This window comes from Chenopodium album, chromosome 4, assembly GCF_948465745.1.
Source record: "Chenopodium album chromosome 4, dcCheAlbu1.1, whole genome shotgun sequence".
Taxonomy (NCBI): domain Eukaryota; kingdom Viridiplantae; phylum Streptophyta; class Magnoliopsida; order Caryophyllales; family Amaranthaceae; genus Chenopodium; species Chenopodium album.
In genome coordinates this window covers 65,834,032-65,906,120 of record NC_137837.1, presented here as the reverse complement: position 1 = coordinate 65,906,120, position 72,089 = coordinate 65,834,032, and the positions used below count along the sequence as shown (strand labels likewise).

At 35.2% G+C, this 72,089-nt stretch overlaps 2 protein-coding genes and 1 pseudogene across 2 annotated transcripts; all 3 read right to left on the bottom strand.

The window, feature by feature from the left end:
• Positions 1–21,373: 21,373 nt before the first annotated feature.
• On the bottom strand, positions 21,374–21,471 carry LOC145629696 (small nucleolar RNA R71; annotated as a pseudogene).
• A 20,714-nt stretch (positions 21,472–42,185) lies between these two features.
• On the bottom strand, positions 42,186–64,309 carry LOC145627106 (histone-lysine N-methyltransferase ATXR4-like). The gene is made up of 7 exons (XM_081679501.1): positions 63,923–64,309; positions 62,488–62,543; positions 61,351–61,465; positions 57,704–57,773; positions 57,426–57,605; positions 56,891–56,962; positions 42,186–42,591 (listed from the first exon to the last, which is right to left on the bottom strand). The coding sequence occupies exons 1-7, from the start codon at positions 64,271–64,273 to the stop codon at positions 42,473–42,475; spliced, it is 963 nt and encodes a 320-aa protein (XP_081535627.1). The 5' UTR covers positions 64,274–64,309; the 3' UTR covers positions 42,186–42,472.
• Positions 64,310–70,423: 6,114 nt separating this feature from the next.
• Positions 70,424–71,617, bottom strand: LOC145628037 (uncharacterized). The gene has a single exon (XM_081680367.1). It carries the CDS (start codon positions 71,615–71,617, stop codon positions 70,424–70,426), a length of 1,194 nt encoding a protein of 397 aa, XP_081536493.1.
• Between the last annotated feature and the right edge of the window lie 472 nt (positions 71,618–72,089).

Here is a 72,089-nt window from a genome sequence, read left to right as displayed (position 1 = left end):
CCATTTCTTCATACGCGATGTTTTTAGGAGAAATAATGGGAGAAAGTAATAAAACATGAAGGTAGTGCGGTTAGTGGAAGGTAAATAGAAGGAAAGAAAATATAAAAGTAATAAAATATAATTATATTGGGCCCCACTAGTTGAGAGAAATGAACTAAATATTGTAATAGTCTTTCAAATAAGAAAATGAAGCAAGTATTCAAAAACAGCCGAAAATGAAAAGTGGAACAAGGATTTAAAAACGGAGAAAGTAATATACATCTATACATTGTAGAGACCATACCAGTGTACTTTTTTTTTAATATACTTCTTCCGTTACGTATTATGTGCAACATTTGTTAAAAAGGGAAACTATACATTATGTGCAACAAACTTTTTCTTTCCTTTTTTAGTAAGTTTTTTTAAAATGAAATTACTATAATGCCCCTAATTAAAAACAAATAACATTTTTATAGTTACTATTTCAAACTAATTACATTACTTAACATTACTCATTAAAAAACTAGCTCCTTCTCTCCCATCCTACAGCTACTGCCGCCACCACCACCATCATCATTATTGACCATCACCGTCATCATTGACCACCACCATCATCACCAGCCACCATAAGAACCACTGCACTAGACCACCAACATCACGAACACCTTCGACACCAGACTACTGACACCAAGGCCAACATAAACACCATCGACATCGGACTATTACAACCACCAATCTTCTTCATCTTCATTTAGGGTTCAACTTCTTTACTGCTGCCACCACCACCACCACCAGCCGCATTCTTCTTCATCTCAATTAAGGATCTCAGATCAAAATGAAATAGAGATAAATGGGTGTGCGATATTAGAAAACGACGGAAATCGATCAGATCTAAAGCTAGGGTTGGAGTTTCTGTGGTGGATTTTGATTTGCTGCGGCCCGTAGGGAAGGTGAGTGAGGTCGGTTGATTTCCTGCCGTGGGGTGGCTTTTGATTTGCCGCGAGGAGGGTGATTGTAGGGTGGGATTCAGGGATTTCGCTGGTGGTGGGGTTTTGGGATTTTTTGATTTTGCTGGTGGGGCTTTGGGATTTCGCTAGTGGTGGGTTTCAAGTGGTGGTGAGGATTCAAATTGTGGTTTTAGTGGTGGGGTGGTGGTTCGAGTGGAGTACGAACAAATACTGGTGGTGAAGGGGTGTTAGTTGGCGGTGATATGTGAATAATTAATCATAGCACTCTCTCTCCTTCACAAAATCACTTACCCTTCAATTTTATTAATCAAGCCTTAATATCTTTTGTCTTGGAGTTCGTGTCAACCTGTTTGTTGCAAATAATACGTAACGAATGAAGTATATATAATGGTAAGAAGAAGGGGGCTCATTTGAGGAGGATAAAGGAAACCCCTCAACTTAATCCCATGAGGTTTGATCCCTAAACCTGAGATGTGAGATGAGAGCGATGTCACTACTCACTACTCCATCACCTCAACCTCTCCAACACAGTTTAACTACTCTGTACCGCTATACGTAATACACAATGGTATGCATCACTATCACTTCCTCGTAGTATTACTAGTATATCATGAGATGTATAGATGATTGATAGTACTATTATTTTGGTAGAAAGCAATATTTCAAGGTCATATGAGTGTACAACCAATGAATAACTACTAGAAAGAAGCTGCCAAAGCTAAGCAGAATTATACGCATGTGAAACAGCTCAAAATCATGATTTTGTTGCACAATTACGATTCTTAGATTAATAAAGAGGATAATAATTGTACAAAATAAAGATTACTATATGTTTACCATGCTTAATAATTGATATAATTCATCTTGATTACATATATTGCCTCTAGATATTGTTGTGATTTTGTCTTGAAATAGAGTGACAACTGACAAGAGTCAAGGTAGTATGATAAATGACATAATTGACCTTGATCATATATATTTCCTCTAAATCTATGGCATAACCTAAGCTTTTTTTTGGACAGGAAACCTAAGCTGATTTAAGGCTTTGATCTTTTCACATAAATTAAGATCCGAATTGTTTGGGTTTAGGCCCGAATTTGAAAATACAAAGAATTTAAGCAAGAAAGTGAGAAGATAATCAACTTAGGACTTGTTCTCTTCACTTGAAACAAGTAGATCTGGTATGAATTTTTTAATATCTAATCTGAATTTTTCTGATCTGGTCTGGTCTAATCTGATTTAACAATTTGACTAAACTTTGACCGCATTTTAATACTAATCTATAAAGAAAAATATTATCGAAATGGATCTTGTTAGATTCGTCTCATTATGAACTTTTTAATTATGTAATTTTTATAAAAAAAATTTAATACGCAATTAACGATATTTAGCAATAAGTAAATGATAATCAAAAGTTCTGATCTGAATCTTTCTGATCTGATATGAATTTATTAAGAATAAGTAATAAGTATCTGAAATAATTTATAGAGGGATTGGTTTGATTTACATATTCTAATCATGATATATAAATATATAATTGATACGATCCATGTAATAGTAGTAAAAAGAATCGTATTCAAATACAGAAAATAAAAAATATTTATGTGAAATTTTATTAAATTTATCTCAATATATATAGTCATAAAATCAAATTTTAATTTTTTTTAAGATGTTGTTAAAGACATTTGATAGTCAACGTGCAAATGAATATATATATATATATATATATATATATATATATATATATATATATATATATATATATATATATATATATATATATATATATATATATATATATAGGGGGAGGCTCTCGTGAGAATTTTTCTTATGTGAGAATTTTTTTTATGTGAGAACACTCTTTATGTTCTAAATTTTAAATATGATGTTCTAAACTTTTCCTTAGGTGTTCTAAATTAAATCAAATGTTCTAATTTAGTATTCACATGTTCTAAACCATAAATTAGTTAAGTTTAATATCATAAATTTTAAATAACTTGTTACAAAATTAACTTACATGTTCTAAATTTTAAAATGTGTGTTCTAAGATTTTTAATTGTATGTTCCAGATTTTAAAGCGTATGTTCTATATTTTTACTCATATGTTCTAAATTTTTTACTCACCCTTTCTATATTCTATATTTGTTTGTTCTAAATTTTTATTCACATGTTCATAATCTTAAATCAAATGTTCTAAATTTTACTCATATGTTTAAAATTTCATAAAACAGATTTTATAAATTTTTAATCACTTGTTCTAATTCTTAAATCAAATGTTCTAAACATATTACTCACTTAGATGTTCTAAATTATTACTCAGATATTCTAAATTTTAATTTCAGACGCATGTTCTAAATTTTTACTTGTATGTTCTAAACTTTTACTCACATGTTCTAAATTTAAAATCAGTTCTCATATAAGTATGAATTCTCACATATGGACCTATTCTCACCGGATCCCTCCCCTATATATATATACGAGTAAAAATTTAGAACATGTGACTCAAATTAAAATTCTGAACATATGAGTAATAAATTAGAACATTTGTGTGAGTAATATGTTTAGAACATCTTACTTAAGATTATGAACATGTGAATAAAAATTTAGAACAAACTGATATAGAATATAGAAAGTGTGAGTGAAGAATTTAGAACATACGTTTTAAAATCTGGAACATATAATTAAAAATCTTAGAACACACGTTTTAAAATTTAGAACATATAAGTTAAAATTTTGGAACAAGTTATTTAAAATTTATGACATCAAACTTAACTAATTTATGGTTTAGAACATGTGAGTACTAAATTAGAACATTTGATTTAATTTAGAACACCTAAGGAAAAGTTTAGAACATCAGATTTAAAATTTAGAACATACGAGTAAAAATTTAGAACATAAAGAGTGTTCTCACATATGAAAAATTCTCACATAAGAAAAATTCTCACAAGAGCCTTCCCCTATATATATATATATATATATATATATATATATATATATATATATATATATATATATATTTTAATGATGTGTCAAACTTTAGTGGTGTTGTATGTAGGGATGGCAATGGATCGGATTCGGATCGGGTGGAGCTTCACCCGCATCCATCCATTACTCTAATCGCTCCATCCACATCCATCCGTCATCCGCTTCACCAATCATCCATATCCGTCCGTCCATCATCCGCGGATGAAACGGGTGGAGCGGATGACTAATGGATGAGTATTAAAGTGGAAAAAAAACTCACATAAACTCTAATTTTCGGTTATTTGTACCATAATTTTTTTATTTTATTACTACAAATTGAAACAATAACAATATATTGTTTGAAAAATTAATTTGCAACAAAAAAATAAGTAATTTTCTTGCACATTTTATATTTTATTATTAAAATTCTTAGATTAAAAATTATAATATATATTAAACGGGTGGGTGGATGGTTAGCGGGTGAAAAAAGTATCATCCACATCCGATCCGATCCATCACCCGCTTCATCCGTCACCCGCTTCTCATCCATTTAATTCGGGTTTTCGTCCATTTATTTATAGCGGGTGGAGCGGGTTCGTGGATATCCACTTAATATTGCCATCCCTAGTTGTATGTAGAGATAAAATACAATGGTTGTATATGTATCAGCTCTCCAATTGTTGGTATAATTACAAAAATGTCATGTAAACGAGCCCTTTCTCTAAATAATGTTGGGAAATTATCTAATTCCCAAATTATAGCTAATCTTTTTTTAATTCTCACCGTACCGTCCACGTCACCGGTTCAGTGGGAATTTTTTTTTAAAAACGGGTTCATTAGAAAACCGCTATATATTTCAAGTAGCGGTGTGCTAATAAAAACCGCTACTTCAAATAGTGGATTAGTTATTAGAATCCGCAACTTGAAGTGGTGGTTTATATTTACTAAGTATTTTTTTTTTAACAAATTCACTTTCCCCTTTTCCCTTGTAAAATAATTCAACAAAATTATAACCGCTACTTCAAATAGCAGTGTTATGAGGAAACCGCCACTTCAAGTCGCGGTCTATGAAATTAAAACCGTTACTTCAACTATCGGTTTATTCTCTTAACACCGCTACTTGAAGTAGCTGTTGTTAGACCGAGAAAAAAAAAAACGGGTTTGTTTTCCTTAGCTGACATGGACGGTACGGTGGGAATTAAAAAAATCGGCTGTATTTTGAGAATTGCATGTTTCCCAACATTATTTAAGGAAAGGGCTCCATGTTAACTAAATATTCCCTCCATCCACAAATCTTCATTTCCTTTTTGGGTAAACCAAAATACAATGTCTCTTTCTATTTAAAGGTTAGTACAATTAGGTACTCAATTCTTCCTTTTTTCACCTTTTAGGTACTCAATTTTTTTTGCTTTGCTTTTGGGTATTCAAAGTGATTTTCAGGTGAACTAACTCACCACTAACTCATCATTAACCATACCTAATTAAAAAATTAATATTTAAAAAAATAAAAAATTCTTAACTTTGACTCATAAATTAGCCATTATTACTCTATTTAAAGGGGCATGAACTTGGCCAAAAAATGCCATGAAAACACCTGCAAAACACTAGCAGCACACCATGTTTTCTTAACAAAATTCATCCAAAACGATTTTTCCTGATTCAATTTCAATAAAAAAAAAAAACAAAACAAAAACAGCAACGCAAAAGCTGTAGCACTACACCAGCAACAAATATCATCAAAACAGGTTCATTCACCATGTCTATTTAGGCACAAATTCTTCAACAAGGTTTTCCCAGATTTTTTAGAAATAATTTTTTTTTAAAAAAATAGAAACAGAAGTTGCTGCTAGGTTCTTCCCCTGCTGCTGCTAGCTTAATCCAACAACAAACAACAACAAAGCAACAAATTTAACACAAAAAACACAAGAAATCGACATCATCAATTTGTTCAAAAAAAACCCCCCCCAAAAAATCGAAAACCCTAGGTCGCAAATAACATCAAGAAATGGGCAAAAAATTCAAAATTTATATCAAAATATCAACATAATCCATGAGTAATTGATCTTAGCTCAAAAAAATGGCGGCTTTTGGTGTCATTTTCCCCCAAATCGAGTCCAAGCTTGCTCGTGTTCTTCGACAATGACGCAGTAGAATTTCCAGAAAAGGAAAGAATAAAGGGAGCAAAAAGGGGTAATAAAGATTAAGAAAGGGAAAAAAATTAAGGGTGACCCACAAATTTTTTTAATCGGGTGGGGCCCACTTTCTCTTAACCAAGGTACTGAATTCTTTAACCAAAGGTACCGAATTCTTAGGCTGATTTATTTTTTTTGGCCGGAATTCTTAACTCAGTACCTAAAAGCAAAGTAAAAAAAATTAAATACCTAAATGGTGAAAAAAGGAAGAATTGAGTACTTAAATTTGTGCTTAACTCCTTTTTATGAGTTGTCATTTTTTTTCCTTTACTTTTTTGTACTTTTAACATCAATTCCTAACACTTTCTCTTTCTATCTCTTTAATTATTCTCAATTACTTTTTCTTTTTCTTTATAGCTCTCTAACGCCACATGCACATATGTACTTTTAATCATCAGTTTTACAAAATTTACAACATTCTTAATTCTCGCACTAAAATCAAAAGAGGTTTTGTATTAAGGGACGGAGGGAGTACTATTTTTGTTGATTTATTTATGATTTTACAACTTGATAAATGAATTTTACTCCATATTTATGAACGTAATAAAATGGGCTCCCTCTAGATTTATACCACCCACAAGGCCACAATTAATGAGTAATTGAGTACCCTCCTTGGCTCCTTGGCATTTGGTCTTATTAAATGCCACCCAAAGCAACTTTGATACAACCTGCAAATAATGACGAAAAGGGTTATGGCCTTGTACATCAAATTTTACAATGAGTACATCGGGTGTCATAAACATAAACAGAGGGATGTATTTTGCTTCCTCCGTTTTTTTTATTATTGTATCATAGGAGTTGGGTACTAATATTTTGGTAGTGAAAAAAAGTAAGAGAGAGAAAGATAAAAATACAAAATTGTCCGTGTGACATATTAATAAATTTAAAAGTAAGTGTGAAAAAGCAAGAGTATGTTGAGTATTTGTAGTGTGAACACAAATAATTTTTTTCCTAAAGAGAAAATGGTGCAATATTTGTAAAACTTCATAAAAAGGCAAGTGGTGCAATAATAAAAGAACGGAAGAAGTATCTTTTATCTACTCCGATTTATTTTATTTACTACCTCCGTTTCTTATTATGTGCAACAAAGGGGTATTATTTGTGAGACATAAAATATTCCTTTGTTGCACATAATAAGAAACAGAGGTAGTATTTATTTTACACTTGCAAGCACATTAAATATCTCATAGGACTAACAAAAATGGAAAATATATCATAATACAAAAGTTACGAAGTACAAAGTATTTGTTTTGATATTTCAAAATAATGGAATGAACTTGAGTTCGAAGTCTTGGACCCAAAATAAAAGTCTCACTTTGTATATAATTAGGTAGATTAATTGATTAAAATCTTGAGGAATATGGAATACTGATAATAAAACTTGTGATCTAGGTAAAACAATGTCTTTGCAATTTTGCACTTTCTCTAAATAAATAAATAATAAATAATAAATAAATACATAAATTGTAAGTCCTACCTTAATAACTAATGGTAAGACCAATTCATGAATGAGTTGTTGTGCAATTTGTACCCAACGAAAAAGTTATGTTACCATGGTACGTTGGCTCCAAAACCAGCTGTAAATAGCATTGCATGTTGCAAAAATCAACTAAAAAAGGCTAAAAATTGAAAAGTTAATCCCTAGAATTCGTAGGAAACTCAACTGCTAGGAGTTCTATTTTTCATACTAGTAGCTAGTTGCAAGACTAATAAAGATGCCCAAATGAAATGAGTAAAAGTAAGACTATGATAATATGAAATGACCAAAGAGTGCAGCAGCAACCAAGACCACCCAACTTAATGCTAGCAAGCATTGAGCGCCCGTCGTTGATGTGATTAGACATACATGCATTGATGCATATATTAGTACTAGACTACTAGTACAGTACTAGTCTTTGCTTCTGCAAATTTAGCAGCTTTTGTAATTTTCTCTTTTCTTTTTGTTCTTTAATTATTTGTTTCCATGTAGAGCAGGCACTAGTGTCTAATCAACTTATCTTCTTCTTCTTCTTTTTTTTTTTTTTTTTTTTTTTTTTTTTTTTTTTAAAAATTTTTTTTGTTTTGGTTAACAGTTGGAGTTAAGCTAAAATACGGTCCCTCAACTTTGTCATTAGTAGCACATTTGGTCCCTAATCTTTAAAATGAAGCAAAAAGGTCCCTCAACCACCCTTTCCTCACCATTTCCGGTGGAGGAACTTCCTAGTCAGCAAAGTTTAGGGGTGTCAATGCCAACTAAGCCAAAGTTCAAGGACTTCCAGCGATGAGTCAGCAAAAGTTTAGGGACTACACTTGTTTTTTTCAAATAAAAGTTTAGGGACTTGTTAGATTACAAGTCATTAATTAAATTAAATATAAATAAAAGCTTACTGTTGTAAAATAAGGGGAAAGATGAGAGATAGAAAGAGAATAAATCTGTGTATATTATTCTATATGATAAGGTGTATATATACATACAATATATTAGGGTTTGATTGAATAAGAATATAAACCCTAGATCTAGATTGTTCCGGAATGATACAAAGGAGGATAATGGATATCCACAAATATTTCATAACACTCCCCCTTGGATGTCCATTATCGAAGACTGTGCCTCATTAAAACCTTACTACGAAAAACCCTGTGGGATAAAAACATAGTGAAGGAAAAGGAGTACAACATTCTTCGTAATACGCTCGAGATGCTGCCTCATTAAAAACCTTACCAGGAAAACCCAATGTGGGACAAAACCATGGTCAAGGGAAAAAGAGTGCAGCGCGTATTTTCTCCCCCTGATGAATACATAACTTGAGATCTTCCAGTGCCGCAACAATGAATCCAATATGTTTGGATATCTTCTCATATGTAGTAAGTAAAATATCATACGTTGATCTTCGAATCTCCTAAGCTGAAGTTGCATCTTCAATTCTTCGAGTCTTCACGTGAACATGTGAATTGTCTTCATTTCACCATACATGTGTTTATCTCTAATATCATTATTTCAAATCTCTGTTTAATAGTTGATTAAAAAGGTTAAACTCATGCGGTTATGACTTTTTCTAGAAGTCGTTAATAATAGAAATTGATAATTATTATTTGATCAAACATTCATTAATAATAATTTGATTTAAAAACTTGATAATATTAATGTCATTCTTCAATCTCATATGAATTATAACATATGTAATTATATACATTGATCATGGTTCTTTTGGACCATAAGAAAACAGCCTCACGCATAAATATCCCGTTTCTTTAGAAGTTTCGTAATTAACTACACGATAATTTTTCTGCGAATACAAATTGTAAATCTCACTAACTCTTATATGCTCAAACTTCAGGTTGAGATGTCAATAATGTAGTCACATAGACTTTTCAAGAGTTTGATAATAATTGCAATATTCAAGACAAAAAAATTTGTAGGGTTGGGCATTTAATACATCGTATAAAAGTTCTTCAGGAACTCCTTTTACATGATTCATAACATGTTATTAAATCGACGTTTTCAATAATTTCATCACAACTATAAGCCCATTGGAATATAAATATTTCTTTGTAATTTTCCTTCAAAGTTACAAATACGCCATACTATATATATTTTGAACAGACATTCACATATACCACAATTATAAGAAATTAATCCATGCAATATGAGATATATAAAACATGATAACATATTAAACAAATTATACAATGAGTAATGCATCTAATTTCCTACATATCCAATAAACCATTAACCTATGACTCACATGCACATGAATATAAGACTCAAAATGATGCAAGACACTGTACAGTGTGGATTTAAAAATCCATATTTCATTGGACTTCGGGTCCATGATAAACTTATGATCATTATCATTATGTCGACATCAAAATGTACATATATTTCAGATCCCTTACTTATTAGTCCATTCCATTATGCATATGCATATTATTCATCGGTTCCATTATGTACTGGTATCATAAAATTCCTTTAACTTACATTCCGCATGCTATTTTACTATGATATCTGAATACATTTCTCATTGATACCATCATAATTTTTTCTTACATCATAGGCCATCTACTATAATAATTCAGATCGATATCTATACCACTTTTAGGGTATTTCATACACTATAGTATTTATATACTATTACACTATTAGTGTCAACTGCACTATCTTGCCAAATATCATATCTATTAAACATATCTTTATTTTGGAACCGATCATATACAACCTACACTTCAGGTGTAGTGATTCAAGTACAATTGGCAAGATTTTATCTCAATGTATACACATAATTAATATGACCAAAATGTATCTTCAACGCTATGCAACATGAGTCATAACTGAATACAAATCAAATCATAAATGTGCAACATATCTTGATAATGTATATACAAAAGTTGGCATATATATAACTTTTCAAACTACCATTATAGGGATCATATTTATTATTTATTTATTTTAATTAATTTTTCCAACTTTTTAAAATTCGTTCTTCTCCCCCTAAGTTGGTAAAATATCTCATTTATAGGGGCATCTTATTATATACCAACTTAGTAGACAAATTTGCATTAATAAAATTCACTTCATTAGGAGGATCACAATCAAAATTTATCTCTTTTGGAGAACAATTTCAATGAAGAATTATTTATTCATTAACTTTATATTTCATGTGTATTTATTATTAAATTTTCAATAATATTTTCTCTTTTGGAGATCAATGTCAATGGGGAGACATATGTTGTGCAGTTGTACGTTTTTCTTTCTTCTCCAATGTGTTGACATATAATAGCCCCAATCAAAAGAATTGTTATACAAGCATAAATCACTTGCTCGTAATTCTAGTTGGTGATGATCTTCTGGATCTTTAAAGACTTAAATAGTATATTTGGTGAGCTTCTAATCACTTGATAGTTGACAATAATATATAAGTAATTTTGGTGAACTTCTGGTGAGCCATTACTCCTTTATATAAAAAAAAAATCAAAACATATTAAATCTTGAAATTTTCATCAATACAAATTATTATAACTCACAATCCAAATATAACCCAATCTCAATGTTACGTCTTGCCATTCAATTCATTTTATATATTTAACATTGAGAAAGCGTCAACACTTTATCAAATGAAACTTCAGGTTTCCATTACGGGTAATTATTATTAAACCCGGATGGCCTAATTTAATTATCACATCCAATCACTTCTCTAAATTTGAACTCTGGTCAGTTTTCAACACTAGTGATCACTTTATTAAACTTACTATATGCATGGCCATGAATGTCATGTGATTTTAGAACACCAACATGTGTTTCTTTATACAATTGGCAAGACAATCAATTAATATTTTATCCAATAATTACTCATACTCTACTGGAGTTTAAACTATAAACTTGATACATGTTAATCTTATTGGATATTTTACACTCTTCTGGAGTCTTTTATATAATCATGAAACATATGAACTTTACTAAAAGTGATTTCTTCTAGAAATATAATGATATTTACCACTTCCTCAAATTTGTCATTGTCAATAGCTCCTTTCCTTTTTAAAGATACTTAATTATCTTTAGAACCTATTGATTTATCACGCTTCAGGCATGCTATGGGTTCATCAACAATTGATGTTGTACTCTTAGGACATCAATTTTAAAGTAGAGCATTTACAACTAGTATATGATAAATGTCATTTGTTTATATCCATCTTCAAGATGGTATCATTTCAAAATATTTAATGAACATGTGGTCACTTCTATTAAATAAATCGTTGATATTTAAGTTATTGTATGTATCAAACTGACTATCAATCTATTTTATTTTATTTATATGCAAGGGTTACATACAATCTCCCCCTAATCCTTGCATATGGGGGTATGGAATGAATCAATCCAACAACCTCTAAAATCCTTGCAACTTATAAGCCATAAATTCTTTTGCCAATTCTTTTGGCAATGTCATGTATCAAGTAACGTGTTCCTTTTAGCAAAAACATGCTTATATAAAATTATACTTATAGAACACTTATCATGTTCCTCATGCCCAATTACATTCATCTTAAAAAAAATAAAACCTCTTATATTTATGGGCATAATAAAACGTTGATTATGTATAGTTTCTCACAATGTCATGTTTAATTACTTGAACTCATAACACACTTTTTGCTATATATTTATTTAATTAATTAAGGAACTTCAAGTCCATATGTACGAGAATATATACCAATCCATCTACATTTTTCAGAAAGAGAAGGTAAACATGACATTGTGTTTATAGAATCACGTTAGTATGTAGTGGAAATCTAAGCAATATGCTTTAGCTTTGTAGATCATGCTCATTTCTTTGTATTATCCTTAAGGGTTTTGAGACATTTATATATTCAAGCTAGTGTGAACACTCTTTATAAATATAAGGAACTTCAGGTCCGCACATCGTATTCAATTTACATTTATTTCAATAATCAAACTTCAAGTAGGTACATAATACTATAATTGAATGAAAAGGTAAAAATATGAAAACCTACTACTTCACGCTTTAATAAAAACATACCAGAATCGATTGAATCAATTATACTGTCGGGTCAATTATATCAATATATAGTCTGATAAAGCTTAATTAGAAAATAGAAACAAGCACATAAGCAACCAAAATTAACACGTTCACGTTAGTGGAAAACCACATAGTTCATATCATACTTGAAATATAAAAACATAATTCAATACATAAATTATAAATAGTTTCACATGTACCTTAGGCTTACTTCGTACAATTTACAAACATTCAAGGAATTAGACATAGGATTTCACAAATAAATTATATGGGTAAATAATTGCTAAATCAAACCATTCATATTTGCTATGAAGCATAGAGAAATAACCAAACTCATTTACGGATAGGAAAAATAATACCAAAATCTAGCAAATATATGTAATACAAGTTCATGAAAACCATACGTTCATAAAATTAACACCAATAATAATTCTAAATACCCTTTTATATTCAAACTAAACAAAACTCATAGTCAAAACAAAACTACTAATTAGTTATTTTCTGCATCAAATCCAACTATTCCCAAATTACTCATTGAACTCTAGGAATAATAAAAATACGGAAATTTGGGAAACAATATAAACATATTATGTAAAGGCTTAAAATTAACAATAACAGGATAGTTAAGAATGAACTTTCCTGATATCAAAATCTTTCCCACTATAAAAACCAGCCTTATCGTCAAATTCATGTTGTCAACGTCATCTGCTAGCCTGTAACTCATGAAAACGTCAATGAAAAGAAAATAAAGTATAACAATAATTCAAGATAAACAAACCAATGCAACCGAAAAATAATACGAGAGTTCTTTGTAATTAAATAAAGCGACACTACTATTAACATTCCAAATTATTAATACCGTGAGACTACTTGTACTAGTCCCAAATTAATTAATGAGGATTGAGAATGATATGACATTCTTGAAACGTGTGATTTAATTATTAAAAGATCAAAACCCATGATCAAAATTAATCTCCTTCTAATTTCTTCCCAAGATGCGACATAAGAAGATAATAATTAGAGTTTTGGTGCTGATAACGTGTTGTAAAATAAGGGGAAAGATGAGAGATAGAAAGAGAATAAATCTGTGTATATTATTCTATATGATAAGGTGTATATATACATACAATATATTAGGGTTTGATTGGATAAGAATATAAACCCTAGATCTAGATTGTTCCGGAATGATACAAAGGAGGATAATGGATATCCACAAATATTTCATAACACTTACTTATTCATAAAGTGAGTTTTTATTAACCAAATATTTATAAAGTGAGTTGACAAGAATAAAATTGCTAATAAAATTTGATAATCATGATGTATTTTATATATATATATATTTTTTTATCATTCCTTTAGTTCCTACCATTTTTTGATAATCAATATATTTTTTTTTTTACAATATATCCCTACCAAACTCATTAACCACATATCTTCAAATCCTAACTCCTAACCCTTAACCCCATATATATTTCACACGCCAATATAAATTGAAATAAAAATAAATAAAACCTATAAATTTATTGTGTTTTCAAAGTGAGTGATGAGTAAGACAAACCCAAACTTTGTAATATAAAACTAAATAAAATTATGAAACTAGAATAAAAATAATACCACCCTACTTTTCTCATAATTGATATTTTATTTTTCATGAGTTTATATTCTAAAAGGTTTTCACTTTTTTGGGTTGTTGTGTGTCAATTTCAAGGTTTTTCCCCTACGTGTTTTGTGTTCTAAATGATTTTCAATTTTTTTAGGTTTTACGTGAGACAATTTTAAGGGTTTACCTATTTTTCCCTTTTTTCTTATGTTAATTTCTAGGAGAGCATAATTGCCTTAGATTATTGACTAAATGTGTGACCATTTATTCACTCTTAGCTTAAATTATCTCACTTAAATATTTTTATTTTTATAAAGCAAATAATTTTTACTAAAATTAAATTGGTTTAGTTGAAATTAAATTAGTTTAATTGAATGGGCTAAAACTTATAATCACTTTGTATGGGAGCACCATGTGTCCCATAGGTCCCTAAACTTTGGCCTATAATCATTACATTAGCCACCTCACCCTATAAGTCCCTAAAGTTTCATTTCTAATTTTATTAATGCCAACTCATTAGTTGAAGGTCCCTAAACTTTATATTTAAAATCATTAAATTTGTTGCCACATGTGCACTAAGGTCCCTAAACTATGCCTAGTAAGCTAATTTGTACCTGAAAAGTGAGTCATTGGTGGTTGAGGGACCATTTTGCTTCATTTGAAAGTTGAGGGACTAAATTGCTACAAATACCGAAGTTCAAGGACCGTATTTTAGCTTAACTCTTAACAGTTGATACTCCTTATGTGTTTTTATAGGTGTTTTTAGTTTTTACCACGGTCCATTTCTGAAATTTTGCTAGCCTAGGGCGAATACATAATTTGAAGTTCTATTAGATTTACTAGATTAGTACTTGTGCGATGCACGATTTAATTAGAATTTTTTTAAAAAAAAAATCAGTAAGAGTGTAAAATTATTAACCACAAAATGAGTGTTTTAGAAAAGAGAAAAATCATTAATATGTTTTTGATTAATTGATGTTCACACTTTTATTTATTTTTAAGAATTATTTTTTCCAATCTTGAATTTCGAAAGAAAAAAAAAGGAAAAAAAAAATGATGATGTCATAAGCAAATTGGAGGGAAATTTTTTAATTATAAAATGACATGTGTACACAGGTGATATAAGCGGTTTTTTCTTTAGTAATAGTTATAGACAAGGGCTTGTTTGGCATCATTTTTTGTTTTCAGTTTTTTTTTTTTTAAACTAAAAACCAAAAACAGGAAACAAGAGAAAGGTGTTTCCACTAATATGTTGTCAGTTTTTAAAATTATCATGATTTTAATAAGTTTAAATAATTTTTGATTCATTATGGGGCATATATCATATACTTTTAATAAACAAAAAACTAAAAAACAGAAAACCACAGCAATGCAAAAAATTAGCCGCTTCAATTTTAACTCCACATGTCAAATTAGAAAAATAAAAGACAAAAATAACAAACTTTTCTAAAAATGAATTAAAAAACAAAGGTACTTGTAGACACCTAAAAATGTCTCCCCAAAACCAAACCCGATGATAAATAACCTTTCACCGCCACTATTGGTCGGGTTTAGTATTTAATCCCAAGAGTGCTTGAAAAATAGTATTTTATTAAATTCATACTTTTGAAAGGTCCATGGATTAGTCTTGATGTTTGGTAAAAGCATAGTTTTAATTTCAGCCCAAACTTATTTTTAAGCCCAAGCCTTTTTTATTTATTTATTTATTTTTGGCCCAAACTCTTTATTTATTTTTATTTAATTATTTTCTTATTTTAGCCCGAATAATAAAAGTCAGAAAAAAGCCCGAAATTATTAATCGGCACTTAAAAAGCCGAAAGAAATTAGGGTTAAAAATGAATTTAGACGGAAAAATGGACTGGAAGTTCCCGCGTCACGGCAGACAGCCACCGTGTCACGGGAACTCTTCCCGTCTGACGGTGGGACTTCCCGTGACACGGGAGGTCTGCCGTGACACGGGACGTTCCGTGTCCTTTCCGCGTAAACCCTTAACGCATTTTTCATTCCGATTTCTGAAAATTTCCCGCGTCACTCCAAAACTGTACCGTGTCACGGGAAAGTGTACCGTCTGGCGGTACAGTCTAACCGTGTCACGGTACAGTCTGACCGTGTCACGGGATACTTTTTTAGGGTTTTTATCATTTTAGGGTTCCGTGTGCTCCCTCAGCACATTTTCCCTATAAATACCCCCTCATTTCTGATGTACGGGGCAACCAGAATTTTATTACTTTTATTTTCTCTCTTCTATGCTATTAACCTAAACACTAGCCTACCCTTTTCACTTCAAAATTCCTTCTTCAAGCACTCAAAGGAGTCCATATTTCACTCGAGGTTCTGTCCTTAAGCCAAGGCGTGAAAGGTAGAATCGTTTGAGGGTTTGGCCCCAAAATCAACCTTATTTAATTTAATTTAATTTAGTTATTGTTTTATTATTTCCTTGAAGTTACTAACTCGTTTATTATTTTGTAGTTGCAAGCAAAAGATTCAAAGTAAGGATCATGCTCTTTTTATTATTATTATTTTTCTAACGATTTTTATATTGTTGGAATTGTGATTAAATTGGTTTTAAATATTAATGTTGATTTTATTTTATTGATCACCATATTGCATGTTTAAAGGGAATTTGTAATTGAAAATCACGCCTAATAAGATAATTTGGACAACCGGTTTAGGATCCTTTTAATCTTATTATTAATTGAAGTGATCACTAAATTTTTAGAATTATGTGTGCATTAATATTAAACCACTTTAGTTAAATAATAGTTTGGAGCGAATTGAATTATTGTTTGTATGCCTTTGAGATCACAGAAATGTTTTTCAATATAAGAATCGAGTATAGGCCAATACGGGCGAATGTGACTCCATGACTCACTTCGTACCATCATCCCCGATCCTCCTTTCGTGGTTCCGAACCATATGGAGTTAGTAATCTCATGGATTATGAATGGGGTGTAACCTTCACGGGTCAATCGTTGTTGCCTTTCGTTGTCCCTTAATCGTGGTTGCCTTAAATGATCCGTGAACGGTTTACAAGTTCCTTAAAAACTTGTTGGCGGCTCCCTACTTTCCTTGTCCCTAATCGTGTCCCTAATCGTTATGTCAATTCCCACTTCCTATGAGTGCCAAGCATATTCACAACATGCTTTAACGTAGGCGCACTTCAAACGACGCCTACAGTACTATAGATTTTATGTGTAAAATTTTAAAGTGGATAGTAGATAAATATAAGCATAAACCTTACAATAATAGATAGCGATTCAATGAAACTATGAAATAGCGAAGACATAAGGCTAAGAAACTTTTCACCCAAATTTATATAAACAAATGTAACTAATCAAACAAATCAAGAAAATTAAATAATGGTAAAAAGTAAAATTATACTGGAGATCTATGAACTTTAGATATAAGTAGGTTAGATCCCTTACTATACACGGTTATCTATAATTATGTGTAGTTATATATTATTGATTGATAAGTATTATAACCATATATTAGTCGAGCAATAATAAAAGTATGTGATAGGTTGATTCAAAAAAAAAAAAATGTATGTGATAGGTTGATTTGTATTTGCATGAGCTTCTAATACACAACTAAAACAAAAGTAGGCAAAAAATCAAAGCAATCTTTTTTCTTGTTGAAAAAACAGATTATAAATTATTTTAAGAATATATTTTTGGGTTTGTAGTTGCCAAATTTTTTTTAAAAAGATTTGTGAAATCTTTTTATATTAATTATAATAGATACTACATTAATATGGAATATGTATACAAAAATAAATTATTTTTTTAAATGATTTGTTTCCTTAATAAGTAGTTTATTTAAATAAAAAAAACAGAAAAATAACTAATGACACACCAGGAGATGACACATGTTATTGCTGGTGTGTCTTTTAGTATATAATATTAATGATTTAATCTTTCTTGTAGAAAATGGAGACGATATATCATTGTTTATAATAATTTTCATCTTCAATTGATATAAATCGGGAATAGAGATTTATATGAAAAGAAAAAAAAAAGAATATGGTCATAACTTGGAAAGGGGAAAGAGAATGAGATATGGGGATTTGTTGCATAATTATTATAGGTATGAATAAATTCAGTTTTGGAAATTAAATATTATAGTATGTGCGAAATGAAGGGTGAATAAAACCAAAGAGAAAAGAAACGTTTGATATATCTTAATAATAAAAACTGATTAAGCTATGTATTTTAGAGGCCTTAGCTTTAACTAAAATTGGGCTTTCTAACAATGGGCCTAGGCAGGCGCCCCACCTGCCTTGCCGTAGTTTTTACATGTGTTATATTTTAACCGACACATAATTTTAGGAAATTTAGTTGACTTAAATAAAATATGAGGTTTTCCTAAAAAAATTAAAATAAAATAAAATAAGAAGTAAGTGACGGTAGTAAAGTATTAAAATAAATGGTCTATGCTCATAATGACAACAATGATAGGGAGGCTTTATGGAATGACTTCTTACTATTTCAGGTGTTTAAAAAAGATCTACCCATATTGAATATTAGGGATGTCTATTCGGTTTTCGGTTTGAACTTAGGCAAAATCCAATCCGATCTGAAATAAAATTCGATTTTTAAATCCAATCCGATCCGAATTTCTCATGAATCCAATCCGATCCAATCTGAATTAAAATTTAGTTATTTGGATCCGATCCGAAAATCCGAATTAAAACACATTGTAAATTTTTAGGGACTTAAATAATTATAAAAATAAAAATGCAATTATAAAAGCTTAGTCTTAATACACAGTTGTACATGATTATTACAAATATTAAAAACATAATTTTAAATAATTTATATTCATGTAATTATCAACATAAAAATATGATGAGTGTCATTTATGACACTCATTTAGCTTCTTTCAGGATGATTTTACATGATTTTTGTATTTCTTTTACTTCCTTTTCTCTAGTTTTGCTTATATTTTCTTTACTTTGCATTTTCCTTAGATGTTTCCCTATTTTCTTGCTTTTCTAGTTTATTTTGCATTTTCTTCTTTACTTGTTTGATCTTCTTTGATTATAGGAAGTTGGCGATGTTTGAGAGCCTCAAGTGCATTCTTCTCAGAGTTTTCAAGCCAAAAAGATGTCCTAGTTTCTCCATTTGAAGCCCAAAAGAAAAGGAGTCCAAGAGCATGTTCTTCAAGGTTGCACCTTCATACCGTGAACTGTGGGCATGAAAGAGTGGTTTCGAACCCACCAAAAGTGCTCTAACTTACTGCCTATTTCATCAGGGCTCATCTGGCACTCACGGAGTCATGGGCTCAATCTCGTCCGCACAAGGATAGCTCCCCTAATCCCATGGGGCGGGCGCGCGCGATAGAGGAGCGGACGCACCAAGCACCTGCGTGGGCGCGCGCGATAGAGGAGTGGCCGCACCAAGAACCTGCGCGGGCGCGCGTGAGACTAGAGCGGTCGCGCCACTCTCTTCTCCCTGTTTCATACCCATTTTGTAGCGGCCGCGCAATGGAGTGAGAGGTCGCACTCTTTGAGGTCCGTTTTGGATGTCTAACTAACTTCCCTTTAGTTAGTTTTACTATATATAGATATTCCTTCATTTTTAGAGAGGGGAGTAATCCTTGTTTTTAGAATTAGAATTGATTTTTAGAGAGAGAAACTCTTTGTTTTGTGATATTGTTCTTAGATTTAGAGAGAGAAACTTGGTGTTTGATGATTGTGATATTAAGATCTTCATTCCTCTTTGATATTGATCAAAGTTTTGTAAGAGTTCCTTTTACTTTTCAATGCAATTTGATGTTTGATTTCGTTATATTGTTGAATTTCTATTGTTTAGCTTGAATTTGATTGTTGAAGATTGAATTACAATGTTGATGATGAGTTTTATGATTACTCTTGTTATGCTCTTCAATTTCACCATGATTAGCGAGTAGTTGATTTGGTAGGGAATGTGGTGAAGCATGTATTGGTGATAATATAATGCTAATTTGGGGTTTTTGATTGATTTGTTGATGTGATTAAATTGATTAATGAAATTTATGCATGTGCTTGGTTTGAAGAGGAGTAACTAACCTTGATGATCATGTTAGATTGCTTAATAGCCTTAAATGACACAAAAAAGATTTGGATGCTATTTTTATCGTTTGATCTCGATTTGTGATTTTGCTTCGAAGTCATTTATAGATAAATCTATCTTGACCCTAGGAAATAACTTATTGAGTGATCTTGATTGCTTATTCTATTTTCCCTCGCATCGCTTCGTTGATTGAATTCCCTCGAATTAGCAAGATTGTTATCAATGCATGTGGATCCTAAGTTCCCTAGTGTTTTGATATTTGATTTCTACTTGATTAGTTTGATTGAATTGCCTTCCAATAGTGTAAACCAACCCACTCCCTTAGTTTTCGGAATAGCTTAGCATCAACCTTAGTACTCCCACATTCCCTTGGGATTTGACCTAGACTTACCCTATACCTTGGGTTGGGTTTAGCTTTATAAATATTATTTTGGCTGGGAAATCTAACTTCCAACGACCTAGGTTATCCGTTGTAAAAAATGGCGCCATTGCCGGGGAACGCATGGTATGATTGCTATTGTTGTTTAAATTTATTCCAATTAATTAAAAATACAAAAAGATTTTCTTCCTTTTAGGCTACATTTGTAGCCGTGCTATTGATATTTGCTTTGAGTTTTTGTATGCGTAGGGCACGAGATCGAATTTTAGTGCCATTTGATCCGGAAATTGAGAGAACCATAACAAGGATAAGGGTTGCTAATCGTTCCTTAAGTCCAAGTTCCCCGGAGAGGAAATCCATCAAGAAAGAGAAGAAGAAGAACGAGGAAGCGTGGGAGCTTATCCAAGGGTAGCTTTGAAGGAGCAGGGAACTCCCGGAGCTTAAAGGTTTGAAAGTGGGATTGCACCACCAACGACACCGGAAAATGATTTCGAGATAAGGCCGGCAATGATCTCTTTGATAGAGAGACGTCAAGGAATTCGAGAAATATTGCAACACAATCAAGGTGAACAAAGTTTCTCAAGAATTCATCCGCCTTAAGCTTTTCCCTTTCTCTCTTATCAATTGAGCTTGGAGGTGAAGCCTAATTATTTGAGAACGTAGGATGAAGTTACAAAGGAATTTCTATCTCGTTTCTATCCACAAAAGAAGACGGCCAAAGCAAGAGCCCTCATTCAAAGTTTCAAGAAAAAGTCGAGTGAGAGTCTTTATGAATCATGGGAAAGGTACAAGGAGTATTAAAGAGAGTGCCCACACCATGGGATTCCTACCTATCAAATCATTCAAATTTTCTATGGAGATTTAATTCCTCAAGGCAAGTCTTGTTTGGATGCCGGTGCCGGAGGCCCTATCATGAACAAAACGGAGGATGAAGGGGTGGATCTAATTGAGGATGTGGTGAGATACCACATGGATTGGCAAGAAGGTGAGAGAGAGTCGACAAGCAAACGTGGTTCAACGGTTTATTCAATCGACCATCTCAATGCCATTAACAATTTATCCTCACAAATCTCAAACTTGGAAAAGGAGATAACCTCAATTAAGGCAAATCTTGAGAGTGCTTCTTAACAAGCACGTATTCTTCCCTCCCACAATTAGGGGAGAGGTACATCTTCTAACTCTACTCCTCTTTCAACTTCAAGTAATATGCCAAATGGATGTGTGTTTTGTGATGTTTGTGGGTCATATGACCATGATTCTTCTAGTTGTCTCCGTGCATTTGAAAGTTGTGATGATGGTGAGAATATTGAGTACGTATGAGCAAGTGAATTTTGTTTCTAACAACAATAATGGACAAAGGTTTGATAGTCCAAGGAACTTTGGGAATAGTAATACTCACGAACAACTATAACAATGGTGGTTATAAAAAACCAAGGAAACCAAAATTTCCGAGGTAACTATAATAATCAAGGTTATAATAATCCAAATCAAGGCCAATACTAAAACCGAGGTAATTCGAGTAACCAAAATCGGGGGAATTTTCAAAATAACAACCACCCAGATTTGCTCCAAATTAAAGACTCAAGGAAATGGCGAGAATTTCTATACTTAACCTTCAACTTCTAAGACTACCTTGGAAGAGATCATTGAGAACCAAACCAAAATTTTGAACACTTACATGTCAGTAAGTGATAAGAAGTTCAATGAGATGATGACACACAATAAGATGCTTGAAACTCAAATCGCTTAATTGACTAACACCTTGAAATAAAGTGTGAATGCTAGCCCTTCTTCTTACCCTCACAAGGAGTTGAACCTAAGAAACTCGTGTATTCCATCACCACAAGGAGTGGGAAAGTGCCTGAAGAGAGAGTTTCTAGGGAGAGTGAGGAAGATGAGAAGATGAGTGATTCAAGTGAGGAAAAAGAGAGTAATTTGTCAAAAAAGGTGAGTAAGGAAGCCCAAGAGGAAAACAAGAGTGATGAAAATGTGCAAGAGGAGGTGATCAAGCCCAAACTTCCATATCCCCAAAAGTTTTTGAGAAACAAAATTGATGAACAATTTGGGAGATTTTTTGATATGCTTAAGGAAGTTCATCTTTCAATCCCTTTTACCGATGCCATGACTCAAATGCCTAGATATTCTAAGTTCCTTAAGGAAATTTTGAGTGGAAATAGAGAGTGCAATGAGATAGATTCGGTAGAGGTTGGGGAGTGTTGTACTGCTTTGATTCATAATGACTTACCCAAGAAAATGAAAGATCCGAGTAATTTCTCTATCCCTTGTGAAATCAATGAAAAGTTTTTCCATAATGCTCTTTGTGATCTTTATGCTAGTGTGAGTATCATGCCTTATTCGGTGTTTAGGAAGCTTAATCTATGTGAACTTCTTCCAACTAATATGACTTTGCAATTTGTCGATCGATCTATTAAGTTTCTAAAGGGAAGAGTTGAGGATGTTCCCCTCAAGATGGACGACTTAATTCTACCACTTTGAAGACTAAGAAGACAAAGAAGAAAAGAAGAACTTTTAGAAAAAAGAAAATGAAGTTGAAGCAAAATGTGCTTGTTCTGGAAGTTTCATCAAGTGAGAGTTCATCAAGCAACGATGTGAAGTTGCTAAGAATTAACGAAGAATTTGTTCCCTCTACCACTTTGAATAAGGTGGTGTTCTTTGACCCTCCATGATTTGGAGGAAGGGTCGAGCTAAGGACCTTAAGCAAGCGCTTCCCGGGAGGCAACCCGGTTTTCTAACTTTTTCTTTTGATTCTATTTTTCTTCGTTTTTTTTCAATTTTTTTTCTTTCTTTCACTTGTTTTGTATTTGGATTAATAGGTTGAATTCATCGGAATTGGACAACCTTGAGTGATCATGAGCATAATGGGAATATGTTTCGTGGTGTTTGGTGAGAATATGCTCGATATTATTGAATTTTGAGATGAATGGGTAAGGAAATTTAGGAGGTAAGTTAGGAAAAGTTGTGATTACATTTGAAGCAAGTATGAGCTTGGTGGGTTCATTATGATGCTCTCATTAATTTGGAATGTTGAACCCACTGGAAATGGAATTAGATACTGTTCGATTTAGTGGGTTCAATAATCCCGGAATGATAAAGATCGTTGAGCCCATGTATGAACGCACCAAGAGAATTAATCAAGTAAGAAAGTGGAGGATCTGGCGCTGGCGCGGGCGCGATGGCCTGATGCGCGGCCGCGCGTCTGGGCTGACGAGGCCTACTTCTTTTCTTCTCCTTTCTTTTTCTCATTTCCCCTTATCCTCACCCATGAACGCACCAACCTTCTTACTCCAAACAACAAACCCACAAAACCCTAACCCCTAAAATCAACAAAAAAAACCTTCTCAATTCATCAAAACAATTAATAAAACAATAATTTCCTTCTCCAAATTCATCATCAACATCAAGAATCATACTACCTTCCTCTATTTCTCAATCTCAATCTCTCTCCTCCATTGAAGACCAAATTGGGGCTTCTTAAATTGGTGGAAATTGGTGGCTATTTCTTGATCAATCTTGCTTCTGGTGTGGTATAATCATCTTATTTAACTCTATTTTACATTGTTCTATCATATTGTTGCAAGATTTTGATTGTTTACGATTGTGAAATGTAGTAGTATGTATTTTGATGAACTTGGTGATTTATCGTGAAATAAAGTTGATTATTTGTGTTGTTGTTGATTAATTTTGCCTCACATTGTGTTGTTGATTGTTTGTGTAGCCCAATTGCGCAAATTTGTTGTGAATTGTGGAATTGAAGGTGAATATTGGTAGTAAGTGGTTGTGATTGGAATTTGTTGGTTGAGCTAAGTTGTTGATTGAGTTGTGTTCGTGATTTGAAGTGTTTTAATTTGTGAAGTTGAATCTGTGATCTTGGTTGTGAAATTTTGGTGAAGCAAGCATGGCTAGAATTATGAAAGCTCTCACCTCCAAAACCAAAAAGAGAAAAACCAACATCACCATTGAGGAACCCTCACCTTCAAACACTTCCTCCCCTCAAATACAAAACCTAGAGCCTCTTCCTCTTCCTAAAATATGTTTCAACAATCCAAGCAACAAACCTCATTGGACAAATTTCAATAAAAGAACCTATAAGCCCTCTCGGCACTACCACCAATATAGCATGATCAAATTGGGCATCGATGAGGACTTATGAACTCTTTTCGACAATTTTGGTCTAGGTCCTTTTGTCACCAAGAGCTACCGGACTTATCTTGAGCCGACTTGGGAGTTTTTGGCTTGAGTACTAATTTGGTTGGTGACAATGACTATGAGATTACCATCCAGCTCTTTAATAAGGTTCATGTCATGTCTTTGGCCGAGTTAAATGTGGCCTTAGATTTCAATACGGGGGTGGATATACTCTTCTCCGACCACGAGCAAGATTACTTGGAGGGTTTCTCCCAAAATGCTTCTGGCAAACCCATCTCGGGAAAGGATGAGTTCGGCGCTCGATTCTCTCTTGCTAGAAAAATATTTCAACCTTGTTTGAGATTGCTCCATAGGATATTGGGGTACTTGGTGTTCCCAAAGCAAGACTTGGGAAAGATGTCGCTCCCTAAGTTATGAGTTTTGAGGATGGAAACTAGGGAAAAGTATCGAGGACGATTGATCTCTGGGCGGATATTTTTGGAAAGTTGTTTGGACATGTGGGGTAACCGATCGGCCGATCGGGTGACATACCTTGTGGTAGTATGGTCACAAGGTTAGCTACAAAGCTTGGGTGTGAGAGGTATCTTCTTTCATGCACTCCGGTGGGGTATTTTGACACCCTCTACCTCGACACTGATCAACTCAAGCAAGTCCACTTCTTGGTTAGGAGTGAGGATGATGAGGTGTTCAATTGGCTTCTTGAGAGCTCTCACCGGTGTTATCTTCCGAACCCCTCTCTTACTTCTCTTCACTAGCATGCCCCTAATGTTTGGTTTGTGCCCATGAATAACCGCATCCCGGGGAGGATGAAGACATGGAGGATGTGCTAAATGAAGAGTGGAAAATTCAACAAAATCAACAAAATCAACAACAACAACAACAATAAGGAGCGCAAGAAGCGCCTCAACATCAACCTCGGCAACATCAATATGCTAACTCGGACATGGAGGCGTTGAGTGCCCAATTGGCGGGCATGCAAGTCCGTGTGGACGGGATGTATGATCAAGACTTCGAGGAAATCTACTCCCAAATTAGAGGCATATCCGAGATGCAACAAGGTATGTTTCTCCAAAAACAACAACTTTATGATGCGAGTGTTAACCTTGGGGAGATCACTCCCCCGGTTAACTACCCGTATTTCCCTCCTTAACTCGGTACCGTACCATCTAGAGGAGGTGATGGGAAGCCTACTCACCCTTATTGGCCGGGACCCCAAGGGTCCAATACCGAGACTAGATCATTCCCGGATGAGCACAGTAACTATGATTACCGTGTGTCCGGTGGGAGTGATTACAGGGGTGATCCCAACTACCCCTATGTCCACCTCGCCCATCCTCTACCTTTATAATTGCATGAGCAATTTACTCCCTTGGCAACCAGATAACTTTAGGGGCCACTATGGATGGCCACCCGGCTACACCGGGGGATGGGATCCTTATGGTCCCCCATCCGGCTTTTCATATGATAGGGACGATGTCAATTATGATGCTGGGCCTAGTGGTAGTTGGTTTCCCCTTATTTGTCCTTTTACCTCTATCCCTTTATATTGTGTTATTTCTTTTGTATTGATGGGATGTTGAGATGCATTTTTGTCTAGATTGGGGGGACACTAGTCTAATGGATAGTCTCGGTGGCCAATTCTTTTTGTTGTTGTTGGATTTACTTTATTTTCATGCCTTGCTGGTGTATGATTGTTTTCCTTGGTCATTTTTTATGCCGTTGAGTGTTACTGTTGTTTCCATGATGATTTCATGTTATCTCTTGTTGGATATCTTTTGTTGTTGTTTTTTATGATGATGATCTTTCCCTGTTGAGATGGTGATTTTTGCTCCCATTTATCCAAATCCCAAAAATCTAAAACTCATGAATCCAAATCCCTCTAATCCAAATAATTTTGTTTTCTTGTATAGTTGTTTTTGCTATTTTAGGAAGAATAGTTTATTTTGTTAGTTTGTTTGATTTTGTAGGTTAGTTTGATTTGATTCATTAGTTCTATTTTATTTCTTTGATTTTTATTTTTGATTTTGTTTTTTTTTTCTTTTGTTTTGAAGTTACTAACCAATTTCTTTGTATATAGTTCATTTTCTCTTCTTCTTTCTCACCTGATTTGGCAAATTCTTGCTATGCTTGTGGAGTTTTATGGAGATGATATCTTCATTACTATGCTTTTCTTTGCTTAGCTTGGATTTTCGGTGAGATCTTTCTTATTTCCCTCTTTTCTTTAATTTTCTTTTATTGGTTGCATAGAATAGGATTAGTTTAGGAAGAGTTGAATGGTTCGAGGATGTTTGCTTTGTAACACTTACGGTGTTTGGGGTCATTGGCGATGTTGTAAAATGACCACTTGTTTGCCGATTGGGAATTATATGATATGCATGCATCTTTGCACTTTTCTGTTATTTTCCTTTCCTTTTCTATTTTTATTTCTCTTTTTATTCTATTCATAAATTCTAAAAAAAATCCAAAAATATGATTTTAAGGCTTTCTTTTGATTTTCTTTTCATGGTATGCTTTTGTTATGGACATAATATCATCCGAGCTTTTGCTTTTTAATGAATGATTTCCTATGTGGTATCGGTATGCACAGTTTGAGAGTATCTTTGGTTGATTCTAGGATAGAGTATGCTAAGGTAGTGTCTTTATAACTTTTAGGACCTTGAAGCCAAATTCTATTTGTTTTTGAAAATTTGCAATTGCTCCCTTTTGGTGAATTTGAAACTAATAGTGAGTTTTTGTTACAACCATGTGGGGTTTAAATTCTTTTCAAGCCTTTAACATTTCTTGATTGAGCGACACATGGATCCTTGACTATTGTATGCTTTATCTAGAATTTGACTTTCATCTCCCGAGATCGCGACCGGACCATTTAGGTAGGACAAAGGCATCTTTTCGGGGTGAAAAATTTTCTTTTCTAGGATTGATTTATATTTCTTTATTTTAGGTTTTCATTTGCCTACTTGTTAACAATTTGAGCCATAAACCTTCTTAATTTTCAAGCCATATCTTTAGATTTTGAGCTTTTTGTTTCATTCTTGTTTCCATTATTGGTTTTTGTGAAGCAATTAATCATTTGGTTGAAGTATATGGTGGATGAGTTGTATATTGGTTCTTATAATGCAAGCAAGTTTGTATTGTGTATATTTTGTGAATAAAAGACAAAGTGCCAAGTTGAAAAAACCTTCCATAGTTAAAAAAGGCGAGGACAATGAAATAACTTGAAAGAATGAAAAGATGAAAAAAAAAAGAAAAAGCAAAGAAAAATCAAATCGCTTTGGCAAAAGTGATAAAAATTGAAAAAATGAAAAAGTGAAAAAATATTTTGATGAGAGTGTTTTATTCGTGAACATTGTGGACAATGCTTCATTTTAGTTTGGGGGGAAGCGTTCTTACGCTTTTGTATATATATGTTTGTGATTTTGGTTTCGAATAAGCTTGGGGGTGTTGGTGTATTTGTTTGGTGATTGCTTTATTATGGGGTTGAGGATTGATCACCGGCCCTTTGCTTCACGATTTAGGTATACCACCAAATTTCAAATTTTAGCCTACCCTTACCCTTCTCGCCCTTACATTACAACCCTTCTCAAGACCTTTTGACCTTTGAGGTTGAATCACAAGTCGATGGAGGGAGATGTAGGTAAAGCCTATAGAGCGGTATGCCTTAGTCAAGATGCCGAGTAGCCTTGTATCTCTTTCTTTTTCTGGTTCCTTCGAGGAATCATTGAGATGCTTGCTAAAAGTGGATTTGAAGCTATTTGGGAGAATGTGCTAAAATATTTTGAAATGAAAGTGAATTGCTCTTCAATAGTTCTCTATGCTTAGCATATTCTATGTTTCAATCAACCTTAGATATCGTGGAACGTGCATACCATTATTGTGTAGAAAATTGTTCATTCAATTTCATTAGGACATTTGTAAAAGTCCGTTTTATTAGCTACTTGTTTGAATCTTTGATTTTACTTTCTTTCTTTTAATGATTTTGCCTCATTATATTTCCAAGAGTTATGGGTCAAACTCTTAGGATACCCTTACGAGACCTTACTCGTCCTCATTGGCGACTTTGGGGTTTAATGAGAAGTTATAAATGTGAGATGAAAGAAATAATAATAAAAAAAGTAATAGTGGATATAGGTGGGGACCATAAAAGAGAAGATATACGGAATATAATTAAAATGTATAGTAGCTTTTTGTCAAAAATAGAAGTGTAACACTTATTAAAATACCATCACAATTGATAGTGTAACACTTATTAAAACATGGATCTGAGGGATTATTTTGTTTTTAAATAATTGTCCTACTTTAACTGATATACGGAGTATTTTCTAATGCATAATTTTTATTAACTAATTATCAATAAATATAAAATATAAAAAGTTTATATTTGAAAACTATACATTTAGATTGTTTAAACAAGTACCTACATGAATATCTTATATACTCCATCCGTTTCATAATAATCGTAACATTTTAATTGACACACATGTCAATGCAGAACTATAATTATTAACTTTTAATTATATATTATTAAGAAATATAAAGAGTTCATATAATGAAAATATACATACACTGCAAACTAGGAAAAATTAGAAAATAACACCACAAATTTTGTAAAAAATGAATTATAACAACACCTTTTTTCAAAGTTTTATTATAACACTACATAAAAAAAAAATTTGATATCACCACTAGATAACGGTTTCTATGACGGAAAATGGGTGTGGGTCCCACGGTTTATAAACTTTAACCTCCAATTTTTTAACTTCTTGAATTCTATTTTCCCTCTCTCTTATTCATTACTCAACTACTCACACATTGAATTCTCTCTAATAAGATTTAACCACCAACAATTGAGACAGAGAATCAAACCCTACGGTAATTTGTGTGGTTGGGAAAGTGAATTTCAAGGAGAGGTGTTAGTGTTTAATTTGAGCAAAACAACTCAACGCAAATTCGTCAGCCATCTTCATCAGATCAAAAGAAAGAAGATTCCAAAAGAGGTACCAATTGAACATATTATAGTAGTTTTTATTTTATTTTATTTTATTTATTTTTTTATGAATTTTGATGTCAATTTTGCAATTTTGGTGTTGATACTAATATTAGGGTTAATTTGGGGAAAATGTCGTTGACTATAAAATAGTCAAACTTTTGTGTGAATTACTATGATTTAGGGCTAATTAGGGTTTACTTGGCTAAATTGGCGTAGTTAGTGCTTAAAGTTGTTTATTTTTGTGTGATTGTTTAATTAAACGTACGAGTTTGTTGCATTGTTAAATGTAGTGTGGTGGGAATTTGATGTTTTTCTCAATTGTTAATTGTTTTGGGATTAGTGCTTGCATTGTGACTATGCAATTGGGATATATTATGTTGCCTTTTCTTCCTTTTCATTGGTAGTTGTATTGACAAAGTTGTGTTAACTGTTATTGCATTTGTTTATTGTCTAGATAATGGCCTCCACATATGGTTTGATAGATATAGTTTTTCAAGTTGTTGGGGGGGGGTGCTTTTGTCCCAAAGAAAGTGAACAAAAAAAGGACTTTACTTTGCTATTGTGGAGGGTTGTGTTATTGGAGCAGGGGTGTGAAAGTATTTAATTTAACCTTGATGTGCATTATATTAGGGAAGCTGCTGTACATGGTTTTGTTTACTACAATGTGCATGTGTCTACCAATATTAGCTGTTGGTGTAAGGAAGAAGGAAAAACATTTAACACTGGAAAAAGGGAAATAGTGAATGAAGATGAAATTAGGGGGCTTTTAGAGACAGTAAATGGGCAAGGGTATGTAGAAGTGTTTGTTACTTCAAATGAAACAATGACGCCCATTATTCCTGAGGCGCAACAAACTTCACAAAGGACTGGTCCAATAAAGGGTATGAGTGCAGGTAAGATTGTACAACTTAGGAGAAGCCCTGAACTACATAACACTGAACTATAGGACAGTCAAAGAAAAGATTCCTCACCTAAACCTAGATCTAAATTGCCTTCCAAAAACAATCACTACTAAAATTTGATAAAATTGCGACTATTGTGATCCCCGCAAACGATTGCTGAAAATAGCAAAAACGGTCGCAAAAAATAATTACGACCGTCAACAGTCGTAAATCGGTGGTCGTTATTTCCTTGGTCGCAAAAAAAAAAAAAAAAAAAAAAAAAAAAAAAAAAAAAAAAAAAAAACGACTAGTAGACGGTCGCAAAAAAATTGAGACCATTTTCACTATTTTCAATGATCGGTTCTAAAACGGTCACAAATATAATTATTTGCGACCGGTATAGTAACGGTCGCAAATATGACCATTTGCGACGGCTATAGGCGGGCGCTAAGTGTATTTTAAAAAAAAAACAGAAACAGAGGAAACCCAGCAGCACCTTAAACCACCTGTACCCACCACCGAAAATCAGTCTACATTCACACCCTAAACCACCATCCCAACTAACAACAACCCACATTAAACCACCTCTACCCACCACCACCACCCACCATAACCCAAAGAACCAGAAAATTCAACCCAAAAAATGAAACCAAATAAAATTTAAAATGAAAAAAAAATCAACAAAAAAAAAAAAAAACCACACAACTAACAAATAAAAAACCCCACAAATATAAATATCCACAAAAATTACCCACCAAAAACAAACAACAAAATCAAACCCAAAATCAATATAAACATAAATCAAACTCAAATCCAGCCAAAACAAAAATAACATCCAAAATGAACAAAAATCAAACCCACAATTAGCAAAAAATCAAAACGAAAATCAAACCCAAAAATCAGAAAAAAAAAAAAAAAAAAAAAAAAAAAAAACAACAACAAACGAAACCAAAAATGGAACCAAAAATCATATATCAACAAACACCATAACCAAAAATATCAAAACTCAAGAAAAAAATTCTTATGAACTAAAAAAAAAAAAATCAAACCCCAATATCGAAAAAAAAAACTCAAAAATTTGAACAACAATAAAAAAAAAAACAAATAAAATTTATAGAAAAAACCAACATACCTTATCAAATAATTCATCCTCTTTGTGTTTATATTGTCAAGTTCGACCATGAAAGCCCCAGATCTGGAATTTTTATGGTCGAATTTGACCAAAAACACTAAAAATTGTTTGTTGCTCAAACCGTTAGACTAAAATCCAAACAAAAACAATGAAAATGGAGTATGGGGATGCGTGAGAAGACGGAAATATAATGGTCTTAGTTGCATAAACCAAATAACTTTATTTGTCGGGAAAAATGAAGGAATTTGGGAGGAGGAGATGTATGGGAAGAGAAGAAAGAGGATTGAAGAAGAGAGAGGAGGAGTGAGATGCGTGAGAAGAGAATAGAGGAAAGAGAAGAAGAGAGAAAAAGGAAAGAGGGGAGACAAAGTAACAACATGAAGCGGCAAATAATGAGATGAAATATTAGGGTAGGGTGTATTGGGTGCCGTTTTATACCCTTTTAAAAAAAAACTCTTTGCGACAGCTCAAAACGGTCGCAGAATTACGATCGACTCTCAAACAGTCGCAATTTGTGCAATTTGCGACCGTTAAAAGCGGTCGCAACAGATTTAATTTTATTTAGAATTATTTTGCACACATTTTTAAAAAAAAATTATATTTAAATAGCTTTGCGACGGTTTAATAGCCTAAAGTCAGTTGCAAAACGGTCGCAAATTTGCGACCGCATAAAAATCGGTCGCAAATTTCATATTTTGTGACCGGTTTAATGACTGTCGTAGAAAAATGGTCCCAATTTGACCGAATTTTAGTAGTGAATAAGGGAAAGTACATAGTACAGGGCTGTGTGAAGCTTCTAGTAGTGGGAAGGATAAGGTTAAGGGAAAAGGGAAGCTAGTTGCAAATAAAGGGGTTGGTGTTTGACAATGATAGTGATGAGGATAGATGTAGGAGTGAATCAGATTATTCAATTGATGATGCTAGTGATGTTTACATAAATTGGGATCGTACTAAAGAGGAGTATGATGATGGTGATGAGGGGTGGTTTATGCAAGATTCAGCTGAGATTCTTCGGGAATTAACTGGTAAACTTAGTAAGGGTTCAAAAAAAGAAGGTAAGGTTGTACATGTTAAGGAAAAGAGTTCAAAACTCAGTGACAACTTGAATGTATCTGAGGTTCAAATTAAGGAGGAAGTTGAAGGAGATTCTGATGAGCTAAGAAGCTTTCATGGCTCATCTGATAAGAAGACAACAGTCCTTGGTTTAATGAGAAGATTGACTTTACTAAGACTGTAAAACTGGTTCCAAAGCTAAAGTACAAGAATGTTTTGGTATTGAGGAAAGATTTAAGGGTGCATGCCATTGAAAACATGTATGAGTACTACTTAAACAATGACAACTTTAGGATTACTATTCAATGTAGGAATAGATGTGGTTGTCAGTTTAGTACAAAGATAAGCAGGATGCCTCTTTATATATGTGTAGGTAGAGTGAAGTGTAATTTTAAGGTGTATGCTAGGAAGGTACTTAGGCAAAATACTTGGCAAATTAAAAGTATGAGATTATAGCATAACTGTATGAGATGAAAATACAACAATAAAGTTACCACAGAGTTCATAGCAGACAAGTACCTTGAGGATTTCAAGAGCAATCCTGGTTGGAAGGTTAAACAGTACAAATAAGGGACATGGTGCTAAATGACTTGGGAATTTAGGTCAGTTATTTCATAACATGGACGGCAAGGTGTAGAGCTAAGCATATCATCTATGGTTCAGCTAGTGAACAATAAGCTAGGGCTTGGTATTACGGCAAGGCTATTATGAAGCACAATCCTATGTCTTGTTGTAATGTAGTTGTTGGTCCCATTGTTTTATAAATAGTATGGTGATTAGTACATTATTTGTGTTTTTTGATTAGTTTGGGTATGAGGTTGCAATGGAGTCAATCAAGTCCCTTAATGAAGAAGCCTATGAATACTTAGACAACATTCCCACACAACATAGGTGTAGGCATGCCTTCATACCCAACTATAGATCAAACATGTTATTGAACAACATGTGTGAGACCTTTAATGCAGTCATTAAGGATGCAAAGGACAGACCAATCCTCACCTAAATGGAATGGATGAGTGGGTACATGATGATAAGGAATAATGAAATATGGGAAGATGCTAAAATCATTACAAGCAACTTGACCCCCTATATGAGGCAAATTTTTCAGAGAATGGAATTTGTTTCAAGAAACTGTGTTATGCAAGCCTCCAGGGAAGATACCTATGAAGCGAGTCCAAAGTATGACAAAGTGATAGCTGACTTGGGTGAGGGAACTTGTACTTGTTATCATTGGCAATTCACTTGCTAACTATGTGTTCATTCTTATGCTTGTATAATGGACCAAAGAGTTGACATTAAGCAGTTTTTGCACCCATACTACAGCATGAACATTTATAGGGAAGATACCTATGAAGCGATTCCAAAGTTTAACCAAGGGATAGTTGACTTGGGTGAGGGAACTTGTACTTGTTATCATTGGCAATTCACTTGCTACCTATGTGTTCATGCTTATGCTTGTATAATGGACTAAAGAGTTGACATTAAGCAGTTTTTGCACCCATACTACAGCATGAACATTTATAGAAGAGCTTATGAACCCCCCAATTAAGCTAATGCGTCCTAAACACTAGGAGAGAGTGAATGTCAGAGAACCAATTCCACCAACTTTTAAGGAACAGTCAGGAAGACCTAAATAGAAGAAAAGGAAGTTGGAGCAGGGTGAGAGATTATCAAGAGGGGCCCAACAACATCAGAACAAGCAAAGGAAGAATCAATGGGTATGGGCAATATGCAAAGACTTGCAAGGTACTTTTGGTGCCTGAAGCATCTGATAAAAGAACAATAGGAAAACCTCCCTTAAACTCACCTTGGGTGGTGGACCAAAGGAAGAAAAAGGAAATAGCTACAAGAAAGGTAAAGATTGTACATAACTTATTTTGTCTTTTTTTTTTGTATGTGCAATGGGCATATATGTGACCTTTTTTATGTACCTGCTAGAGTGCTATGGGAGTAGGACCAAACAACATAGACAACAGGTTTTTTCCCTAAGTGAGGCAAAGGTTTAACCTTACAGTAAAAGGAAAGGTTCATAAGATTAGCTATTGTCACAACAAGACTACTAGGGTGCAGGCCAAACAAGGACTCCTTCAAGTTAGCCAATGCAAGAAATAAAGCACCAGTCATACAAACTTGAGTGCAAACCAGTAGGGAAAAGCTTCAAACTTTTAAACAGCCTAATCTCACTCATCACTTAGTGATTAATGTATAAACAGTATTTTGTATGACAACATACAATAATTTAGGTACTTCAGCGTTAATTATTATAATGAACTAAGTTATGGTGGTAGTTTTTGAACAATTGACTTGGTCTCACTTTTTTGCACGCCTCTTTGGTTATCAAATTATAGGCAAGTTGTTGGTTATCAAATTATAGGCAAGTTGTGGATTTTTGTTCAGGATGAAATTATTGCAAAAAAGACTTGCTTATGGTATTGCCAAATTGCTTATTCAATTAAAACATTCATTGCAAAACTTGGCAAAACGTTAATAGCAAACGTGGATGAGATTCAGCCCACTTCAATCACATTACATAAAACCTAATGCATCCATGTTCATTACAACTTAGAAAAGCAATTAGTAACCTACTGATAATGCACCTTAACAAACCACCTACTTAAGCATTAAAGACACTAATATAGCTGTAATAAGAACAACCTAAAGCATAAAGTGCTTATCCATGCCTCCCCTGCCCTAAACATCTCTGCTCATTCTATTTTTTTTTAGAGTTGAGAGCCTTGTGATAAGTGGTTTATTTAACCACTTATTGTGGTGATTTTAACCCGGTTTTACAATTATTTCCCCTTTTTTTAAAACCCGTTTTCTATATAAATGTTGTTTATTGGCCTTTCCCCCTTTTTGTATGTGTTTGTCCATGATTTGCAGGTGATATGACTCACTTTGACAAGCAATCAAAGCTCGAAATGGAGTTGAAGGTAAGGAAGTAAAGAAGGGAGAGCTCTCTCCTAGAGGAGTGAGCGTGCACCTCCCCTGGAGCGAGTGCTCCTTCCAACCCCCAACATTCTACCCCTTTTTTGAAGTAGTGAGGAGCGATCGTGAAGGACTCCGGGAGCGGGCGCTCCTGGATGCTTGGCCACAATCTTCCTCAAGGTGAAGGAGGGAAGAGCGGGGATGCGCCTGGGTGCGCCCTCCATGGAGCAGGCGCTCTTCCCCTTGAAGTTGCCTCTGTCCATATTCAAAGAATAGGGGAGCGGGCGCTCCTCCCCGATTTTTTGTGTTCTGACTTCTTTTGGTGATATGAGGAGCAGGCGCGCAACAACTAGGAGCAGGCGCTTCTCATCTTGGAGCGGGCACTCCTCGCTTGAAATCCGTCTTATTTTGACGGATTAGCCTATGATATTCAGGGAGTATATATAAATACAACCCGTTTAGTTTATTTTTAGGCAGGCAACAGTAGTGTAGTTTTCAGCATCTCCTCTTAGTTTGAAACAATCCACTTTGATAATTTAGCTTAGTTTTCCTCAAATTAATCATTGTAATAGTTAGTTTCAAGGATTATTCTCAAGATTCAACACATTGTACTCAACATTTGGAGCTTCAATTAGTAACTTAGAAACCTTTCTCTACTTAATTTCTGATTTTCTTTTGTTATTGCATGTTAGTGAAATCTCTTTAGTTTTTGATGATTTGTTGTTGGATGATAGTTTTATCTCTAGTTAATCACTTTTTCCCAGTTATTGAACTAGTTAGAACCCTAACCTTTACTTGCATGTCACTTGAAATGAGTTGTGAGTAGTCCTCTTTGCTAGGGGTTGGGTGAAGCTCAACCTAATGGTTAGTTAAGTGAACTTGGGAGAAGTATTGATGTTTGATTTGCGCTTAAATTGATTGTATGAGATTGCTTGTTAGTTCTTCATGATAGGATTAACTACCCTTGAGAGCTTGATAGCATGTTATGCTTAGTTTGACATGGAAATGTAAATTGAGTATGTCATTACTTATTGCAATTTGATTATGTATCTTCTATTGCTAAACTAACGAGGGATCTAAGTTAAGTAGTGTCAGTTGTTTCCTAATTGCATGAGGTTGATCTTACATATAGTCCTTGCTATCTCTTATCTATTTTACTCTCAATTTGCCTAATTGCCATGGTTGAGTGGATCCATTTTCTAGTGTCTTTAATCACTTAAATTAGAACTATAGTTTGTTGGTCTACTTGACGAACCTCCAATCACAAAAGACTCTGAATTAGCTTAAGTGTTAAGATCTTTAGTAATCACATCCCGTTCTTTGTGGATCGAATTCTTCTAATCATTGTGCTTGGTTTGTGGGATGTTTTTTTATAAATGTGTTTGATTAAGTGTGGAATGTGCGACCATTCCAACGCCCATCACCTTGAATTTCATCTTTAGATTGTCAACCTAATTCAACAAGCACCTCATTTGGCCACTTAGATATTCCACTTCCCTTTTGTAGTCACTAACTTCACCCTTTAACAACTTCTTATCCAGCAACAAATTGTTGTTAACCTCTCTTTTTCATGTTGTCCCATCAAGTTGATCAACCCATTCAAAGGCTTTACACCCCTGCTTTCAGTCAATGGATCATAAAACTTGAATGTTCTGAATTTTCTCCCAAGATTCTCCCTTGTCCAATTGGTCAGCTTCGCAAACGGAACACCACATTGACACTTCTTCTCTTTTTAAGGAGATGAGCTAATGAAAGACATGACTAGCATCAATATGGCCTACAAAATAAACCTCAATCTAATTGAACTTTAAAAAATTATGGAACCATAGATTGAGTCCCAACTTCAAAAACCCCCAATTCAGAATTGGAATGAACCCTAATTTTAAAATTAGACTAATTTGGGGGTAATTCAAACAATTATACCACGAATTACACATCAATTACATGTTGATTCGTATACAACGTGGAATTAATTACAAATAACCTTTCATATTTCTATCGATTAGCATATTAATCCAGATCAAAGTTATGTGTACATACCTTATTTTAGCTCTCCCCACCAACAAATCTTCAATTAATGTTGATTCATAGTACTAGGATTACTTTTGGGTAATAGTTTTCTGCAATTCCCACGATTTGAAGGGTTTAATTGTGTTCCCAATTGCAAAAAATGAATGCTAAGGAAGATAATCGAAGATATTTAAAAGGGTTTTCAAAAAGTAATTGTTATAGTGGGCCCCATTAACAGGTCTACTGACGGAGAAACAGTTTTGGTGGTGATATCAAAATTTTAATTTTTTATGCGGTGTTATAACAAAACTTTGAAAAAAAGGTGGTGTTATAATCCATTTTTTGTAAAATTTATGGTGTTATTTTCTAATTTTTCCTAAGAACTAATCCAAAAACATTTCACAAATTTTCATGTGGCTGGCTGCACGGTGTAGCCGGGTTATTACTTGGCATATTTGAGGCTACTCGATCAGTTAAGGATTACTTAACCAGTGTTTTTTGTATGTGTTATCTTATCGCACGTTGTGGCCGGACATACCAAAAACGTGTTGAAAATATTTTACATGACAAATATATAAATATTTATTTATTTATTTATAAATTTGTTTTAAGTATTGATAAAAAAAATCAAAGTAAACATATGAATAATACAAAAACCAAAGTATTTAAGATTATTAAGATACACAAGGAGTATGAAACACGGACATTAGTCAAAGTAGTGTAGGCGATGAACATAAAAGTCAAATTGAGACATTTGTTATGAAGCGGAGGGAGCAGTTAGTTATAAAATGTGATAATAGGAATAAATTACTCCATTCGTTTCGTAATGATCGCGACACTTTAGTTTTACGTCCGTTTTATAATAATTGCAACACTTTTTTTTATTTGATATTAAATGATAATTATTTTAATATTTCACTCTCTCATTAAGCTCACTTTCATAAATATTTTATTATTTTTTTATTCGCTAATAAACCCACTTACACTTTTTTTTAAATATTATATTCCTCTCCAACTAACTATACTTTATATTATAAAATATTCTCTTTTAGTCCTCACCCTATAATTTTCCAAATATCTTTATGCACTAGTGTTACGATTATTGCAAAACGAAAGGAATATTCCTTTTATTTTGTAATAATAAAAACACTTTTTTTTTCGGCAGTTTTGTAATAATTGCAATATTTTCTTATTTCGTAAGTACCCACAAGCCACAACTATTTATTAGTCTCTTTGTATTTTATTACGTGCTCTATTTACTAGGGGTGAGCATGAGACGGGTACCCGTACCATTAGTACTAATGGTTCGGGTACCCGATAACCAATATCACTAAAAGTGATATCCATAAACCGAACCGATAAGTTCGGGTATCCGGATTTCGGGTACCCGGATTTTCAGAACGGTTATCGGGTACCCAATAAACTATCCAATAGTGATCATTAAACTTAATAAATTAGTTATTATGATATATTTTAACACTAATTAACAACAATACCACATGATCTTGACCAAATTATTAATTATATTACTAATCATTGATATGATCTTGACCAAAAAATTAATTATATTACTAATCATTGATATGATCTTGACCAAATTATTAATTATATTACTAATCATTGATATTATATAGTGATTATGAAGTAAAGTAAGAGTTTAGATTTTGGAAAAATTAGATTTATGTAGGATAAAAAAAAAAAAAAATTGCTTATCGGTTCGGAACGGGTAACCGTTAATTTTAAAATGATACCCAATAACCATACCCGATAACAAATTATCGGAACGGGTACTCGAACCATTATGGTTATCGGATCATGTACCCTAATTTTTGGAACGGTAACGGAACGGGTTTTCGGGTAGTTTTGCTCAGCCCTGCTATTTACACTATTTATGTGATCTACTTTGACAAAAGTTTGTGATTTATATAAGGAAAAGAATATAGACTTGTGGGTACATGTTGGAATCGTCTCAATGAATAGATTATTAATTTTTCAATTGTTATATTTTATACTTATTGATAATTAAAGATATTAATTATCAAATATTTGCATCGGCATACATGTTTATGGAAAAATGGAGCACATAATAAAATACAGAGGGAGTATTTATCATATACTAATCTCATTTACACTATTTTTTTAAAAAAATTTGTTTTCTTTCTCCTAACAATTATTACTCGTAAATATATCTCCACCAATTATGTTTTAAATGACAAAATTTTTCGTTTGGTCGCATTCTAAAATGTTTCAAAGTTTTTTTTAACTCTCTCTACGGTTGTGGTTATTATGAAACAAAGGGAGTAGAGGTGTAATTATTATAAAATAATACAATATATAATATTCATTTAAAAAAAAAAATTACAAGGATTATTTTTTTTTTTTTTTTTTGTAAATGATTACCCCAAAATGTACCTTATGTTGAACTAACCACCCATTTTTTTTCAAAATTAAAAAAAATACCATCTATTAATTTCAAAACTAGTAGATTTCACTACCCTTCTCCAATTTTGTCTAGTTTTCCGACTTAGGGGACCACAAAATATAAAATCAAAATTAAATTATTAAAAAAAAAAAACCCACCATTGCCACCTCCAGTAGGCGGCAACTCTGGCATCTCTAGCACCCCCTCCCCTCCCTTTCCCTTCCCTATTTTTGTTTCCGGCCTCCCTTCCCACCCTAAAAATAGAAAATTAAATTTAAAAAAAATTTGAAGAATGCAACTTTGGAATAGCAGGGGAAGCGGAGACATCGGTGGATTTTCGTGAGGAAGCGACGATGTGGATGGATTTCGTGGACATGGCTTGGAGTTTGGTGGGGTTTTGCGAACAAGGGTTGGGGCATGGTGGGTTCACTAGCAAAAGTAGTGGTTGGTTGGGGTGGGGGTGGTCCAGCACATAGTTGATTTGGGTGGGTGGTAGGAGATGGGGGAGGCGGTGGCTACCTGGGGCTGGGAATATAAGCAATTTTTTTTTAAAAAAAAATTTCAATTTTTGTTTTAATTATATATTAAATTTTTTTTATCAATCATGTAATGACACATGTACCATAAGCCGGAAAGCTGGCCGATATTGGAGAAGGGTGGTGAAATTTTGACATTAATGGGTTGTATATTTTAATTTCGAAAAAAATGGGTGGTTAGTTCAACACAGGGTACGATATTGTGAGGTGGTTATTTACAAAAAAATCCAAATTACTATCCAATTATCCATTACCACTTGAGAGGTGGTATTGAGTGAGAATGAAAATTTATGAAGAAAAATAGACAATTTGGGATCATCTTGAGAGATCATGTAAATAAAATTATTTTTGGTTCCTTTCTTTTCTCTTCAAATTGACGTACAAATTCATTCACATTATTATTGTTTATACTTCCTCCTATGCATAAATCACATAAAACAATCAAAGGTGACTAGGTGAATGTTAAGTGAATAATACAAATAGGTTGTTATTGTATTTGGTTGGAGTTTACCTTACAAGTTACCACTTGGATGACATAAGGTTGAATCTTCCATAGTATAAGTACTTGGAGGTGAGAATTCCTTGGGTAAGGCCCGAACAAAATTATTTGAAGTTTTAAATATCCATTATGAAAGTTTCAAATATCAAATTGGAAATAAATTTCCGGATTTTTGGATATCCGAAATATGTTAAAACTCATAAACATCTGAAATATTTCAGATTTTGGGTAATGTAAATACTTAATTATTTTAAAATTGGTTAAATCAGATCAAATTATGCCAAACCTTTGTTATGTATGTGGAGATGGTTTGACTGGAAGAACATTTTGGAGAAGGAAATGAATAACATTATATTTTGAGGCGCCATATGGTCGTGTAGACGAAATACAAAAACATGTACCATAACGCTAGAACATCACACAAATTAGACTACACTAGTACACCACACTAATGTGTGGTAGACTATACACGACCATGTATCCTAACTTTCAAAAAGATATTCTAGAATGTTAGGAAACTATAACTATTGTATCCTAATTTAGATAGTTTATTTAGTCATTCAAAACTATAATTCTCAATGTAATTCTCTTATTAGAGAGGTTAAAGAACCACTGAGGAGAGTATTCCTGTTTTAGTGCTAAGTTTTTGGTTTTTACATATACCATATCATCTCTTACATTGATTAGTTTAGTGCAAAGTTTTGGTTTTTACCTAATTACCTATATATCATCATCTCTTACATTAATTATACTTTTAGTGCAAAGTTTTTGCCTTTTATTTTTCTCTGATGAAGAATATCCATGTAAAATTTTCTTGTGTCCTTTTGTTGTTCTTATTTGTCAGTTCTGACTTCTGAGTTCATGCCTATTATTTCCGCATTAACATACTGTTGATTGCACAATTTCTATTTTTTTTCATTGTTTAAATTTGAGGATATTCCCATTTAAACACCTAAACACACATTTGATAGAAATTGCTAGGAGTTAGCTAATATTGTTGTTAAGTACTTCAGTATTCCATAAACTGTTGTCTTGTGCTTCTTTCCAATCTTCCTAATGAAGAGTAAATCTTTCTACATACTTTTTACAAAACTGCATGCAGTTCCTACTTCTTAGATCCTCCTTAATCTTGTAAGTATATGCATTAAATGGCAAGAAAAGATGAAAACATGGGATTTCCTCACAAGCACAATAAAGTAGTTATGGATCACTAGTCACTGGACAAACAGCGAGGACAAGAGCACTTGAAACCGAATCCTCCTTGAAGAATATCTTGGCGAGCATTGTGATCTAAACTAGCATCAATATAACATATCCGAAGCTCTTCACCTGCAGAAACACCCAAAATAAAAATAAAAAAGAGAAACCGAATCTATATAAGAATTCCAGAAGTTTTTTTTAAACATACTGGGAATGGATAGGCCTAGCATTCCTAATGATTGAATTATCAATAGAAATTTAACAATGGCAGCCAATATACAGAGTAAATGATAGTATAATACTCAAGGCCAGTTTCACAGCAAAAATAAGTTCTGCTCGAAATTCCAAACTACACTGGATTACACTGACATTTGACAATTTATGCAACAGGGAAGCATTCATCATGTCAAATGAATGAACAACATACCAGTAAAATGGTTTATTTTGGTTACTTATAAGAGTAATAAATGTACTCACCCTCCTCCCAAGTTCATTAGAGCAAGTTTAGCCCCAAGTTTTAAAACTTGGGGTGACATCATCATTTTGAGTCTTAAGACTTATGCTTAAGACTTTTCCCATTTTTCTTCTTAAATCTCAAGCAAGTCTCAAGTTGGGTCTTGAAATTTCAAGACTCAACTTAAGACCTGTATTTAGGACCCAGCTCACTATTATTTTTATTATCCTTTTTTTTTTAAAACACTTTTCTACATATAATATGTTATATATTTGAATCTTAGGGCTAAAGTGATAATTTGTGCAAGTCTTAGTGAGTCTTAACAACTATTTGATGACATCTTTTTCAATGGTGACCACAAAAAATGATGTCACATTCAAGTCTTAAGACTTGGGTCTAAACTTGCTCTTATAAGTATTTTTCTCTTGTATGGTGTCCAAGTTGAAGTTTGGGATACTTTGCTGCCATACATTTGCACTCTCTCCAAAATTAAGGGAGAAAGAAAAAAGTACAGAATCCTAATGCCGCTTCTTTTAATAAATGTGGCAAATTCTCAAATTCAAGAAACAAAATCTTAAGGAAAAAAAAGGGAAAATTCTCAACGGTAACCCCCAACTTTTGCTACGCACCAATGGTAACCTCCCTTTTTTTTTTATTATACAAAATGACCTTAATTAAGAATTTCATCTCACTTATGAAATTTATGAGTGTTATGTAGTTAAAAAAAATTAACTATGGTTAGCTTTGTAAAAAAAATAAAATAAAAAAACCAACCTAACCACCACCTCCACCCTCATCCCTTACCAGACCTAGCCATCCCACCTCCAACCTCACCGGGACCTCACCGGAGCCACCAAACAGCCTAATCCCTCACCAGACCGCCGAATCACCCATCTGAACCACCGAACAATTGCCTCCCCCCTTTCCTCCGCCTAGACCCAAACCCTAACCTCACAACCTTCTCTCTCCAGTGGCCATTCTTTCTCCGACCTAGGCTCTTTTGGTCGAGGAGGGGTGGTGGGTTTAGGGTTTGAGGTTTCGATTCTTGGCAGGATCGGAGAAGGCGGAAGGCGAAGAGAGAGAGGGTGGAGAAGAAGGAGAGAAAGGGAGGATCGGTGGTTTGGGTAAATTGGTGGTCTAGGGTGATTGTGGCTTGGGTTCGGCGATCTGGGGTGGTTGGGGTTCTAAGTTCGGCGATCTAGGAGGGCCGAGTTGTCGAGGTTCTGTGTTCGGTGATCTGGGGTGGTTGTGGTCGCGGTTTGGGTTCGGTGGTTTGGGGGTGGTCGTGGTTTGGGGCGGTATGAGGGTGGTCGGGGTAGTCTCGTCGGAAAGGGAGATGGTGGCTGGCTGGCTGGTTTTTGGTGGTTGGGTGAATTAATTTAGTTTTTTTTTTTAAAAAATATAAATCTAACTATAGTTAATTTTAATCAACTATTTAATGAAATAAGGTTATGAGTGAGATGAAAATCTTAACTAAGGTCATTTTGTATAGTTAATTTTCAAGAGGGTTACCATTGGTGCGTAGCAAAAGTTGGGGGTTACCGTTGAGAATTTCCCAAAAAAAAACATAAAAACATGTATTTTAGTACCCATTAGTGCTGACACAAGTAAGGAAACATAGGTCAAATTTGAGGTGACTGACTGACGGGTGAACAATCTTCTATTCTAAGTTGTTTAACAATGGAATGCAAACAAATCCCTTCAGCATTGCAGCTCAAGAAATTTCTCTATACTCAGGAATCAATTCAAGACACACTGGTGCTGAGCATATCTCCTATCTAAGTAGTTTGTCAGTTAACACTAATGACTACACTTACCTTTTGCCATTGAACCTTTTTTGTTACTAAGTTACTAGATAGTCTAGATTAAGGCAGACGAAGTGACCAAACTAAACTAGGTAGTAGGGAAAACCCGACATGCTTGGGCTTGGTGTGAGCATACAACACCTCACAGCTTGGCATAGCGACTAGCACTATGCTGTGCCAATAAAGGACTGTGGAATTCTGGTTTGGTTGGTGGAATTCTGGTTTGGCTGCTGGGTGAACGCCCTAGACACTTTCTTGGCAATTAGGGGGTGCAAGGCAATCACATCCGTGCGCACATAGCCCCAGCCCTTGGGGAGCACATCAAGCAAACGTGGCTAAGCAAGGCATTTCTTCCGGGGCGATCAAGGATGCTTGCGCGAGCCTTGGCCTTTGCTGCCAGGCAAACGCGGTTTGACGCAAGGAACCGTATGGCCTTGTCGTTTAGTGTTGACACGTACGGGTGCTAAGCCTTGTGAGCGAGTGTGGCGCACCAGCATGCAGGCGAACAAAACCTTGAGCTCTGTTGGGGGTGTAGGTCAGTCGGCTAGTCGTGCCCGACTCCACCTGACAACGTGTGCCGAGCATTCGCGTTGGTATCTTGGCGAGGGCGGACACGCCAAACTTTTGGTGGGTGTGGAGGCGTTGGATGTCAGAAAGCCGCATGCTGGGTGAAGGGTGATCATGCTCATAGGCCTTGCGATTGTGGTGCACTGAGAGCTTAAGTGCAACCTCAATTTGGGTGACCGTGAGATATGACCATTGCTAGAACTATCTATCCAAGCTTTCTGAAGTTGAGTTAGCTCCCTTACATTTGATTGACTTAAAATGCCATGAAAAAAGGAATTTCTAGTCAAGGGAATGTTCTTGACATTGTGCTACCGTTTTAACACTTGTTTCATGCTTAGAATCACGATAGTAGGTTATGACCTTGGCTTAAGTAATCCTTGTGGCTCGAGAGAGCACTTGGGTGCCATAGATGACTTCCCCTAATTTATTCCCCAATTTACCTTATTATTCATGCTAAGTGCCGGTTGTATGAAGTTGAGTGGTGTAGCCCGAGTCCTAGACTTCTCTTAGTATTGCTAATCTCTCCTTTAGTTGATTTGAACTAGTAAAAGTTAATAAAAAACCCAAACCACACCTGACTTAATTTAGCTTATATAAACGATAACAAATCGGTGGATAATCCAATGCCTCCAAGACCAAGATAGGTTTATTTATCTTTGGTAAGCTCGACGACGGACTATAAATAAATGGTCATACGACTCCGGACAAGGAGGAGGTGAGGAAGATGATCTCCTACAACTAGCTGGGTTGGGTTGTGAAAATAGCTAGGGTCACCCCTATAATAGCTACCCTCGAGTTGGGAGTAGTCATAAGGTGAGTAAGATTGGAGCTCACTAGTTAAGCTTCGAGGTCCTTGTCAATAGGGATAGATTGGTTAGTTGTTTTGTTAACCCAAACCCTCTTGGATTGGTCGATTGGTGTAGGGGAAAGTCACCCCTCTCAACTTAGTGTTGGTAAGATTGTTGTGCTACATATCTTTGATATTCAAGTTGTTGAGATGGATAAGGCTCATATTACGAAAAGTGGCCTTAAAGTCAAAAGGAGAAGAGGGATGTGCTAGCTCTCCTAGGTTCGGGTGGTGGGGCCTCTACATCGGGAATGATGTCTCCCGCAATCAAAGGTTTATAAGGAACCGCCCAAGTTGTAGTTGCTCTCATTGTTTGGGACAAGTGAGCATAGGGAAGGTAGCAATGGTGTCACAAAAGCATAGGTCGGTGAGCTTTAACCATTGCAGGCGCAAGCACCTACAGATTGTGAGCGCCTTGGTGCACCTCATACGGCCTTTGCCAATGCGCAAGGCGCTACACCTAGGTTGTTTCAGTTACAAACACAAGAGAAATATAATATTTGAGAAAAAATCAATAGAAAAAGACCAAAAAAGTTTCAAATTAAATCTTAGCCAGACTTTGCTTTACATTTTCGAGTATAACCCCTCAAATGCATAGCATCAATTATCGAGTATAAGCCCTAATTCACAAATTGTTAAATTATTGGGAAAATTAGTTATTGATAATGCACAGAGGTTGTCGGTGAGCTTTTCTCGCTGAATCCCAGCACTAGAATTGTCTAGTGCTGGCAAGATCTCCAAGGTTAGTCTTTTCCTTCGATTTTTTCCTCTTTATTCGATTCTTTTTCTGATCGAGTTTAATCATCATCTCCTTCCATGCACCATTGTTCTCCACTACTTACATACGGAAATTCAAGCCTACCGATAGTCCCATATTCCATTTGAAGGCTTTCTTTATAACAATGACTCTCAAGGGAATAGAGGTGGCACTCTACCCTAATGTATTTCATTCCTCCCTCCTTGTAGCATGCTCGACAACAATGGTTCTTTTTCGCTATAGCCTAAGAACACAACAACAACTTGGGAAGACTTCACTAAATTACAAGTGTAACATTCAAGCTAGAACTTTTAAACATGAACTCTTTATTCTCAAGCCGAACGAAAATGAAGGGTTCACTGCTTATCTGAATACGTGGAGAGAAACAGCTACACTGATTGTTGATCCAACAAAGGAAAAGGAGATGGTTCATCTCTTTACCTTGAATCTGATAAGTACAAGCAACACCTCACATTGGATCATCTTGTAGGAGTTTTCTGACCTTATCTGATCTTGCAGTTCTCTCGAGAGTCCATGGTGTTGGTGGCAGTTTTCTCAACGCCTGTCGATACCAGTTAGCATGATGGAGCCACCGGGTGTCTTGTCAGCGCATGGATGGTGTGGAGTCGGTATGAACTTTCATTCATGCATTTTTATTCTATTTATCAGCATTTGACTGACTTGCATTTCTTTGTCTTTGTTTCACTCGATTTCTCGATTGCGTTCTCGCTCGAGGCCGGGCGACTCGAGGGAGATGGGAGCTAGGCGTCGCCGTTACAGGTGAGCGGCCCGGCACAGTGGCCCAGGTGTGGGCCATGTCATGAACAAACTTTTAAAAAATAGGCACGACACGACACGAACCCGGCAAGCGACACGTTCATGAAGTGTTTATGCCGTGCCTGTTTTTTAATCATGGTTCCTCCTCCTCTAGAATAGGCAAGTCAAAACGTATGAGTACTAGTAGGGAATCACCAAATCCAAACACTTCAATGCCCTCCCCTAATATGCCCTTTCCAAACACTTCCACCCTCATCTTTTATCCCCAAAGCATGGGAGGATTTGAACAAATGGACAATATGTCTCCTTGAACTATGTCTAGTTCGGAATTTCAATAAAACCAATTCTCACCTCATTTATACGGACCACAACATGAAATTTTCTATTCCTATAGCTAAGGTAGTCAAACACATGCCACCGGATCGAGTGAACAACCAAACACCTAAATTCCAAACACCCAAATTCCAAACACATTAGACGAATGGTGTAGTGTATCGAAGAGGAATTTGACACTAGCATATTTGATTGGACTTTCTGCCAAACTTGTAATTACTAAACTATCAAATTGAATTAAAAATATATCATAATTCTAAACAAATCGAACTCCATTAAATTGAATTACACTTTTAAACACACTACATAATAAAAAGAAGAAAAAAAAAAAAAAAACGAGTATACAACCCAGCAAATGGGTTTCAAACTTTTACAAAACATGTTAAAATAATGGTTTTAACATGGGCTACCAATTAAGGTATCATTATCTGAGAAAAATGCCAAAAACGAACATTGTGGGCTACCGATTGGGTATTAATCGGACATGGGCTCACCATGCTGCAGCGTTCCTCCCTTGCTTTTGCAGTCCGTCCCTGATGTCCACCGTACCGCCGTGTGTCTGTCAAATTTGACATCACCGGCTTGGTATGTAAAGAGGGAGAGAGAAAGTTTGTAGAGAGGAGAGTGAAGGGAGAAGAGAGAGAGAGTGACGGCTACCCATAAAAACTTAAAAAAAAATTTAAAAAAAAAAACGGAAATTTCATGAAATGCCCCTGAGTAATTTTTTTATTCACCAAATACCCATAAAAACTTTCAAATTCACCTAATACTCCCGAGTTTAAAAAAACTTCACCAAATGCCCTTAATGACTAACGGCGATTAACACCATTAGTAATTAATGACTAATACGCCACGTGGCAGCATCCAATTGGTGTTATAATATAAATAAATTAATTGGTGTTATCATTTTTTAAAGTTTTTTTAATATTTTATTTATTTATATTACAACAACCAATTGGATGTTGCCACGTGGCGTATTAGTCATTAATGACTAACGGTGTTAACCGCCGTTAGTCAATAAGGGCATTTGGTGAAATTTTTTTAAACTCAGGAGTATTTGGTGAATTTGAAAGTTTTGATGGGTATTTGGTGAATAAAAAAATTACTCAGGGGCATTTCATGAAATTTCCGAAAAAAAAAATTAAAATTAAATTTGGCGGGTGAGCGGGTACCCACCACCCTCACAGGTCGGCCCATAACCCTCGAAGACATGTTGATTTTCCGGTAAATCAAATCGGGTCAGCGGGTCGAGTCAATCGGGTCGGGTATTTTTGAACATCCTTAGTGCCTGGGGTGGCTCGTGCCGGGCAGCAGGCTGCCCCGGGTTTTTTCAATTTTTTTAATAGAAATCGATGTATATTTTTCATAAAACTTTAATAAATGAGTATATTTAAATAATTTAATTAACTTATGTTTATATTTATGTATTATTAAACCATTATTTAGCAAAAAAGCAACAATGCATATAAATAAAAAATTTACGAGTGCGATAACTCAAACATTGATGAATAACTTATTTTATTATATGCTGGTGTTTTGGGTGTTTTTGTCCCTCAGGAGAGTTACGTCACAATTATATGGTCTCCAGCCGGCTGGGGACGGAGCTCAGCTGACCGCTCCCCGGTCAGTGATTGCTATTTTTTTCTCTTTCTTCACCTCCACCAGCAGCGGTGCCTTTCTTTTCTTTCCGGCTACTGATGGGGCTGGGGTTGGGTCGGCATCCTTGACAGTGTCAAGGTCTATTGGTTCTGGGCCTTGATCGCCTGGGGTCACAGTATCTTTGACGGTTGAGAGGTAGCACTCCCGGGCCGTCTTTTGATCCCCATTCAAGGAACTAACAGAGCTGTTATCCCTCTCATACTTGATGAGCATGAAAGAAGGGATGATTACAGTCTTGGCTTCGTTGAGGGTTGGCCGGCCTAGAATAATGTAATAGGCGGTCAGCTCCTCAACGACCAAGAACTTGACGACAAGGTGTCGTCCTTTTCCTTTTTCACCCAGCCGGATTGGTAAATCAACCCTTCCGACTGGGTAAACCATTCCACCCCCAAAGCCAACCGAGGGTGTGTTACCGGGTGCATGCTGCTGACATTGTATTTCAGCTTTTGCAGGTGCTGGAGACTGATGATGTCCGATGAGCTGTCGGTGTCAATAAGGATTCGTCCAACCAGCTATTGGCAACCTTACATTCAATGACGACCGGGTCATCATCATCATCAGAACATCTGGGAAGGAGGAGCTAGTAGACGCTTGATCATCATCATCATTGTCCATCTTTCGAAGATGGCTCTTGGTGCCCCGGATGGTAGGGCCATCGCATGAGAACCCGCCTGCTATGGTGTAGACCGGCTCCTTATCAGTGTCCGAACTACTAGCAGGATGGGGTGTCTTAGACGACTGCCCGGGTTCTTCTTATTAGTCCCTTTGGACTTAGAGATATAGGGCTTCAACATCCCCTTGTCAGCCAGACGGTCCAATGCCCGTTGAAGGCTGAAGCAGTCGTTGGTGTCATGGACAACTTCCTCATGGTATTGGCAGAATTTATTTTTGTTCCTTGATTGAATGGAACTTTTCATTGGATTCGGCTTCTCTAGAGACAGTAGGTCCTTGATCTCCATGAGGATGGAGTTGCAGTCCTTGTTAAACTCGTACTTAGAAACGTACGGTTTAAATTCTTTCTTCTTCTTCTGAGACGGATGGTTAGAATCACTAACCGCCCAGACTTCTTTTCTTTTCTTGCTCTCTACTTTCTTCTTGGTCGGCTGAGAAGGCCGGCTGTCTTTCTGTTTGTCAGACTTCTTAGAGTCCGACTGATTACCAGGCGAGCAGAGGTCGGTTGCAAGAATATAGCTTTCCGCCTCCCTCGGGCCGCCTGTAAAGTGAAAGCCCTTTTTCTGATTAGGTCGAACTTAAAAGTCGACCCGTCTCTCAGACCCTTGAAGAAGTCTGTAAAAGCTACCTCGTCAGACAGTCCTTGAATCTAAATTCTGATGAGATTGAACCGCCTGACATAGGAGCGCAAACCTTCTCTCTCCCCCTGCTTAATGGAGCTCAAGTCAAGACTTGTTTTCTTCGCAGGGATGTTCATCGAGAAGTTGGAAGCAAACAGGATGGCAAGCTTCCTGAAACTATCAATGGACCCGGCTTGTTGGGCAATGCCCTTCAATGTAGGCGGGAAACATCGACACCAAGTGGCATCATCCGACCCTTGTAAATACATGAGGTTGGTGTAAGCCATGAGGTGATCTTCCGGGTTGGAGGTACCGTCATAGGTGCCTACCAACACATTTTTAACCTTGGCCGACTGTGCCGCCTCAGTTATCTCCCGGGTGAACACAGAAGGTTGTTCACCCAGGCGGAGCAGACGAAGCTGCCAGTCCAGAGGCTGGACGTTGTTGTATGCCGCCTGACCTCCAAAGAGGGTCGGCTGCATGAAATAGGGAGAATACTGACCGTAGACCTGAGAAGGTACATACGGTGCAGTCCCAATCATCTGAGGACCAGAATGGACGGTATTACCGCCTGTTTGGCTCTCATGCAAGGAAGGTACATTCCCTGCAGAAGTGTTGTTGAAGCTGTCTGGAAAGTTCGACGTAGAAGCCGACTCAGACAACTGCTTATTTCTCTTGCGGGTGATGATCTCCCGAGCGTTAAGAGTTGATTTTTTGCTTCCCACCGGCTGTTGAGTCCAGCGGGGATTGTTTGCATTCCTCTTAGGCAGAAGAATTTTGGACCAATCAATGGTCCCGGCTGCCTTCTCCTTTGGATGAGGAGTTGGCTGCCGATCTCTGACTGACTTCCCTTTCTCCAGAGGAGTCTTTTTTGCCGACTGACCCTACTTGGGCCAGCCCGGCTCTTAGAGATCAGATCTTTAATTTCACCCTTGAAACTTGTCAATAACTTCATGAGTTCGTCTCGGGTGACGGGGGCTGATCCACTGGCCGTATGGGTTTCCTCTTCCGGCTGCCCAGGGGGTCGATTTGTACCCGCCTGGCTGGCACCCCGCTCCAGAGTGTCCTGGGTCGGATGCGTTTGGTTATCAGGGAGCCATCATCGGCTATATAAGTTTCAACCTGAGGATCTTCATCCTCTTGGTCAGTGAAAACTTCCGGGTCATCGCCCAGACGCTTAGGAGGTGGTACAGACTCATGAACCATCTTTGAGGTACGCTCCCCACAGATGACATCAAATGTTTTGGGTGTTTTTGTCCCTCGGGAGAGTTACGTCACAAAGATTGGTCTGGCTGAGTTGTACCTGCAAAACAACGGAGACTCCGGGTGGTTGGAGCTCCGCCTCTGAAGATCAAGTTAGTGACTTGAAAGAGAATAAAGAGTGCGGAAATTTAGGTGGGGATCTGCTTGGATTCCAAGCTCATGTGCTTCTCTGATGAGAGAGAATGTAGGTGTAATAAATGATTGAACGCGCCCCCAAAATGGGGAAATATCTCCCTATTTATAGGGTCATTGGTAGAAGTGCCCCTATCTAGGTCATTTGACCTAGATTCTAGTGGGCTGCGCCGTTTTACGGCACTTCTAGGGATTTGGGCCCCTGAAGGCCGCCATTTCAGAATTCTTCTGAAGGGGCCACTTGTCGGATGGTTGAGGGTCGGATGGTTAGGGGACCACTTGGGTCAGCCTGGTCTTGACACGTGGCCTTCTCTTATAGGGACACCTGTCTAGGGTAATTTTTACCCTAAACAAGTGGTACGATAAATCGATAATACAATAATTTATAATGATGATTAAAAATCGTACAATAATTGGTGAATTACTTACTATTATACAATTTTTGTATTATCAAACCCCTTATTCTGTATAATAAAATAAGCTATAAAATTAAGTTATTCACCAATATTGTACGATTTTTAATTATCATTATAAATTATTGTATTTGGATTTATCGTACCGACATACAATAAAATAAGTTATTCATCAATTTTTGTATTATCGCACTCGTAAATTTTTAATTATATGCATTGTTGCTTTTTACTAAATAATAATATAATAATAGAAAACATAAACATATTTAATAAAATAATTTAAATATACTCATTTATGTTTTTTTACAAAAATTATTGTATTATCGATTTATCGTACCGGCATATAATAAAATAAGTTATTCATCAATTTTTGTATTATCGCACTCGTAAATTTTTAATTATATGCATTGTTGCTTTTTACTAAATAATAATATAGTACTAGAAAAACATAAACATATTTAATAAAATTATTTAAATATATACTCTATGTTTTTTACAAAAATATACATCGATTTTTATTTTAAAAAAATTTGAAAAACCCGGGGTGGCCCGTTGCCGGCCCGGCACAGCACGCCAGGCACGTAAGCCGTGTTGTGCCATGTCGTAGGCTGGGGTGTGCCAAAAGGTGGCACGGCCTAGCACAAGCCACCCCCAGGCACAACCCGCGATGGCCCGGCATAGCACGATGCCCACCTTTAGTCGTCGTATCTCTATGGAGATCCCGGGTAGGCAGGAGGCTGCTGCGAGGCAGAGGGAAACTGTAGTCAAAGGGCAACGACAATGATAGCCCGGGTCATGAGTCTTTGTCACTTAGGTGTTCCCACTTGGTTTTGGTCCCATAGAGGTATGACCTCACGTGGTTTCTAATTCAATCAAGGTCCATCCATCGCCGCAGCACTTCAGGCCTCCACCTCTCTTCACCAGTGGGACATACGAGGTTGGCTTGCCGTAGTAGCCTGCGCCTCCTCTTTTTACTAGCGGGAGCTTCTACCAGTATGGCTTCTAGGGGACCCCTGTTTACTTAGTGGAGCAGTCCCACTATCGTGATCCCCACGACGGGTGGTGCCACCTCTAGTCAAGTGGTGTCTCCTCGAACTCAGGATTTTAACGAGTTCATGAGGATTTTAACGAGTTCATGGGCCTTTCTTCTAGGGAGCCTCGTGCGCCAGCACCTTAGTTGTACTTGCATTTCATTGTTCTTTTGGACTATTTGAACTTTGCTCATGTGTGAGTATTATTGACTCTTGACACTTATGTACATTATTTAGACTCTTTTTGTACTTTTTGTTAGACTCAGTTCATTGTACACTTGCTTTATGTGCGCATGAGTGTGTGCTTTGTGAGAGTGTGTGATTTTGTGACAAATTATGCGAAAATTTTTTGGCACTTTTATTATCGTTGGAAGGTATCCGACTTTCTCACCAAAAAGAAAAAATGAAAATAAAAAAAATAAAAATAAGAGGAAGAATGAGTGTGTAAATAAGTAATTTGAAATTTCTAAAAAAAAAGAAATATCAATTCATCAAAGCATTAAATCAAAGAGATTGAATTATCGTAAGAAAAGGTGAATGATTTTTGAAAAAAGATTGAAAAGATGAAAAATAATTTGGATCAAGATCGGATAATCAAAGTACAAGTTTTATTAGAAATCAAATCAAAGAGTACTGGACGCGACTCTATCGCAGAACGCCAGGTAAAGAATCTGTCTTCAAATAGTATTCAACTCCTGCTTCGATTTTCGGCTTAAAGCCCCCAAACTCGTCATACCTCATCACAAATCAGCATTCAAGTTCTACATTCCCATATCTTTTAATTTTCGTAGGTTAGTAATTCTAGCGATAATGATTAAAAATTTCTCTGAAAAATTACTTGGTAGTTGTGTCGGTCTTTAACCAGTAGTGAGAGGAAATGGCTTAAATATCTCAATATGAATGATTTATTGGATCTTAGGAGTATAGATTTTGATAGTAATTTCATTCATGCTGTAATAGAAAATTAGGATCCTAATACTCATTGCTTTAGGCTAGGAACCTCTACCGGAAGAATTTGGAGCTATCTTTGGCTTTCCCTCTAGGCATCTTGCCGTAATCCTTACAATATGTGAATATTATTATAAGGATTTTGAGCTTTTTTATAATCTAAGGGAATCCAATTTACAATCTATAGTTCATGGAAAAGAAGTAGATTTAAGAAAATTTGCATCTTTTTTCTTTAATAGACCTAAGTCTAGTTCTTTTCACATCTATAGAAGAAGAGTCTTTTTATTCTGCATGTTTAGCCAACTTTTGCTCACTAACGGTAGTGAACCGCATGGATCAAGCTATACTAGCATTAGTTATGGAACAAGTTGATGTCGGGAGAAATCCCATGCCTGCAATTATTGGACAAACAATGATGGGATTAGATGAATTGAAGAAAGATCCTAAGGCACCAATTCGACGATCACTTTTATAATTACAAGTACAAAATTAATACTTTTAATTACAGAAATAAAAAAAATTTTAATTTTGTAATGTAATAACATTAATTAATTTTTATGCTTGCAGATTTGGCTATTGGAGAGACTAAGTTTAATCAATCCTCCCGAAAATGTTGAAAAGTACACTCCAAATTGTCCTGTAAGGAGAAAGAAACGCTTTTCCATTAAGATGCGCCATTGGTAGTGGAGCAAAATATTCCAGACTCGTGATTTCTCCATCAACTGGGATGTTCCTTAGTGGAAATTTGAAAAGATGAATGGAGTCAACACCCAAGCTTTATGTCGTATAGCCCCGTTCTTTGAACCTTTCATAGACTAATGGCGGCGAGGTTGACAAGAGAGAAAATTGAAGTCCTCTTTATGGCAGCGAGGTTTGAAAGAGGTTTTGAGGGGAATGAAAATATGAAGTTTATGTTCATAAAAAGATGCCTAGAATTGAGGGATAAACTAGAAATGAAAAGGGATATTCAATGCGGGGGAATGATAACAATAATAGCGAAGGCCCTTAACTTTGAAAACCACATTAGTTTAATGACTTTGGTGGACTAGTGTCTTAGACTTCAACACAATAATGAACCGCTCTTTTGTTAAGGAGACTAGCCGCGATAGTATCCATAGTTGGAGAATGAAGGGCAGACACACACCATTGCTACCTTCCCTTTCCTCACTATTGGAGCGGCTACAACTTGGGCGGTTCCTTAGGAGCCTTTGATTACAGGAGACATCATTCTGTAGAGATCCCACCACCCCAACCTAGAAGAGCTAGAACATCTTCCATGCCCGATGACCTGATCACATAACAGGTTCTTCCTCTTCTTCCTCCCCTTTCGATTTTGACGTTGTTTTTCATAAAATGAGCTTCGATGCATTCAACAACTTGAACATCAAAGCCATGTAGCACAACAATCTTACCAACACCAAGTTGAGAAGGGTGACTTTCACCAATCCCCCTTACCTCAACTACCCCAATCCGGTGTCGGTTTGACACAACAATCAACCCACCTATCCCTATTGGCAAGGACTTTATAGCTTAAGAGCTACACTATTCCTTTCGTAACTTTTATTACATGAGAGTTAGCTCAATTAAAATGATGAAGTTCAAAACGGAAACTCTTTTTTTCCTAACTTCTATCACATGAGAGTTAGCCTTCAATTTCAATATATTGGGTCCAAAGGATATAAAGAGTTGGAAGTCATTTAACATTTTTGTTATTCAAGAAGAACGATGATTGATGATAGGCTTTTGTCCACTTACAAAGTAACTAGTTGTTAGCATTATACATATTAAATTGCTTTTTAACTCTTAGTTAGGAACAACCCGTCTTATCTTCTCTCTCTCTTCGTGGAATTTCTTGTTTTAAATGCAAAGTAATACATAATCTTTTTCCATGTACTATAATATATACAAGTATGTAGTATTCTATTATAATGATCATTATTTGAGACGCACTATACACCTAATGTATAACATTTATGATGTGACTTTAATGTACAATTTTTTTCAATCTCTAGATCAATTATTATTCTAAGGCCTATAACAAATTGTATTAGGAAGCCTATGTATCTTTTGGACTATGGCGAAATAATAATCAGTAGTACCAAGATAAGCCATCAAATCGCAATTCTAATGCATGCAACAATAAGACATACCTTCTTCTATGTCACGAAGTGCTTTCAGCCTTGCATGAACAGAGTCTATCCATATAATATGCACGTTAGGATCTGAAAGAAAAACCACTTTCCATCAATGCTAAGTATGACTAAAGTGAACAATTTACTCAATGCTCCATTAGATGTGACATCCATGACCAAGCTTGTGTTCAGTTTTTTTACTTTTGGACTAAGTAGATTAGGGGCCTAGGGGGTATCATTGAGTCTTTCATGGAAGATATAGGCGATAATTTAAGGCATATAATCTTTTTAAAAAAAAATTGAGCTCCAGCCTATGCTACTTGGACTCAAGATATTTTACTTGTCCAAGTTTTAGAATCAGCCTGTCAAAGTTTCCACGTTTTTTGTCCAAAATCAAGCATTAAGTGTCTGCATCCTTGTCAAAGATACAAAGATCAGACATGTACCGAGGACAAAATAGAAGAGTCCAAATAACATAAGAAACTGTTATATACATGGGTCAAGAATACTTGAGCACTCGTACACAAATCTTGAATTAAGATGGAGAACTCACCACAATCATGATTGTAGAATGAAGGAAGGATATAAACAGCATTCCCAACTCCAGCTTCAGCTTCTACTGATGCTGCTGCCAGTGCATGGAGATCATCATATGACCCAGCAACCATTTCAATTCGAAATGCATTAATACGTACACGAGCCAATACATCAGCATACCACTGCTCTGACAAAACTGGTATTGTCAAAGGATCACCAGCTACTCCATGGATATTTCATTGAATGTTAAACGTATTGCTGATAGTATGCAAGTAACTCAAACGAAGAGGATACAATTTAAATTTTCCTTCGTTATATTTAATCCTTCGATAGCACTCCTAAGCATGCTATATTCCACTTCAATCTGAAAACATAAACATCAATAAGCAACCTACTTTTGTTGTATAACATATTGGAGACTTGGTGTAAGCATTCTCATCGCATAGCAGTGATAGCACACTGACTAGTTAGGACTACCCACCAAAAAAGAACAAAAACAATTAAAAAAAATTAGCAAGTTATACAGAATTAAAAGTAATGTAATAGACCGACTTTGGTATGTCGTTTTGGCACTCAGAGGGGGACAAGCAATGAAGTGGTGAGTTTGGATGGAAAGGATTTGACCATGAGTGAATGTTTTAAGTACCTAGGGTCGATCATCCAGAAGAATGGTGACATTGATCAAGACGTGACCCACAGGATTAAGTCAGGGTGGCTTAAATGGAGAGCGGCCACGGGAGTGCTATGCGACCGCAGCATTCCCTTAAAGTTGAAGGGAAAATTCTACAGGACTGCCATAAGACCAGTGTTGCTCTATGGTACAGAATGTTGGGCTTCTAAGAAAGAGCATATTAAAAAGATGGAGGTTACGGAAATGCGCATGTTAAGGTGGATGTGTGGAAACACTTTAAGAGATAGAATCAGAAATGAGGTTATTCGCAAGAAAGTAGGTGTGGCGGGCATTGTAGATAAATTAAGGGAAAATCGTCTGCGTTGGTTTGGACATGTAAGACGGAGACCCGAGGGTGCACCGGTGCGAAGAGTGGAAGAGTGGGACCATGGAGGGATTAAACGAGGAAGAGGGAGACCAAAGATGACTTGGTTGGAAGGAGTGAGGAAGGATATGAAGTGCATGGATTTACGTGAGGATGAAGTTTTGGATCGTAAGGGATGGAGGAGAAAGATTTATGTTGATGACTACACGGAATAATCAAATTTGGTTCATGTTAGCCGACCCCACTTTTGGGATTAAGGCTTTGATTGATTGATTGATTGATTAGGGGGTAATTAAGTAAAAGACAAATTTAATTAAGAAGAAGAGAAGGAAAGAAAGCAATCAACTTTTAGTATGTTTTATTATGGTTTTTCCATTTTCGTTAAGTAGTCACAGTAAGCTTTAAGGTCAACCTTGACCATTAGTATAAGTAAGTTAGTATGGGTAACATAGAAGGGAGGCAGAAATTGAGCGAACCTCTTGAGAGACTTGTAGCCTCAAGCTACTAGAGAGATTTGTAGCCTAAAGCTACTGAGAGATTCATAACCTCAAGTTATGACTATCCTTATGTAATCCAACCTTTAATCAATCAAATGTTCAAGCTTTTAGCCTTAATTAAATACTAATTATGCTTAATTAAATCAGTAGAATTCAGTCTATAACATGCTGCCAGTGCATGGAGATCATCATATGACCCAGCAACCATTTCAATTCGAAATGCATTAATACGTACACGAGCCAATACATCAGCATACCACTGCTCTGACAAAACTGGTATTGTCAAAGGATCACCAGCTACTCCATGGATATTTCATTGAATGTTAAACGTATTGCTGATAGTATGCAAGTAACTCAAACGAAGAGGATACAATTTAAATTTTCCTTCGTTATATTTAATCCTTCGATAGCACTCATAAGCATGCTATATTCCACTTCAATCTGAAAACATAAACATCAATAAGCAACCTACTTTTGTTGTATAACATATTGGAGACTTGGTGTAAGCATTCTCATCGCATAGCAGTGATAGCACACTGACTAGTTAGGACTACCCACCAAAAAAGAACAAAAACAATTAAAAAAAATTAGCAAGTTATACAGAATTAAAAGTAATGGTTCTAATATTGAACTGTAGAAGTGCAACAGCAGCTCATGTCTCTAAGAAGAATTGAAGATGAAATTTGTTTGACAACCATCAGCTGCTAACTGCTAGCACAATATCTTGGCAGTTGACCATCATCATATCTAGGCATGAAGAATTATCATTGGCAACACACCAACACAGCAATTTTCAAAAGCTTGCATTGAACACATGGACTCCAAAAGTCAAAGTAACGTCAAGATATACTGATACTTTAATCATCCATAATTCAGAGTTTTATGATAGATTTTGCATATAACATAAATATCGGACAACTGTTATACATATCTTAGTATTATATAGTGGCAGTCGACATGGCCATGACAAGCCATATGATGTGTATGGTGTTCTTTGTTCACATTAAACTCTAGCTCTGATCATGTTGTCATTATTCAACCCGAATCTACTAAACATCCCTATTGTAGGTAATTGAGCAATTAATATATCACTTGATAACTATAATAGCCACATTTGAAGCCATAGCTAGTTCATTCTTCATTAGAGATATATCAAAAATAGTTAATGCAAAGTGCTGGTAGCATAAAAAAACAAGTGCATCAACAACTTATAAAGCAACTAAAGTGCCTTTAGGTTATTTCAGGAGTATGATCATTAATTTACAAAGTATAGATGAAACATTTTATAGAAGATAATAGCACAAATAATATATATGGTAGTAGCAGCCCTATCAGGTGACTCATGGCAAATACCACGTATGTTACTACTTTTTTTTTTAAGCTTGAGATGTGTTTTTTTTTTAATCAATCCTCAATGTATCTAATAAAATAGTTTTGGCTATGATATCTTTCACCTTATTTTACAAGCTTTTCACCCGTTCATATTATAATCAGGCCAAATAAAACCAAACTAGAAGATACCACCTTTTTTATTTATGTTTGTGGGAATATTATACTCCCTCTGCCCCTATGACCGTACAATCGTACATGCTTTTAGGCAATATCATTAATTTCTTCTTTACCCCCCCCCCCCTTTATTTTACCGCGTGAAATGTGTGATAGTTATTAAATAATTTAATTATACTTTCAATTTTTATTATAGATGGTGGGTAGATGGGTATTATTTTTATTATAGTTTTTGAGACATTATATTTTTTATGATCAGTGCAAACTAAGGGTCTTTTTTATTACTAGTATATTTAAAAGGTGGTGGGGTTTTTTTTTTATTGGGTTTTATTTATTTATTTTAATTTATAAATTAAAGTTAGTGGATGGGTGTCCAAAGTTGCCCCAACTTTGCTCATATGCGATAGTTTACTTCACCTTGTGAATAACTTTATATATGCCCAATAATTTTCCTGCAAAATGTGAACTGATAATACTTTCTTTTTCTTATGAACCTCGGATCTTGATGGAGAAATTTTCAAATGGTGGAAGATGATTATGACATATAAGTGCTATTTTTCACAAAGTAGAGCAAAGTCATCTTACTAGTTTATCAGGGAGAGCAGGGAGCAAGCTAGTGCTAATCAAGAAAAGCCATGACATTTCACATAGAATAGAACACTACATGGTGCGGAATTGTTGAAACACTAGAATTGTGTGAAAAATTGTCACAAAGCTGAAACAGAAAGTTGTGTTTGCAAATTGATCGTCTTAATCCATACCACACATGCATATTACACATGATTCAAACAATGCTTAAAAAGCATTTGTTCACAACACCAAGTAACCTTGTGCCCAACTGCTATCGAAGTCAACAAGATACTGAAAACATGGCAAATTTACATACTACAAATGTTCACATTCTGATTTTCAGCAAGCTTAAAAAAGATAGTCATAGAATCACCTTGGGTATTATATGAGCAGGTTGAAGTATATGAATGCAGTCTGCAGATGCTGCTCCAGCTATTACCATACATGCTAACCGCTTTACCAAAAGTGGATACTTCAATCCCAAATTTCTTCAAAATCAACAAAATGCAAGTGATACATTGTCAGCCATTGATATAGATGTCAAAGGAAAAATCGCCTTAATTAATTGAAAAAAATGAATACGTTAAATTGTGACAGATATTTGTCAATGAAAGAGATAATACAAGTTTATGGGGCTCCATGATTTCTTTAATAGCTATTTATATTTGAGGAAAAACTTTATCTTGATTGGGGTACATCTTTCCTTCTGGAGTGTGAGCATTGCTTTTTTAATTTGCTCCAGCTTAGAGTGTAGATTGTTCCTTTCACCCAGAAATTTTCAATTCATGACAGATCATATGTTAGCTCATGCACTCATCTCATGTCCCTGTCAGGTTTCATCATGGAGAAATAACTAAGGAAGTAAGGAGTCAAAAGTTAGACCTATTGACATATTCTCCACAACTAATGCTATTATGGAACTTGCATAAAGAATGAATAATTATCAGGACATACATCTAATTCTTCCAATGTGACCAAGGAACCTTAATCCTGTTATACATATGCTCTTAATTTATTTGGATTGTCTCTTCAAATGACTGTTCTTCTCACCCTAGCTTATATGCGCTCAATTTGCACAATATCCTAGGTTGATGTCTCAAATTATTTTTGGGTGGATGAATCCATGAATTTGAGTTCTAGGTGAAGCCTAGGGTATATCTCTTGTGCAGATTTGTGGCTTTCTATTAGGTTAATTGCTCCTTTAATGCATTGCTCTTGTGGGTTCTAATGGGTTCAACGACAAAGCTACGACTATTTCTGATTCATATCTAAGTTTTCAGTATATATATTACCTAGTTACATACTTACATCGATTGTCCATCTCCTTAAAAGTACTGCATTCACGAATTGATAATAATTAGTATTCTGTTTAACATTGCTTGCAGGAGTAGTTTATTTATTCATCTGTTAATGGTTAAAGGAAGAAAGAGAAAATTAAAAAAAATTAAAAATTAAAAAAAAAAAGTACAGCAGTATGTAATCTTAATTATGAACTGAAAATCTCACATACCTGCAGTACTTGTGGTAATCGGACCAATCTGCCTTCTTCTCTAGTTCATAATATGCCTGCGAATAATTAGAAGCATAGCTCAAAATCTCAATGACAGAAAATAGAGGAGGGAACGCCCCCCCCCCCTCTCCCCGGTGCATATATGTTTCATAATTTCTTCCAGCGAAAAATATCAACTACAGTGCATTCAATCGATTGAATAATTGTAGCAACTAAAAACCTCTCAACAGATGTCAACTAGTTTAGCAAGTAAAACTATAATGGTTGTGCAAAGACTGTCATAACAATCATGTTTTGTATCATCAACCCATGTGCTTCCTAGCTAGTAATCAATATAATTTGTAGTTGATTACTCTTCTGAAAAGACTTGAGAAATAGCTGGGCCAATGTATGAAAAGGCAATATAATTATACTGTATCATCAATATCGCCTCCCCTAGACCACAAAAGGCGCATGACCCCTAACGCCTTGCACCTCAGCGCCTAGGCATTACCTTTTTAAACAATGAGCTGCCCAAAGGAAAAGCAAAGCAAAATGCTACCAGTACCACTCAGCAGTTGCTATTCAGACTTTCAAAACATCTATTAACTTACTACTCCCTCCGTCCCTAAATTACATTCCTACTTTCCTCTATTATGTGAGGAATAAATGCTAGAACTTGGAATGTAAGGGACGGAGGGAGTAACTAATTAGTCGAGATAGGCTCAAGTTCAATTTCGATAATCTAAGTACAAATGTACAAGCCAATTATCCATTGTTTCGTTTCGTTAATGCCCAACTTTTGAGGTTTATATGATTTATTTCACACTATAATCTTTTACAATCTTCAATCATTTTCATCTCTCGAATACCCCTATTATACAAATCAACCTAACAGAAATGACAACTGCATCTCCCAGTTTCAAATTCGAAGAAACCAAACATCAAACACTTGGCGTGCATCATATTTTTTCAAAAAAAAAAAAACCACCATATCTAATTTCTCTCCATATAGCATATACTCAGTAATAAAAACAACCGCACAATTAACATAAGCAAAACAAGTATTCTAAATTATCTAACCAACTTCTCAATATTGAACCCATAAATTAATTTTCTAAAATTGCAAATTAACGTTGTCATCCTTAATTGAAACATTAATCATTAACCCGTGATTTTGTTATAAATCTGTCAATACCCGTTCAAAAAAAATAAATAAATAAATCTGTCAATACTTATATTTGTCTAACCAAAATTTCAACATTAATTCATAATTTAATTTTCCAAACAGAAATTAACAACCCTAATTTAATCAATTAATCATCATAACACCGATAAACACGTAATTTTGTCATAAAATCATTAACGCTTGTAATTAGACCATAGAAGTATAAAACTGCATAAATTAAAACCGAAAAAAATAAAAATTCACAAACTAAAATTGGAATTTAATTACCTTAGCTTCTTGACGACATTCTTCGGAACAAAATCGGTCAACCCGAGTTTGAGAATCGTTACTGAACTTCAATTTCTTAAGGCAAAGGTAACAAACGCAATCGATTTTGGAGAGAGAAGGGTGAGAAATCACTGGTTTTGCAGTGTGAATGAGTTCAGCAGCTTCGATTCTTCGAGTTGCGAAAACTCCTCGACCTGCTGACTCGGTGATGTCAACTCGGATTGGTGGAGGTCTGACATGGTTAGTTGTTGTTGTTGAGATAGTGGAGATGGAGAATTTCAAAAGTGGGTTTGATGGTGAAAGTAGTTTTTTGAATTGAGGAGAAAGATAACGGCTAGTTACGAACAACATCAGGGGAAATTTCAGCAATGCTTGGGTGTGGTTCAAAATTTTGTTGTCGTTTTTATAATAGGAACTAGACTTAAAAAAAAAATAGATAAATATAAATAAGAATATGCACCTTGCATAAAATATTTGAATTTTTTTTTTTTTTAGTAATAGTTAATAGATTAGGTCAATATGTCTATTTATTACTCCCTCCGTTTCATAATATTAATCCCATATATTATTTTGGGCGTTTTAAAAAGATCTACCCATATTAAATATATTTCATTTGTAACTTGATTTTTTTTAATTAATTAATTGTGGATTGATGACATGACTCTAAGTAAGGAAATTTTTACCTTAAATTATGCAATCATGGTTTGTGCTTTCCTAATGAAAAATAAAAAAAGTTAAATATGGTAAACTAATTATGAAATATGTTGTACTTTAATGTTAGATTTCAAATATATTTTTTGAAAAGAGATTTCAAATATATTTGTTTTCTTATTTTATGTGATTGATTCCATATCGACCATATGGGACTAACATTATGAAGCGGATGGAGTATTAGTTTAATGTTATGAAATATTGTATATATTTGTGTGGATGTCCATTTTACTCCTTGTATCATTCCAGAATATTCTAGATAGATCTAGGGTTTATATTCTTATCCAAACAACCCTAAATAAATAAATATATATATATATATATATATATATATATATATATATATATATATATATATATATATATATTATATCAGGTATAGAAATAGACTGATTGACTCTTTCCCCAATTTTTCTCTCTCTTTCTCTTTAAATTGACTGATCTCAAACCACAATCAAAGGTACACCTCAACTTTGTTATTATCAAAATATTAGGTAGATAATTTTATACACTTCAACTAATCCATAGGTATATATATTTGTTGGATATATTCTAATTAATAATTTTGATGAAGACTTATTTTGATATGGAGTATTGTGGTTATTATTATAATAATATTGTGTTTTTGATATATGGATCTAACATTATGTATTGTGTTATATTAAGAAAATCTCCCTTTTCGATTGTTCTCTAATATAATGATGATTGTTTTTATTAATTTGGTTATATATGCTTTCATACTTTATGCCTTTATATTATACTAGTTTGGTGTCCCGTGCGATGCCCGGATTGTTCGTTGAATTATAATCTAACATTTATTTTGAATAAAATTATAATTCAATTTGTACATTTGAAATATTGGTATTTTATCGAAAATAAAACTCTAAACTAACAATTTTATCCTAAAATTCTATTCAAATAGAATTCTAAACTAACTTTTTTTTTTATCTTATGAAGTCTATTAAATCTATCCAACGTGGCGTGACACTTGGCGAAAAGATGGAACGCCAAGTGTCGCTGCCTCGTGACCTGACTAAAAGTTTAGCTTTATATATTAGTTATATGATTTACTTCTTGGATTGATAGAATATAGTACTTCGTATTGGCAAAATAATTATTGAGCAAGAAATTCTGAAAAGAGAAGGTGCAACAAATTAAGTTGTGTTATTAAAAGTAGGTTTCGAGTTCAAGATGTCTCGAACTCTCGATATAACTGCCATCAAGTTGAATGATTGTAGGATGATTGGTTTGGTTTTAATTTAGTTTGCAAATCCCCCGTGATGTGCACCTACTTAGATTAATATGGGGTCAATAATGCTTATTATTGCTTTGTGTTCTACCAGCTAAAGACCATATTAAACTTTTGATAAATTGATATTTAGTTTATTAAACAAATTAACATCAAATGAACTTTGAAGGCGTGAAGCTCTTATTATAACGTGTCGGCTAACATTTGGGATTAATTTCCCTAAGAATTGAATATCGGCGACAATACAAGCGTCGAAAAGTTTCTCAAGAAATGATCAAGGGTTTGATCCAACACACCCGAAAGCCTATAAGATCCCAATGCACTCTAATGCAGGAAAGTAGTCTTCCTCGCTACATACATTATTTCGTTATACTCATCTAACTCACTTAATATGTAAGTGTATCCCTTTATATCTTTGGAAAATTTAATTTTAATAATCCAACCTTTTGATTATTCTACAATAATCCAAGCTTTATATTCCATTCTATTCTATCAGGCCAAATTGACCACTTAACCACTTACCTGATGAACCGGTTTTTTTTTTTAAACCTTTTTTTTTAAATTCAATTAAAGACCTTCATATCTCCCCCTTCTCAAGCCTTGCCCACGCAGCCCACCTCCCCACGGCCACCAAGCCCACCACCGCAGTAGTGCAGCACCACCGTCGTTGGGTTGGTGCCTATTCAACAACCCCCAGCCACCAAAACACCACGCCACAACCTTTTTGCTCCACCCACGCAACCTCTCTCTCTTTTGCCTGAAACCACCACACAACCCTCATCGCCACCGCACCATTTCCCACACTTCAGCCAAAGCACCAATTCAACAGCGTAGCCTCAAACAACAGCCGCTCAACTAATTCGCAACCACCGCCCACTTTGCCCACAACCAACGGTAGTTGTAACTTCTCACCACCACCATAACGCCACCTTTAAACCACCGCAAGCAGCAACCAATTACAACAACATCGACACAAATTGCAACAATAAAAAATCACAACAAACCCAACATTCACATCATCAATAAAATCAAAAATCAACCAAAACCCACCAATTAAAAAACAAAACAAAACAAAACACCTAACTAGCTCAGATTGAATTACAGTTCGTCAAACAAAAAAAAAACAAAAAAATGAATTGCATATTGAAATGAAGTAAGCTTTTTGGCTGAACATTCCTTGAGCATTGAAGTGAAATTAGGGGAAAACCCCAATTAAGATCAAAGGGTCAAAGAATCGAAAATGGTAGATCCGAGAAAAATGGGTTTAACGAATTGACTGCGGTGATTTTTTGGGTGGTTTCCGGTGAATTCTAACGGAGGTGGTTGCGTGTTTCTAGGTTTCGGCCAGGGTGGTTGCTGATGGGGTGGGGTTCCTTGCTGCCGAAGATTGAGGTGTGGTGGGTTTAGCCGGAAATGGGAGCTATTCATGGAGGTTGGGAAAGGGATTAAGGGAGGAAGAAGATGAAGAGGAAAGGAAAAAAAAAGGATATTTTTTTTTTTTTCAATTTTTAATTTTTTTTTTATTAAAAAAACAAAAATATTTTTTGAACAAATGAAAGTATGACACGTGGGAGGTGACTTAGTATAGTAGGTTAGGTGACCTGCTTGGCCTAATAGAATAGAACACTCCCAAAAGCTTGGATTATTGTAGAATAATCAAAAGGTTGGATTAATAAAAATGAATCGCGGTTGGATTATTAGAATCAAATTTTCCTATATCTTTTTTGTTATATAAATGTATTGTATTACAATGTGGGGGTTACCGGGTTAGTTTGTCGTACACTCGTACTAACTAATGAGGTCTATGACTACACTATATTATGACGCAAATTAATAATGTTCAAGTAATTAAGTGGATTAGTGGGTCTTATATTTTGTTGGAGATTGATATTGTTCAAGCAAGTGGGGTATTGATCAAACTGGTTAATTCAATGTTTTATGAATTTCATTTGTTGAATATGTTTTAATTTTGATACGGTTGTCAAGCAGTTGTTACTCTCTAGTCTCGACATGCTTATAATATTAATTGCATATAAGCCTTCACTTTTGTTTGGTTATTTGCTATGGAATCAGTAGATTCGTAACCAGTTGCAACAATAAGCTAGGTATTAGAATTATTATCCGGAGCTACACAAGATTGATATACATGCTCAACAATATCAATAAGATAACCGTTAAGCAACAGTCTATAGCTTGAATAGTAATATCCTTATCAGTATATTATAATATATATTTATATACTTGTGTTTATTAATTTGAAACATTGATTTTGGTTCACTAAATATACTACCTTCGTTAAATGTTATGTGCAACTTTTGCCATTTCGGGATGTTTTCTATTATGTGCAACTTTCAGATTTATTCCTATTTTTAGTAAGGAAAAAGTTGTGAAATGACCTTTTTACGCTTACTTAACTCACTTTTTTTTAAATCTTTGCCCTTACTCTAATCTAATCATATTCACCTAATCTAATCAGATCACCTAAATCTAATGACTCCCTCCATTTATTACCCCCAATTCCCCCCAACTCTCTCATTTACTCACATTCCCAACCACCTTCAATTAATGATGATTGTTGAGCTTCTCTATTTCTTCTGGAGATTTCTCCAGATGAACCCTAGTTCATCATCTGGGGTTTTCTCTCTCCTGTGTTCTTTGATTTCCCACTACCTCTCTCCAGATCTGCACTTCCTCTCTCCTTCGATCTTTCCAAAAAGTACTCCCTCCTCAAAAATGCCCAACCTGGATCCTTTGAAGGATGCGCACATGGCAACCAACGACAAAGGAGAGGAGAATCTGATCTCCCATCTCATCCACTGCTTCGAGACTGGATCTTCCTTTCCTCGTGAGTTCTATGAGTCAAGTGAAACGGGTCCCTACTGTACCTTATATACCTACAGAGCTCTGGGTCAAGTCCTTAAAAGCATAGATGAGGAAGAAAGGAAGAAGAGGGAGGAAGGACAGGGTGAGTCCCATCGCAAATCTATTGATTTCTCTGAGGCTCCTCTAGATCTGGTGGCTGAGAGTGCAGAGGGGAGTGATGTGGCCCCAACTAAGCCCAGATCTAAGAGGGAACGACCACCACCAAAGGTTCGTTCTTCGAGGAAGGCGGCGCGTGTGGCTTTGCGTAGGATGCGTGGGCTCCCTGACAACGAGTACATCGTTTTGTCATCTGATGAGGAGGCTGATGAGGAACCACCATCCAAGAAACCTGAGGCTGCCTCTTTCTCTATCCCTGTTGTGCAATGCTACGTGAGGCGGATGAACCCTAGGGTTCAACCCTCTGAGTGACTGCTCTCGTAACGATTCCTAACCCTAATTTATTCTTTAATTTATTTGAGTCCCTATTTATTGATGGATCTGTTTGATTGTGTGCTGGTTATATTGTGGTTGATGAAGTCCCAATTTAATGATTGATTTATGGTGTTAAATGTTGTTGTTTGTTGATGGAGTGTGGATTATTTGTTTAATATGGTTATTTTTTGCCTTGGATCTGGTTGTGGGTGATGATGGGTGACTGAATAATCCTTGATGGAGTATTGTTGTCTAATTTTATTGTTGTTGTGGTTTCTGGTTGATTATTGATTGTTGGTGTCTGATGGGTTATGGACAGAATGCTGCCTCTGATGTGTGTTACTGGCCCTAATTGTATTTTTTTTTGTGTGAACACCATGTTAGAAGTAGTGTTGGCCTATAAGGGAATATGGTTGATGAATGATGAGGCTATTTTGGCTTGTTTGTTGCATATAATGTTCTCAATGACCTTTTGTGGAAGAGAACACCCTGTATTTAAGTCCCTCATTGTTGCCTTTGTAGTGCTCAGTGTGGAGTCCATTTCTTATTATGAGTATGTTGTTATTGTGTAATCCAAATGATGAAGGGACTCCATTGAATTTCAATTTGAACAAGTATGTAGCTCCATCATTCACAATTTTGTGAGTGATGTTGAGGTAACCTTGTTTGAGTTGTTGTATTCATCAAACTTATGAACTTCTGATGGTTTTTTTGACTTCACATTATAACTATTTTCATTCCATTCAAAATGTGGCTACAAAAAGCCTATTACATGAGTACTTGGACTTTCACATCACTGCCTTAGTGGTATATGACACTCTAACACACAAAATACACCTAACCACCTATTCATTTAGATTGCAAAACAATAATAATAAAAAAAAAAAACAAACAAACAAACTTCTGATGGTTATGTGTGGCAGTATATGCTGTTGTCTTGATTTGATGAGTACCCTTGCCTACTCTACATCCACCTCCATTTCCTGTGCTGTTGCATGAGTCTCTTCTGGTGCTGGTCTGAACATTGTGTTCAAGTACTCTACAGCCTCTAGCACTATCTCTTTGTGAACAAACACTTGATTTGGCAGAATACCTAGATTTTCAAGTTTTTTTTTTCATGTGTGGAATTTTGTATCTATTCTCTCCTTCTGCCTTGAGTATTTTGATCATGCATCTCTGTAGAGTGACCCATATGTACTTATTGACTTCTGGCTTGAAAGTGTTGTATGACTCAATCACCTTCTCAACTAGCTCATCAACATTTTTAGGGAAAGATTGATATTGTAAGGACTGGATATTTGATGTGGCCTTGCATTGTCCCATTGTATGATAATATTCTTAGGCAGACTTTCAGGCCATTTTTCCTTGATTGCTGGAATTACTTTGTTGAGTAACATGTCCCTTATGACCTCCCTGTTTACATTCTGAAGGGCCCTTGTCACCATTGTTCCTGCTGCTCTGTTCTTGCTTGATTTCTTTGCTCTGTCTTGGACTGTGAATGGGAATATCCCATACTTTCCATCATGTAATAGTTCACCATTTATGCCATACAATGGCTTACCAATAATGGCCATAAACATTGCCTTTAACTTGAATCTTCTTGACTGTGGTGCCATGTATGGATCCTCTTCACTTGGTAGGAGGTAAAACCTCCTTTTTTCAGGGTTCAAGTAGAACCATTTCTCATCTATGTGAATGACATAACTCATGTCTTCAAAACTGGGGTCCTGATTTCCTTCCACAGGGTTTATATGACTTAAAACCCACTTCATTCTAGCTATCTTGTGATCTGCTGTGAGTGCTGGTTTGCAACTTGCTGTGTGTGTTCTCAACCTTCCCTTTTTCTTCAAGTAGTGCAAAGTCACATGTGAAATGTTGAGTGTTGCTGCATATGACCTCTCTGTCTGCCTTAAATAAAGAGGAACTGATTGTAAGAATTCATGTGTGAATTCCCTTGGCTTTGGACCTGTTTTGCCATACTTTTTTGTCCTGTCATCAATCATATTCCCTTCTGCCATCTGTTTTTTTATGTCTGTGAATATTCTTGTGATTGTTGATTTATGCACTCTGAATTGTGTGGAAAGTTGCATTTTGTATCCTCTTGGCAAAGCTCCATCTTGCATCTTCACCAACATTGCATCAACAATCTCTCTTCTCTGATACATGGTGAGTTGTTTTCTGTTGCTTGTAGTTGCTGCATGATTCCGTCCTTGTTGTTGATCTTGATCTTGATGGATGGTCTCTTGCTGACCTTGCTCATTTGTTTCCTGAGTCCCTTCTGTAGACTCTTCTTCATGTTGCATGTTTTCATTGTCAGAATCATAGAACTCTATGTCTTCATCTTGAATTTGTTCTTCCTCTTCAAAATAAATTTCTGCCATGAGTTCTTCTGTCAATAATTCATCGATATCAAACTGCTGAGATTCATCGAAATCTGCCATTTTTTTGGGGTCCCTTCCTTTTTCAGGTTGTTGATGATGCTGTAGGGATGGCAGATGAAGTTTTTTGGCAAGATGAAGCTGCCCTACACTTTTGTGTACATAGAGAACAAGCAACAACACTCTTGATTATGGTGGATTCCTCTGTGCAGTACTAATGTAGCCTAGGCTGTAATTTTTTGGGTTAATGGGGGGCTAATTTTTGAATTTAGGGACTAACTTTTGGGATAAACATTTGGTTGTAATGTTTAAAAATTGATGATGGTTGTATTTAATGCTTTGAATTATCAAAGCTTGGATGAAAATGAGGGCTTCCTTTTATAAGCCTCTTAAATGCTAATTGATGCTCTATTTATGTTGATGTCAAGAATTGAATGCCTGTTTTTTTTAAAAGGTGGAGGGAATTTTAAACCCTCCCAAAATTTCAAAATGTTCGAAATTTTGACAAAAAAAGAGAGGGAATCTGATTTCCTAC

Coding starts and splice junctions, on each gene's coding strand:
- LOC145627106 (XM_081679501.1), bottom strand. CDS start 64,273: ATGTTGTTCGTAACTAGCCGTTATCTTTCTCCTCAATTCAAAAAACTA. Junction 56,963..57,425: donor ATTCTACAATCATGATTGTG/GTGAGTTCTCCA, acceptor TTTTTCTTTCAG/ATCCTAACGTGCATATTATA. Junction 42,592..56,890: donor ACTTCGTGACATAGAAGAAG/GTATGTCTTATT, acceptor GTGTTTCTGCAG/GTGAAGAGCTTCGGATATGT.
- LOC145628037 (XM_081680367.1), bottom strand. CDS start 71,617: ATGGCAGATTTCGATGAATCTCAGCAGTTTGATATCGATGAATTATTG.